Genomic DNA, 72,089 nt, shown 5'->3' on the forward strand with positions numbered 1-72,089 from the left:
AGATCAAAGGATTCAAAGCTAGCATGCTCTCTACATCATATCAAATTGAATTCCAGATGGTTAACTGAAACTTAAGAAGTCACGAACTGAATTAGAAGAAATTATAAGTAAATAATCCTGTGGTGAGAAAGAGCTTTCCTGGTATAATTCCAAAGAAATAAATCATAATGGAGACATCTACACAGTTCACCCTCTGAACATTAAAAACTATAAGCAAAATGTAAACACAAGTGGCATATAAAGAATGTATGTTCTGTATATGTATGGCTAAGTCTCTTTGCTGTTCACCTGAAACTACCAGAACATTGTTAATCACCTATACTCCAATACAAAATAAAAAGTTTGAAGTTTTTTAAAAAAGACTATATATTCTTGGGAATTCTCTGGCGGTCCAGTGGTTAGGACTCAGCGTTTTCACCGCCTGGGGCCCTGGTTCTAAGATCCTACAAACCGCAGAGCAAGTGCAGCCAGAAAAAAAGAATATATATATATGTTCAGTACATATGATAAAAGTGTGTGTCACATGATATACAGGGAACTCTTAAAAACAAATGAAGAAAAGATAAATCCTTGGGGGAAACAGGCAAATAACAAGGACAAGCAATTGACCAAAGAAAGTCAAGGACCCAGTAAACAATGTCCTACATGCCATGATTTTCCAAAGATGAGATGTGAAAGCAATAGGACCACTTTTCTGTGATGGGAAAGGCATAGAAAGTCAGGCCCTCTCATGGGCTGGTGGTAGGGATGCTAAGTACCACATACTCTCAGGAATGCCATTTGACAAACTACCATAAAAGCCTTTCCCAAGTGTGCCTGAGTTCTGATGTGATGATTACATATCTAGGAACTTATCTTAAGGAAAATATTAAAGATGTTTGCATCTTTGCAGACATTTCACTAACAAGATTCAGTCACGGCTACATTTTAATAAAGAAAAGTTCCTTTTATAAAGAGGAATTCCCTGGAAGTCCAGTGGTTTAGGACTCCATGCTTTCACTGCCAAGGGCACAGGTTCAATCCCATCCCTAGTCAGGGAACTAAGATCCCACAAGCTGCACAGTGGAGCAAAAAGAGGGAAAAAAATTTATTAAAAAATAAATTAAAAAAGAAGAGTCAGCCACAATAAAAATATCCAATAATGGGGGATGGGACATAAACCATTCTAAAAACTCAAGACAATGGAATATTAAAAAGCCATCAAAATGATGCTGTAGAAAGGGATTAAATGACATGGAAAGAGCATACATTTTCAAGTGGAAAAAGCATAAATGAGTTGAGGTGAGCAAGGCTCTGGGGATGAAGTCAGTCACATAGTAAGTTTCAGCTTTATAAGGGCTACTTTATTCGGAATTCCATTTCTGAATGGAAAATGTGCACAAAATCACAAAATATATGTATATCGAAGCATCTAGTTAGTTTAGGAGTATTGGAGATTTTTATTTTCCTCTTTTGTTCATCTGTACTTTCTCTTTTTATCAAAGTATAGTTGACTTACAGAATTATATTAGCTTCAGGTGTATGACAGTGATTCAAGATTTTTTCAGATTATAATCCCTTTAAAGTGACTAAAACATAAAGGCTGTATTTCCCTGTGTTTATGTATTTTATACATAATAGTTTGTACCTCTTAATCCCCTACCCTTCTCTTGCTCCTCCCCCCCCCTTTGCCCACTTGTAACAACTAGTTTATTCTCTGTGAGTCTGTTTCTGTTTTATTAATTTCATTGTTTGTCTTATTTTTCAGATTCCACATATAAATTATAACATAGTGAAATAAATCAGCCATAGAAAGGCAAATATTCTGTTATCCCTTGTCTGTATTTTCTGACATTTCCACAAGTGGTGTTTATTGTTTATACAGATACTGAGGTAAAGTTTTTAAAAATTATGCTGTGTATTAACAGCTAATGACAGAAACCCATTTGAATAAGGAAATGAGATTACCAATCAATGTTATTAATCACGTATTTAAATATAAGCATTACATTATACATATTTGTAAATAAACATAAATACTGCATATTACCTATATATGCAAATAAATTTTATATGTACATATAATAGTAAAAGGATTGGAAACATGTACCATAAAATGCTAACAAGCTTCAGTGATTATTTCTGGGTGTTGTGAAAATAAGCAATTTTCAGGGATTCTGTGTGTGTGTGTTCCCTATTTTCCAAAACAGATGTTCAGCAAATGTTTTTCATTTGTAATAAACAAAAAGTTTTTTTAAAAAATACACAACCCCTGAGATAAGGCAAGACCTCCTACAATGTAAGTGATGTCCCGTTTACCGGTCCATCCAGCATCAGCACCTTTTTGTCACCTTTTTGGACCCTCCGCACTCACTCACAGGTGAGGTGAGCAAGTCCTGCTGATTCATTGAACCACGTTTGGCATTTCTCCCCTCTTGGTTTCCACGGCCATCTCTCTAATTCAGACTCTCCTTGCCTAGTCAAGGCTTTCACAAGGACATGTCCCAACTCAGAGATGTCCACTGTTCCCCCAACCAACATGGAATTGAAACCATCCCCCAACACTTCCAGGCCTCTCACCCATCCTATTTCTTCATACACACCCTCCATTAGGAATCACAGCCAAACTGTCTCCTTACTATTGTCCAAATGCACTTTTTCCAGCTTCCATTTTGCTTGAAGGACCCAGATAACCACCTTCCCAGAAACCTCTCTCCTCTCAAAACCCACCTGCCAGGACAGGATCTCTGTCCCCACGGCCTCAGAGGAAATACACTTCTCCTTTCCAGCCCATTCATATTACACAGAATAACAGGAATAATACAAATAACTGTTCTTACCTAGTCTGTTACACTGTATTTCTCTAGCCCAGAAGCCTAGTAAATCATAGGGAATGAAGGTTTGGACGCAAAGAAAGCGTTCTCCAAGACAGCACCCCAGTACGCGTCTATAAATACGATCCTTTAATAAGTGAACAGATCTTCCCTTGCATAAGTGCGGGCACAGTGCCCTGGTCCCGCCTGGTCCCGGGAGCACCACGTCTGGTCCAGGGAGAGCCCCTAGCAGAAGCCCACCAGGCGCAGGGTGCTGGGGAAGCTTCTGCGCATGCTCATGCACTTGTCCTGGTCGATGTATAGAGAGTTGGCCTTGACCGCCAGATCATGCTCCAGCGTGGCCTTGGTGTGGGCCAGCGACTGCAGTGTGTCCTCTGCGTCCCTCAGGCGCTGCTGCAGGGTCTGGATGGTGTCGTCCACCTCGTACACCTCGTTCACCAGCCTGCATGGGGAAGAGGTGCCCATTAGGTTAGCAGAGGTCAGGCTGGTCACTGCTCCGCCAGGGGCACGTGTGCTTCCTGCATTCCCACCGCTCACCCCAACCTCAGAACTACTTCATATAGCACAGGAACAGTATCGGTGCGCAGTTGCTTGAGACCAGGAGCGCCCCTGTGGTCCATAACCAGAATCCAAAAGGCTGGGGGACACCAGCGAGTTTTCATGCTCGCATTGGTCATACACACGCGCATATTGAAAGCTGTATTTTTTTTAAAAGGCCAACTTTTAAACTTTTGATTTTCTTTTAAATAATAAAGATTTGGGGAAACCGAAACAGCTTGTCATACATTGACGTTATCATTAAAAATGGTTTGCATAGTTAGGAAGAGGGGGACACCCGATTGTATTCAGTGGCTAGAATTCAGCCCAATCTGTTAACTATGGGGGAGGGGTTAGTTAATGGGGTACTTCTCCAAATATGATGCCCCTCCCCCCACCAATGCCCCAGAGTTCCAGAGTAAACACGGAAATGTCAAAAACCTAAGAGAATATGAAAATGACAATGCATGAAATCAGCTACATGAGCCACGAAACAAGTTGCAGTTCTGATTGTGCTGCTGATGAAAAACATGACACATTTTCCTTAAGACAGAAAGGAAAAAAGGCATGATTTTGAATTAAAAAAAAAGAAATCTAGCATCTCCCTCTCAAATTATTTTAATCCATATTGTTTTCATTTTCATTTCTTTAATTATCAGTGAACCTTTCCTCAATGTCTATTGGGCATTTGCAATTCTGCAAAAACAATTGGGCAACTGATTTCCCTAATTTGTTTTTGACTTTTAATTAGCTTATGATATTTTTGTTAAAAGTAAGATTTCAATTTTTAGTAAGCTGTCTTTCTTTTTCTTTGTGATGTCTTCTATTGTTTTTATATTTAGAAACCTTTTCTCTTCCCAAAGAACAATGAAGCAAGGACTCCTTTACAGTCTGATCTGGCCAATAATATCCAAAGGATATGACCACATGGTCAATCAAGAGAAAGAATATGAAACAGGTTACAAAATGACAATAATGATGATAATTAATCTATTGACTGCATTAGTTTATGTGTATATATACACCCATGCTCAGTCTCTCAGTTGTGTCTGACTCTGTGACTCCATGAACTATAGCCCACCAGGCTCCTCTGTCCATGGAATTTTTCAGGCAAAATACTGGAGTGGGTTGCCATTTCCTCATCCAGGGGATCTTCCCAACCCAGGGATCAAACCCACGTCTCCTGTGTCTCCTGAATTGGCAGACGTTTTCTTTACCACTGAGCCACCTGGGAAGCCAGTGAAAACATCAACTCCAAATTCATCAAATTTTGACCAGCAATTGAAAGCTAAAGTTTTCCTTTTTTGGAGGTTCATTTATCAGGAGACTGGAGTGCATGAAATTAACTAAAATGTACCATAATCTAAAGAGAAGAGCGACAGTGAACAAATAGGGATGCGGACATCCCTGGAGCTAGAAAATGATCTCATGATCATAGAAAAATATTTAGACCATGTTTAAATCATTATACCAAGGCCATCTTATAGCTCCATAGAACTTTGCAACTGAAGAATAAATGTGAGAGGTCATCAAGCCAAGCTTCCTTGTTTTACAGTTGAAGAAACTAAACCCCAGGGACTGATGAACTGCCCTCCCTACGGGCACACATCCATGTTTATACACAGTATGGTCATCCAGGAAGATGGAAGGAAATCAGGGGCCTTGACAACCATAATAAAGAACTGGCCATTTCCTGCCCGACCCGCTCAGCACCCAGAAGCAGAGAGCAGGGAAGCTGGCCTCTGCATTCTCTCCTGCTCATGAATTTGAACAAAGTGAAGAGTTTGACATAAAAGGATAAAGGAATGATTTCTTCATTGTGTTAACTTGTGTTGAATAATATTATGTGAGAACAAGAGGAAATAACATCAATGTCTGATGATAACAGACACCATAGCTAGATGATGGGGTACTACACAGCCATACCTTTTATAAAAGAATTTGTTCTTGCCTTGGGATTCCCTGGTGGCTCAGTGGGTGAAGAATCAGCTTGCAATGCAGGAGACGTGGGTCCTATCCCTGGGTCAGGAAGATTCCCTGGAGGAGGGCATGGCAACCCTTGTCTAGAAACCTATGGACAGAGGAGCCTGTCGGGCTACAGTCCATGGGGTCCCAAAGAGGTGGACACGACTGAAGTGACTGAGCATGCATGCGCATGGGGAAAGAGACTCAGAATATAATTTAATATTGGTTGAAAACATTAAAGCCCCCAAGCCCCAGGTTGGGGGGCACTGCAAAGCACCCCCAAAAGGCTCATGCAAGCAACGACAAGCTGGTGCACACCCACACTGTGACTTCATCTCAGAACCTGACCTGTTTTCTTATGTTGCAGTGGGGGAGGGGAGGAATTAAACTTTTGTGCCAAAGTTTCCTTTGGTCTAAAATCAGTAAATGCAGTATCTGAGAACAGAGCTAAAAGCATATTTTTTTGTTGTTGTTAAGGTCAAGTTGGATTTAAAAAGTTAAGTTTCTTTTTTGAAGATCCCAGGGTTTACAATACCACTAGCAAAGAAACAGGTCTTCAGAGAGACTGTTGGATAGGGCTGGGGGTAGGATTTACGAGGGCTCGTTGTTTATAATCACACCGGCCTGCTTCTCGTCTGGCATCCTTCACTGAGCTGTTTTCACTGCTTCAAAAGGAACCCTGAACCCGAAGGTAGGGACGGAGCAGGATTATATGAATCTTTACTCCTCCAAGCCAAATATGTTAGTCTAGTGGGAAATTTATCTGTGAGAGATCTTCTGAAGAAAGACACATTAAAATATCAATTTCTTAAAAGGAATACAATTTCTTAAAAAGATACTTAGAATGCAGGCAGCTAGCATCCTTGTTTTCCTATTGCTTTGTGAAGGCAGCACAGAGGTATTACGCCTCCCTCAACTTGCACCACTACAAATACATTTTTCCTCCTCTTTCCAGGCCACGTTCCCCTCTCAGTTTCCTTATTTTTTTGGCAGACTGCAGAGAGCCATTCCGCTGGAACCACTCCTTCTGGGGGAAATCACAGAACTGAAAAACAGCTTGCATTCAAATACAAATAAAACTACCATCGTTTGAAAAAAAAAAATCAAGATGAAGTACAGCAGAGCCTGGTCTGGCCTGCCACCAAGGATGCCAAGAATGTTTAGAATTGCTCTTGAAAGGACCCATTTAGAAAAACTTCAAATGCAAAGCAAAGTCTTGAAATGAAAACAGCACTTCTTCTCTGTCCCCACTCCCCTGAGTTCAGGGTTCTTATGTTTTCCTCATCCAGACAGCCAAAGGCTGCTTTCAGAATGCTCGATTGAAAAAGAAAAATAATCCCCTCCCTCAATAATCATCCTCAATTCCACAGTTGTTCCTCTGGGACCATATTTTTGGCAACGACATTTTAACAAGAAATCTTTATGGAAACAAAAGCAGGTTTTGTCCTGAAGTTGGTAAAGGAGCAGAGGAAACAGACACACAACAGGGTCGCCAGGAAGTAAAGAAAAATAAAAAGCAAATTCTGCTCAGCCGGGAAGGGGGAGAAAAGAGGAAAACGCATTCAGCATCTTAGAAGTGGCTGTAAACACCTCATTGTCTGATAACTGCAACGTCAAATTTGACCATGACCCAAAACACTTCCAGAAAGCAACCCTGTGCTGGTCTGATGGCAGCCTGGACAATTTCTCTCCCCCCTCTCCCCTACTTTCGATGACTTTGCAGAAATTGTCAGAGCATGAAACTGCAGCTCAGCTTTTCCTAATAATATTTGCATAAAACCACAATTCATGATCTAATCTAACTGGCCAAATGGGTGTGACCCCACTCACTACCAGGTTCCTGTAATAAACAGACACTTCCGACTGGCTGCCTCCAGAGTAGAGCCCATTTATCCTCTGAGATGGGCTGTGTGTGAGTAGGGGTTCTGTGGAACCCACTTGGAGAAAGGTGGCCTGGGTGGGTGGCCTCCTCCAAGGGATGGCCGGACGAGAGCTCCACTGAGAGAAACGCAGCTGCTGCGGGAGATGAAGGCCAGCGGCATGTGGTCTAGAGCCCGTCTCTCAGCATCCAACATAGACAACATGCGTGGAGGGGGCTCTGCAGTGATGCTTCCTCTGTGACCCTCAGGTTCATCTCCGAGAGCCAGATGTAGCCTGTGCTCAGCTACACCATCCCACGGCGCATCCAGAAGCCAGAGGAGCTCAGGCCCAGGACGGGGGGTGCCAGGGGTCCCACCCAACGAAAAAGAAGCAGAAGCAAATCGCCAACTTGGCTGAATGGAGCTCAGCAGCAGACAGACAAGGATTCTAACTATCCTCCCAGCAGGTGCCAGCCAGGAGACGTCCCTCAGCCCACGTCTGCCTCAGTTTCCTTATTTATAAAGTGAAGCTCATGCAGGACAGCGCCCAGCACAGAATAAGATCAATAACTCACAATGGCCATGGTGACTGTCAGACTTCCCTGGTGCCTCAGACAGTACAGTGCCTGCCTGCAGTGCAGGAGGCCTGGGTTCAATCCCTGGGTCAGGAAGATCCCCTGGAGAAAGAAATGGTGACTCACCCAAGTATTCTTGTCTGGAGAATTCCATGGACAGAGGAGCCTGGTGGGCTACAGTCCAGGGGGGTGCAAAGAGTCAGACTTGACTGGGAGACTAATACTTTCATGGTGATTGCCAGCATCACCGCCTTTATCATCTTCATTATTTCTGGCATCACAAAGACCCCCCATTGGACGTACGTATACCTATGGCTGATTCACATTGACGTTTGACAGAAAACAACAAAATTCTATAAAGCTATTATCCTTCAATTAAAAAATAAACAACAACAACAAAAATATGCCCCTCCTTCCTTCCCTCCAGGAAACACACACAGCCTCACCCCCCTACTTATTCCCTGGGTACGAGCTCAGAGTCCTTTCGTCCCTAGATAGAAGGGAACTCTATCGTGGAGCAGGCAGACGACAAGGCCAGTGGCCTCTCCCCTCTGCACAAGTTCAAGTTCCCCATCGCTCCTCCAGTTGCTATAAATTTGACTCGCTTCTACACAAATTGTTTCAAGACCTAAGCAGAGCCATGATGAAACCCAGAAAGAGGCAGACAGGCTGGTACTGAGAAATTGGAAATGAAGCCAGAATTGGGGTGAGGGTGGCCAAGTCCACACAAGGCCATCTAAAAGGAATCTTCCAGGTTAAAATGATAAGAATAAAATACACCTAGTGTCCAGCAGATGCAGTATGGAGTCAGCTCCCTCCCACTGAGCACACATGGGAGATGCTTGATGAAGACCAGCTGCTTTCAATTTCTACTGAGAACAAGAACAAACTGAAATGAGCTGAGATGAATCCTAAGGATGTTCTGACGGAGAAGGCAATGGCACCCCACTCCAGTACTTTTGCCTGGAAAATCCCATGGGCGGAGGAGCCTGGTAGGCTGCAGTCCACGGGGTCGCGGAGAGTCGGACACGACTAAGTGACTTCACTTTCACTTTTCACTTTCATGCATTGGAGAAGGAAATGGCAACCCACTCCAGTGTTCTTGCCTGGAGAATCCCAGGAATGGGGGAGTCTGGTGGGCTGCCATCTATGGGGTCGCACAGAGTCGGATACAACTGAAGCGACTTAGCAGCAGCAGCAGCAGCAAGGATTCTCTGAAGGACCAGAGCAGGTATTAGCTGCCCAAAGAGGTGAAAGAGAACAGCGGTGGGAGCAGACAGATGGGGTCTGGGGAGCTGGTGCCCAAAGTCCTTTTTCTGATGAGTCCAGGGGACTGAGAAGCTCACAGCAGCCAACCTCTGAGCTGCTTCCAAGACAGGAATCTGGAAACCCTGGAAACTCCAGGGAGGTGTAAAGGAACCCAGCGCCTCCTCCACCCGCTGAAGGAGGCTAAATGTTTGTTATCACTTTTCTTGTATGTAGTGTTGATGTCATTTCCTTTTTTCTCTAACCGTGGTAAAATATACATAACACAGAATTTACCATCTCAGCTCTTAAGTTCATGGCATTAGTACCTTCACAATCTTGTGCATCCATCACCATCTTCTATACTTCAAGAACGTATCATCCCAAGCTGCAAATTCTAATGCCATTACTGACACTTTAAAGAAGACTCCTGTCAAAGCTATGGTCTTTCAAGTAGTCATGTATGGATATAAGAGTTGGACCATAAAGAAGGCTAGACACTGAAGAATTCATGCTTTTGAACTGTGGTGCTGGAGAGGACTCTTGAGAGTCCCTTGGACTGCAAGGAGATCAAATCAGTCAATCCTAAGGGAAATCAACCCTGAATACTCATTGGAAGGATTGATACTGAAGCTGAATCTCCAACACTTTGACCACCTGATGTAAACAGCCAACTCATTGGAAAATATCCTGATGTTGGGAAAGATTGAAGGCAAAAGGAGAAGAGGGTGGCAGAAGATGAGCTGGATGGATAGCATCACCAGTTCAATGGACATGAACTTGAAACCTCCAGGAGATGGTGAGGGACAGGGATGCCTGCCCTGCTACAGTTCACGGGGTCACAGAAAGTTGGACACAATTGAGTGACTGAACAACAATGACAACAAAACAGCTCCAGCACCGAGACCATCACTAGGATGCCCCACATCCCCGAGCTGGCGGACACGCCTTTGAAAGGAGCTCAGAGCTGCAGGCAGGATGGGGGCTTCCCCAGAGGAGCCCAAGCAGACCCAGGAGGCACCCACCCCCATCACCGTAACCCCAGCCTGGTCCTCCCCACCTCTCACCACCCACTCACCGCAGCTGAGCCATGTCTCTGCACAGTTCTATGTTGGGTCTCCTGGTCCGCTCATCCAGACGGGTCTGAGCCACTTTCAGGAAGGCAGATTTCTCCACGATGGCCTTCTTAATGGATTCGATAGTCATCTCTGTCTGGAAAATCTCCTGCAGGGTCTGTACCAGGAGAAGCAAATGCCTGAGGCTTTGGTGCCGAGCCACCAACAACCTGCTTTCCACCCTGTGCATCTGGGACCCAGACTCCTCCTCTGCTGGGAACAGGGGTTCTTTGGGGGCCTCCTCCTTCCAGCACCATCTGGGACCTGTGGTGGGGGGTACGGCACCTGCTCGCACCCTCTGGAGAGCATCCTCCAGATGCAGCGTGTGAGCACTGACACCACAGAAATGGGCAAATGCTGCAAACCCGAGCTCACTGTCCTCCTTTCCCCAGATCACCGGCTGTTAGACATTGACTAGTGCACATTTGTATGTGACCCAGAGAAAAGGGGGGCCAGGAACTTTGAGGGCACCCACTTCCCTCCCAAATTTGTGTGCCCGTAAGTCTTTATCTTCCTGCTGTCTCTTCTCACTAACCTCAAAGAGGCTTTCCTGCCAGTGGAATATTTGCCTTGAAGCAAGCCAAGGTCAAGCTTTGGGGTGCCTCCATGGAAGGGAGGAGCGCTGGCAGTCTGGTAAGCCCGAATTTATATTCATTTTGCCTTGGAAAAGGTCGCTCCAGTTACCTAAACCTGACTCCCTCCCCACCTGGGAAGCCCTTGAAGAGGTAATAAAGTTAAAATGAGGTCATTAGGGCTGGTCCTGATCTAGTCTGACTGGTGTCCTTATAAAAAGAAGCAACTGAGACAGACGTGCATGCAGGGGAGACCACGTGATGATGCTGGGAGGGGGGTGACCATCTACAAGTCTAGGAGAGAGGACTTAGAAGAAACCAACTCTACAGATAACTTGATCTCAGACTTCAGCCTTCAGGACTGTGAGAAAATAAATGTCTGTTGTTTAAGCCACCCTGTCTGAGGGCTTTGTTATGGCAGCCTGAGCAAACTTAATACAGTGGTAAATAAAAATTTGTTGAACAAAGGGACTCCATCATGTCACCTTCTAAAACGTCTTTAGATGGCCTCTCACTGGCCAGGGGACCCTGCCTTTAGATGACCTCTCACTCCCCTTTAGATGCCCAGGGGATCGTAACCCTTCCCATCAATGAGATCCACGGTCTGGCTCCACCTAGTTTTCCAAGCTTCTCTTTCAGGACACACACTGTCTGTGCCAGCCAGACTAGGCTCTTTACAGACCGACTCAACCCCTGATCCGCCACCTCTCGAGGTTTTGTTCATGATGCTGCCCCACCTGAATGTTCGCTTCTTCCTCCAAACCCTGAAAACAATTTCTTTATTGGCTATTTGGCAACCACAACTTGTAATTTTCTATTGTTTTTAATTGTGTGTGAGCTTTTCAAGTTACACACACCTTCTCTACAAACATAAATTTCCTGGAACGAAAACTACCTTTCATCCATCTCTCTGCCCTTCACCGAAGTAGAAGCTGTCTGGCCCAAATGTTTGTGGCCCAAAGAATTCACCGTGAGAAGGGAAGGTAAATTCTTGCAGCCTGGGAAGAATGGCGCCCTCAATCAAATAGTACCTCTTTAGAGAAACACAGCAAACAGTGTAAGGTTCTTAAAAAGAGACAGAAAACTATATGCAGCATAATCCACAGAAATAATAAGAGCTCCAAGCCCGATATTCAGTAATACAAGAGCTCCTTGTTTATCTTGAAACCCACGAATTCTGCCTAAATCCTTCATTTTATTGTCCTTACAAAACAAAAGCACTTTAAAAAGTTCAATATAAGAAACATCTTGAACCACCTAATAGTTTCCTGTGTTTGGTTTTATATTCCAGGAAAAAAGGGGGCTGAAATAATTTAACAGAAAACATGCCTGCCATATGTTCTAATAATAAATTCACTTGCTAGTTACATGCAGTGATTCATTAAACTTTAATAATAATATTTTTGTAACTGTTAAATACTAGGAGCCTTTCATGATATAGTACATTCTTTGTGTTCCCCAAACCAGTGGATTCCAATTTCATGCTGACACCTGGCTACCTGGCTAACATAAATGGTGCGCTTCCCACTGGTTCTCATTTTCTTTAGTCTGTATGGCCAGGAAGTTGTGTACCTTATGGTGGAGATCTGTGGTCCCAGGGCCCCTGCCCTATCTCTCCAGGTCAGCCACGGGCCCACCCCCCACTGCCAGGCTTACCTTTGCCAGGTGAGTCTGAATCTTATTTTTAGCATCCGCGGTTTCAGCGATGCGGTTGGTGAAAGCCAAGTTCACCTTGTTGAACTGATTCCACATCTCGTTGGCCGTCACCACCAGGAGGTTTTGGATATCGTCTCTCAGTTTCGCAGAGGCGGCTCGCTCACTCTGGGAGCGAAGAATGTTGTCGTCGGTAAATTTGGCCCAGGACTCGGGCACTGAGACCCTGAAGAGAAAGGAAACAGATCCAGACAACGGAAACAATGATGAATCAGCCTAGACGGTCTGCAGGCAACCGTCCATCCGGTGAAAGGAAAAGAAAAAACCAAATCGCTTGATTCTGGTTTTATTGCATGAAGTGTAAACATTAGAGCAAAGCGTCTTTTAAACCTGTCTTAATTGCTCCTTGTTTCACTGCTTACTCTGGAAAGCCACAGCATATATTAAGTTCACTACCAATGTAGGGGGAGAAAGGACTGCTGAAGGGTGTGATTATGTCCATTTATTAGAAAGGTGTCTCACCGGCCCCATAAGCATTACGAAAAACTATTCAACCTCAGGACTAATCAAAGAAGTACTGCTGAAAATAGCTTACTAATAACCCTTTGTCAGAACAGCAAAGAGCTAAGAGAATGATTATTTTCCAATGAGCATGTTTAGAAACGGATTCGCTCATATCCTGCAGGTATATGTGTCAGTAGTTCAGATGTGTCAGACTCTTTGCAACCCCATGGACTGTAGCCCGCCAGGATCCTCTGTCCTTGGGATTTCCCAGGCAAGAATACTGGAATGGGTTTGCCATTTCCTCCTCCAGGGGATCTGCCCGACTCAGTGGTTGATCCTGCATCTCCTGCACTGGCAGGCATTCTTTACCGTCTAAGCCACCAGGGAAGCCCTATCCTACAGGTAGGAATGTTGAATTGCTACAGGCCTGATGGAGAGCAGTGTGAACTGAGTCTCTCAGTAATTTCAATTAGAAATTCCACTTCTAATTGACATGTAACATTACATCAGTTTCCAGTGAGCAACTTAATGATTTGATTTATGGATATACTGCAAAATGCCCACCACAGTAAGTCTAACTAACAGCATCACACACAGTTACAAATCTTTTACTTAGGATGAGAGTTTTTAAGATCTCTTCCTGGTGACTCAGACAGTAAAGAATCTGCCTGCAATGCAGGAGACCCAGGTTCTATCCATGGATCAGGAAGATCCTCTGAAGGAGTGTATGGCAACCCACTCCAGTATTCTTGCCTGGAGAATTCCACGGAAAGAGGTGCCTGGCAGGCTATAGTCCATGGGGTCGCAAGAGTCAGATAGAACTGAGTGACTGAGCACACACACAAAGAAAGGTAACACAGGGTTATCAAGATGCAGAGAGACAGGTCCTCTCATAGAGAAAAGACCATCCATCCCAGATCGCATCCAGGGGCCTGGCAAAGAAACCATGGACAGGGCAGGTTTAACAAAGAGTGGAAATAAATTATTCTACGTTCAACTGTTTTTCAGCTTGTACGCCTATCACCCCACCCCCCATCCAGGGCATCTAATACACTGGTAACATTGTATTTTCTTTATGCCTAATTGTGTTTTCTAGGTTTTCTGCCTCAAGCAGGTGCTATTTTCATAGTTAGGATTCTAAACAACAAATAATTCTTTTACAAAAGATCACAGGATACAAGTGGCCACAGAACACATGAGTTTACTGAGGACCCGTCCACAGCAGGTGAGTCTTACCTTTCAGCAAGTGAGTCTTACCTTTCTGCGTCCTCCCATGACTTCCAACTTACCTGTATGCTGCACCCTTTGGAAAGCAGAGAGAATGAGTTCAGTGGCATGGAAATCACAGGCAGCCTGTGCCTACTCACGTGGCATCCACCCTCTCCACTCCACGGAAGTAGCTGACACCATCCGACGTGTTTCGCAGATGGTGGCATTTATCGTCGATCCTGTAAGCCGACTGCTTGTCACTCAGGTCCTTCTCCAGCTCGTGCTGGGTGGCTCTGCTGGCTCTAAAAGGCAGAAGGAGACAGAGCGTCAGGCTCAAGAAACAATATCACACAAGGAAGCGTGACTGCCCTTCTGGGTGGGGAACCACCCCTGCCTCCACCCCCATCCCCATCCCCACACCCACTCCCTCCCATGACCTCCCATGAAAGTCTGCTCCTTCACACAATGTCCAACTTCTCCATTAAAAGGAGCTTCCCCTGCAACCTAGACATCCATCAAGAGATGAATGGATCAAGTCGTGGTACACGTATGTGGTGGAATATTACTCCATGAAAAGGAATGAATTCGAGTCAGTTGAACTGAGGTGGATGAACCCAAAGCCTGTTATACAGAGTGAACTAAGTCAGAGAGAGAAAAACAAATATTGTATGTTAAGGCATATATATGGAATCTAGAAAAAATGGTACTGATGAACTTATTTGCAGGGCAGGAATAGAGACACAGACGTACAGAACAGACTTGTGGACACAGCAAGAGGAGGAGAGAGGGTAGGACGAATTGAGAGAGGAGCACCAAATCATTCATTACTGTACGGAAAATAGAGAGCCAGTGGGAAACTGCTGGAGAGTACTGGGAGCTCTGTGACAACCTAGAGGGTGGGAATGGGTGGGAGGTGGGAGGGAGGCTCAGGAGGAAGGGGACGTATGTATACCTATGGCTGATTCACATTACTGCACGGCAGAAACCAACACAACATTGTAAAGCAATTATCCTCTGATTAAAAAACAAGGAGCTTCCCCTGGAGATGTCCATACATATGAGGGGTGAGAACTCTGTCCAGACTGCCCCTGCTATGGGCAGAAGATGTGTGGACACACAGAACTGGGTATCTACAGCCCCTCAGGCTGGCCCCCATCTTCCTAACACACAAACCGCCCCAGACAGGACACTGGTTTGGAGCAATCTGTCCACATCTGTGCTTCTCTTTCCTTCTCCCTTTTCCTCTTCTACATCCTAACCCCTTTCTCTTCTATCCCTGGAGAGCAATCCCCTGTGAAGTTATTAGGAATTCAGAGTCAGCCTCTTTCCATCTGTAAATGACCTCAGTTTGTGGTCACCCCAGGTCTGAGAGGTTTGCCAGGAGATAGAAACCAAGAGTCAAAATGAACCTCCCTGGCAGGAGCCAGTGTGCAGAAAGAGATCAGGAATTGCGGTACCCAAGCTCGTGCTCCAGCGGCCACCCTCCTGGGAAGGATGAGCCCTTGGTGAGCTCTGAGATGCTATAATCACAGAGTGCCTACTCAGCACCCAGGAAGCAAAATGGACAGAGCAAAGGTCTCCTCCCTAGAGAAGCGTACATCCTACTGCAAGGCAATAGGCAATCCCCATAAGGAATAGGCAAATCCTGTGGCTTGTTAGCGGAACAATTCAGAAAATAAAGCAGGAAAGGGGGGCCAGGAATGTGAGTGATGATTTTAAACAGGATAGTCAGGGTAGGACTCCTAGAGGAGGTGGTGCTTGACCCAAGACTTGCAGAGGGAGAACCAGACCAGACAAAGCCTTACTGGCTGGCCATTGGAGGGAGTCAGCTTTTCCTCTTAGGTGGAACGAGAGACCACTGACTTACATTATTAAGGGATCATTCTGATGTGGGACTGACAACAGACTTCAGGGAACAGAGAGATCCCATTAGCAGACATGTGCAGTTACCCAGGTGGAACACGGTGGTGGCTTAGACCAACAGGACGGCAGTGAAGGAGGTGAGAAAGGCTTAGATTCTGGAGATGCTTTAAAGATAAAACCAGGGGACTCTCCTAAGAGATCAGACATCAGTGAAAAATAAATAAATAAGAGCTGATGTTGAGTCACTGGAATAGCAGGAAGCCATCAGTGGAGGTGGGCGAAATTGAGGGTGGAGGTGGGGGTAAGAACACAGAAGGTCTTGCTTAATGTCTGAGTGTCTATTAAACATCCAAGTGGAGATACGAAGTGGGTTGTTGGAACTGGGGAGAAAGTTCTGGGCTACAGTAAAAATTGAGGAGGCAATCGCATAAATCACATACAGAGAGCCCCTGAAAGAAGCAAAGAACTGAATAATCCTAGTCATTTCTGAATTCTGGTCTCAGCACAGAAAAGCCACCCAGAAAAACCTGCATGGGACTGAACCAGCTGATCTCTAACTTGGCCTGTGCCTTTGGGTACTTCACCAGACCTGTCAGAGCTCTTAATTTTGTGGTTTGTAAAGTAGAAGTGAGGGTAGTGGCATGCAGATCGTCTGCATTTTGTGAGTTCTAAGTCAGTGCATCCGTGTACACAGGAAGAGAGAGGAGGGGGCTGCCTTCCTGCTGCTTCTCGAGTCCAATCTCTCGTCTCAGGCTACTGGGTTGAATCTCTGGGACTCGAAGACCTTTCTCAGCTGTGGTCTGGGACCAAGATGCTCCCCAGGCTTCCTCTCTTGGGCTGACACCCTTGACCTCCTCTGACCTGACTTCAGAACCACCTTAGGAAGGTCTCTCCATCCACCACCTTAGCGCCCAAGACGGGGAGCGATCTATGCTGCCATGTTGCTTTCTAATGAGACTCCATCCTCAGCTGAGATCCTCACTGGTCTTGTTTCTTCTTCATCATTCCTCCCAAGACAAATAGAGTTGAAACCCCTCTCCCCTTGCCTCTACTGGATCAAGTCCAGTAACCATGTTAGGGATCCCCGCCCCCATCTCCTGGATGGAGAAACCATCCCAGGAAATTAGGTGGGCATTTTTCCCACTGTGTATTAAAGAGCAGAGGATATGGAAGATGAGCAGCAGATTTTAGATAATGAAAAAAAAAAAATGAAGATTAGGAACTGGACCAGAAGAAAACAGAACAATCATTGGAACCACACTCAACTGATTCTGAAATTTCCAAGGAGCAGAAACCAGAAATTAACATCACAGCTGCTGTGTCTTACATCCACTTATTTAACCAAGCCATGGGCAGTCAGCCATCCACAACCAGTTCTTACCTATTTCTGAATTAAAGAGCCCTTTCAATCACAGTTTGAGAGACAACTTAGCCATCTGAACCTGACTGACCTTCACAGAATCCATCCTGAAGGTCAGCAGACTGAGAAAAACCACCACTTTCAGAGCACCTGTTCCCTTGCCTACATCACGCATTACTGCTGACAACATCAATACAGGCAGAAAGATCGTTCCCTTTGTGCGACATATTCCACACTACTTCTTTCCATGGCCATCATCAAATGCATGTTGATCTTTCTAGTCCTTTCAGCCAGTACTTTTTCTATGCTGACAGTTGTTATCATGGCTTCAAACCCTCCTTTGACTATTATTCTTTGCGCTCAACCTCCACTATAAATATTAAGTACCTACTATCTACTATAGCATTGGACAGAGGAGCCTGGTGGGCTACAGTCCATGCACTTGCAAAGAGTTGGACATGACTGAGCGACTGAACTGAACTGAACTGAAATATCTACTATTGCCAAGAGAAGAAGAATTTGTATTTGGCTAGAGAGGATGGGTAAATGATTGCAATGCCATGGATGTAGTGAATGCAATGATGTCATCACAGCACCAAGGACGATGTACCAGGGTTGCCAGGAAACCAGAGAAGGCTGAGTTTTTAAGGAGGAGCAGAGAGTAAATATAAAAGTGAAAGTGAAAGTAGCTCTCAGTCAGGTCTGACTCTGTGCGACCCCATGGACTATAGCCTGCCAGGCTCCTCCATCCATGGAATTCTCCAGGCAAGAATACTTGAGTGGGTAGTCAGTGCCTTCTCCAGGGGTAAATATAAAAGTGTCACAATTCATTGCTTTTCCAGCTGTTGATCTGAACGTGTACAAGTCAATCTCTTATCAAAAAATGAAGTCTTTTGAGTTAAAAGAAACTTTGGTCATACTTCAAGTTAGGACAAAAATCCTTTCCAAACCATTGCAAAAAAATATTTCTTAAAATAAAAATGTAAAGTAAATATCCCAAATATTCACCTTAACCTCTAAATAAAAACATATAAGTGCATATGGATGTGTGTCCATGTATAAGAAATCCTTACATAATAAGCTAAGAGAAATCTGATTGGGAGGCATGGAAGTACAGCTTCATGATAGATTTTTAATTGTATAGAGAAGATAAAGTTCTTACGCCAGTTGGGCAATGGCCTTGTCCAAATACAGCTTCATCCTTTCTTGACAACACAGAATAATATCAACTTCCTACTCAATTGAAAAAAAAGGAACATTAATGTTTTGATTATTGAACATAACGTTCAAAGTCAACAATGTAACAAAACATCAATGAAGGAAAACTTTGTTACTGGGAGAATTGTGACATAAAATAAGAAAATAATTTGATACCCCCTTATTTACTTAAATGCCCCTATGACATTGCTGTCTCAATAGCAGACTGAAATTCACCCTTTACAGGGTTATTGGGAAACTATATTATGAAACAAGTTGGGACAGGGGTAAAATTTTAGGAGTTTTCTTTATCTTTTATTGCTTGTCTCTAATTAAATCAATGGATCAATTAATCAAATTCTGGTGATGCACAAGGGTGAATTGAATGCATGGCTTCTTCTATACCAAGTACTCTTCCAAGAAAAGCAAGTTTGGGAGGGAAAAGGATAGCCTAAAAGGCAGTTCTCTCTGGAAGTGCATGTGACTTTCAAATGACCCAGTTTTATGTTCCAGATAGAGCCCAACCTCCACCCTGGGAGGCCAGCCCTCCCCTCGTCCAGCCTCTGCCCTCAGCCCAGCTCCTATACTGGTATAAAAAGCTGCACTATCCACACCATCTGCTTGGCCACACACGTGGTACTTTGATGCTGCTAGAATGTATACACTGTTGACATATGTTGTAGCAGAGACTGTTTCAATATTTACTTCCCTTTGAACTTCATATTTACATATCAGAACCCTAGATAGCACCAAGAAGACATTTAAGAAGTGCACATAAGCACTGTTGCCACTTTTTCAAGTGAAAAATGATCATACCAGCCTATTGAATAATGAACTCCTGAACACTCTCCTGTAACATAAAACAATACTGCGATGAACAACCTCAAAAATATTTAGACATCACCAATGGGGATGCCTTTTTTCAAGGTTTTGACAAGTGCAGCCAAGTTGCCTTTCAGAAAAGTTATCCCCAATTATTAATCTAACAATAAATGAAGGTGAATTTCCTTGCCTCGCACACCCAGTGGACACTACGAATGCTCTCAATCTTTGCCAACATAACAAGCCCCCCACATAAAAGCATACTTGTCCAGATTTGCATTTTTATATTATGACTGTATATTTGTTCATGATTTGACTTTCTTCTTTTGTGAACCACCTGTTCATGTGCTTGTATACCTTTTCTGCTATGTTTTTCTTATTTATAAATATTCTTATATTTAGAATTCAATCTTTTCCCATTATATGTCATAAGTACAACGTATGTGTCATAAAATATTTTTTTACCAGTTTGGTCCTTGCCTTTGTATTTTGTGTGTGGTATTTTTTGATACAGACATTTATGATTTCTATGGTGTTAAACTCTTAAAAGTTCCCCCTTTGGGTTTCTGCTTTCATTAATTTGATTTAAAAGTCTTCTCTTCAATGTTAATTATTACTCAACCATATAATCTTCTTATTCTTTCATTGCTTAATTGGTGAACATAAAAATATTATGCCTAGAGCTTATTTCAGTGATAAGCCTCCTACCTGATCCTCCAATACTCTGAATGATTGGAGTAAATGAAAAGCTAAATTCCCACAACATGTGACCAAGTTGCCCTGCTCTTACAGGCAGCAAGGATTTCTCACATGTTCCCACTGTAGGCTGTGCATGTCTTTGATTTTTAGTACTATTCAGTCTTCATCTTTCTCTCTGGCTTGGTGTGTGTGTATAGCTAGTTCACAGAGGTGTTGAAAAAGGATCCATGGAATACTGCTTAGAAAACACCACTTAAAACCCAAATTCTCAGTGAGCTTTTATGCTATGTGTACACGATGCACACAGAGGGAATTCCTGGAACTTCAAGTGGAAAAAAACTACATTTAATGAGACACTTGCTATAGGATCCTTGAGCGGTATTTTTTACATCTGAATTTAAATAATGTCATATGGTGAATGTCATGGTTGGAGGTAGAAGGCTTCATGAGGATAGGAAATGCCTGAAACCAAAGACTTTTGGAACCTGTTCCCCAATGCTAACACCTACTAATTCATACTCATCCATGGACCTCCAGGAAATGCTCCCAATGGAAGCAAATGCAAGTCAAACGCCTTATGCCCTCAACCATCCATGAAAATAACATTTACAGAAGATGGTGGACACAGACAGAGGGCAGAAGTGTGAGAAGAGCCCAAATGTAATCAGATCAATAGCTACCGCCCGACATCCAGGGAAGCAAACAGAGATCACAGCAGGAAACCCAAGAACAGCACACTAGGAGCCTGGCAAGTGGGCCCACTCCCTCTGGATCCTGAACTTGGGGAGGATCAATAAACCCCATGAATAAAGGGTCATGGTGACTGCTCTGCATTTCTCAGAGTCTCAGTGACCAGAGTAAATATGTCATGGCTTAAGATGGAAAGAGAACAAGGAGTCGCATCCAGGCATTTGAAGAATCTCGAATGAATCCTACTCTTTGAGCAGGTGAAACCTTTGTGAGGCATCTCGCTACAGTTCTCCTCTTGGGAGCTATATAATCTTGGGATGGGGAGAGGGGTTGGGGGAGAGAACAGAGACTTCACAGCCTTTGGCTTCCCCTTACCTCAAGCAAAACCCCACCTTGTCGCCTCACACTCCTGGGTCTTGGGTGGGATAGTGGTTAAAGACACTCTTTGGCATCAGATAGCCCAGCTCCAAGACTAGCTTTGCAGATGCTGGGACCAAAGGCAAGTTATAAACTAAGGGAGATAACACTTACCTTTCTAGGCTGCAGAGTAGATAATTACATGCCTTGCAGGTGAAAAGTTCTCAATAAGGCGTGGACCTTATACAACATGACATGGGTCATAGAGCGTGACTCAGAACTTGATCCTCACGTACAATGTGGGCTCCGCCCTATTCTCAGCTGAGGGACGTCGGCCAGGTCACAAGAACCCTGAATGCTGACCACACGTGTGGCTCTGTGCTGACTCGGCTACACCCTGAACTGTGGACATACAGTCATTTCTGGGACCTCACTGTTAAACCCAGACCCTGCTTCTAGCGGAGTGTCGTTCTATGTATCCATGTTAACTGAGCCTTTTTAAGTTTGGGGAAAGTGGGTCATCTAACACACTCTTAACAGAGTGAAAGTGAAAGTTGCTCAGTCATGTCCGACTTTTTGCGACGCCACAGACTATACAGTCTATGGAATCCTCCAAGCCAGGATACTGGAGTGGGTAGCCTTTCCCTTCTCCAGGGGACCTTCCCAACCCAGGGATCGAACCCAGGTCTCCCACACTGCAGGCAGATTCTTTATCGGCTGAGCCACAAGGGAAGCCCAAGAATACTGGAGTGGGTAGCCTACTCTTCTCCAGTGGATCCTCCCAACCCAGGGATCGAACAGGGGTCTCCTGCATTGCAGGCAGATTCTTTACCAACTGAGCTATCACGGAAGAGGTTACTAAAATCAAACTTTAAAAATCAAACTGTAAGTCCAATTGTATCTGGAATCTGGATGATGGCAAATATCACCTATAGGAGTAGACACTCCATTTCTTTGTGGGGTTGTTTTTGTTCTGGTTTTGGGTTTTTGTTGTTGTTGGGGGTTTTGTTTTGTGGAATCTTAGTTCCCCAATCAGGAATCAAACCCATGCCCCATGCAGTGTTAAGTGTGGAGTCTTAACCACTGGACTACCAGGGTTTCTATATACAGTGTTTTATAATGATGATACTCTCAAATTCTCATGTATCCTTGAGTTTGGGATGCAGAAGGTATTTCCTTATAGATCTGCATTCTCAGTATTTGTTCCTCCATCACTTGAAGTTGACCCATCACCCGGTCAGTTGTGAGGGGGCTGTAGTCCCCCAACCTATTTAGAGGCAAAAATCCCAGATAGGGGAGGCATGTCTTGCTACTGGTGGTAAGAACCCAGTCAGACATTCTTTCCATGCTGGCATCAAGGTTCTATTCAATACTGTCTCGGAGCAGAATCCTCCTGGGACAGAGTTATAGAACCAGTAACAGGTCCCTCAATAGGAAGGGAAGGGAAGGCAGAAGGCATCAGGGCCCAAGAACAGTTCACTTTCAGGCTTCATGAATGTGAATGAAAAAATTAGTTACCAACGGACATATGTTTGGCACTTGGGGATGCAGAATGAATGCTTAATAGAGTATGCAAGCTGAAAAACAGAAACGGGGAAGAGTACCAGGTACATAAGAGCTGAAACCTTTAAGGAATGGCAGAGACCTTGTGAGAGAGAGCCTAGGAGGTAAGATCAGAGAATGGAGAACAAAATCATCTTAGTTGGTGGGAGGTGGAAGAGAGCCTAATGGGAGAACCAGCACCATGCATCAGATATAACTATGAGCTTCTGGATGGCAATTTCGCTGCATGTCAAAGCTCTACAAATGCATGGACCCTCTGACAAATCAATTACATTTTCAAAAATGAATTCTAAGGAAATAATCAGAAATACATACAGTTATTAATACCATGCCTGTCTGAGGGCAAGGGCCACTTGGAAATCTCTGTACCTTCCCCTCTGTTTGGTTGTGAACCTAAAAATGCTCTAAAACATTCTTTAAAAGTAGCACTGCCTTTCCAAATCTACATTTAAGAATAAACACCACTGAGCATGTATCCCACCAAAAAAAGCACATTCAAATTCATAGATATAGTATAATTCTAATCTTGATGACATGTTTGTGTGTCTTCAGATTGGGTGACGCCTACTTAAGCATGATTACAAAGAAGACCAAAACACTCTAAAATGAATAGTCATTCCTAAGTGAACTTTGAGTGATTTTTATCTTTTCTTTTTTTATCTTCTTTATCTATTTTTATGTTTATTGCATTTTTCAAATTCCCTCAGGAAATATCTATTACTTTTATAACCCCCCCCAAAATATATCTTTATAAAAAAATAACACACTCCTACTGTATAGCACAGGGAACTATATTCAATATCTTGTAAAAAACCATAATAGAAAAGAATATGAAAATGTATACATACGTGTGTATATTTTACACACACACACACACACACACACACACACACACGCTCATATATGAATCACTCTGCTGCACACCAGAAGCTAACAAAGTGAAAGTTGCTCAGTCGTGTCCGACTCTTCGTGACCCCATGGACTATATAGTCCATGGCATTCTCCAGGCCAGAAATACTGGAGTGGGTAGCCTGTCCCTCCTCCAGGGCATCTTCCCAACCCAGAGACTGAACCCAGGTCTCCCACATTGCAGGCAGATTCTTTACCAGCTGAGCCACAAGGGAAGCCCAAGAATACTGGAGTGGGTAGCCTATCCTTTCTCCAGTGGATCTTCCCAACCCAGGAATCGAACCGGGGTCCTCTGCATTGCAGGTGGATTCTTTACCAACTGAGTTATCAGGGAAGCCTGTTGTAAATCAACTACATTTCAATTAAAAAAAAAATTAAATGTATTTTTTTCTAAATGCTATAAATATCTGATACTATAACTCCTTACTTATAAGTGTCTTTATGAAACATCATTTTTGTTTCTATACATTAAATGGTAAATGCACATTTGCAAGTAAGTTGCTTGTTATTGAAGGATTTGCCCCATATTTACCGTCAGCAGCTCTTTTTCCACTTCATCATGAACTAGATCAATTCCCATTCTCTTCTCTCGATGAAATAGACATTCTCGGGCTACCTACAAACACAGAAATAATGGAAACACTAATACAAACTGACTAAAATCAGTGACTAGCACTTCTAATAAACCTGTTTCTAAGACAAGTCAATAAATACTCCCAATACCAACTTTTCTAGCCATTTTGTTGAAAACCAAACAAGAAACTCACTGTGACAACTAAATGAATCCCTACTACTAGTGAAAAGGTAAAGAGTTTGAAAAACTACTGATTTAGAAAGTTGACAAAATGAAGCAGATGGTGTCCTACCTAATCCCCACAGATCATCTGAGAAAATTATTTGGCATTAATTCCTTCTAGAGAATAGTTCAATAACCCAAATCATAGTCTTCAAGATATTATTTCTAAATATTTTCTACTGAGAAGTGAGAGGAATAAACAGTGATTATTTAAAGACACCAAAACATTTATGAAGCCAAAAATTCAGGTGATTATTAAGTACCATTTATTGCTTTCCTAATTATAAAAATAGTACACCTCAGTCATTAAATAGAAAAAAAGAGAGAAATTGAAAATGTTATTCATACTCTTATCACCATTGTGTTTGCTTTTAACAAAACAGAAGTTATAATGCCCTCATAATTTTACATTTTAGGATTGATATTAAATAGTAGACCTGAAATAGTCTTTGAGACAAAGTATGTTAATGACTCCAATAGAAAACAGCTTAGGTAGCCAACAACTAAATTATGTATGAAAGAACATTATGTGTTAAACTACTATCTTTCAAAGAGTATTTCATGACGTGGGATGTTAAAAATTTTTAAAGCATAAAATAGTATGTACACCATAATCTGGATATAATGTCATTGAACAAAATCTTGGAGTGAATCTCTAATTTTTTAATAGTACAATGTACACTTACTAGAAGATGAATTAATGAGTTGAAGGAAATTCAGATTTTTTTTTTTTTTTGGAAATTCTGTTTTTAATGTGTATTACAAAATTGCTTTCCAGCAAGTTTCTTTTTTTTTTTTTTTTACATAGTATGTGCTTTTTTAATACCAGGACAAGCATCCTCTGAGAGGTCGGGCAGGCCCTTGATTAACATCCGCTTCATGTTTATGCTGATAATACTTCACGCTTTATATGTTTCTTTGGATTTTTAAAAGTATGCCGTGCTGAGCACTGCCAAAAACGAAATGTTTGCTGCTTTCAGGGGCTCCTGGTCTAAAGAGGGCTCCAGCCACAGGTGGAAATGTGATCTAACAGGCCCTGGTGGAGGGAAACTGGGTGCCCTGGAGCCCAGGGAAGGCTTTCCTTAGGAGGGGACATTTGAGCAGAGCCCTGAGCTCCCAGCAAAGGAAGGAAACAGCTGCATGGCGTGTTTGGCCATGGGGTATAGAGCCTGCACAGGAGCAAGGGGGGGGCCTGAGTCAGGTGATCCTGGGGTGGAGGAACCCCAAGGGGTCAGGCCTAGGAGGTAGATGAGCATTGTAGGTAGATGTGTCACTGCCCCTCATCCTACCCAGGGTGCCAGGGCTTCTACCCCAGGGCAGGGGGTGAGGTCACTGTCCCTCTGGGCACAGCCATTGATGAAGGGTACTCCCAAATGCTCTTCAGACATGAATGGGCCCCCTCTCAAGGGGACAGGCTTGAATGGCTGCCACTGGGCACATGAAAATCCCTTGTGTCTGGTCCTGATGCTGAGAGGGCCCTGCAGGCAGGCCTGGGGCCAATCTCCGTGGCAGGTCAGCTCCAGTCCCCCCGATTCCAGCTGTGCGGGTGGGATGCTGGGCATCTCACCATCCCTCCTGCAGGCTCAGGGCAGCACACGTTCCTCGTGGCACCCTCTGGCCACCGGCTCCATCTTTTCCCAGCAGGTTTCTACTCATCCATAGTCTACTAGCAATATATGGAGTATCTGTCTTCTGCATTTTTGCTGACCCTATACATTATCAGTTTTCATTTTTGCAAATTTGAATGAGCCAAAGTTTCACTTCATGCCTTAGCTTGCATTTGTTTCAGCTTGCAAGTTTATCATTGAGTTTTAATATTTTTTCTTACATACAGTGGACCATCGGTATATCCTCTTTTGAGATATATCTGTTCATGTGACTAATTCTCATTTTAATTAGGGTCTTCTGCTACTGTGCTGATTGTAAATGTTTAAACACACAAGATATCTGGACCAAAAAAACCGCAGAAAAGAAATTTAAATTATACCCATCTTATGGAAAGCAGTCATCATTGAAAGGAATGGTTAGGGAAGAAATTTAATCTCCTCTGGAATTAAGTAAAAGAAGTGGCTATCATTTTAAGAGTTCATTAAAGTGGGAGTGGGAGGGATGTAGAACAGACCAGAAATCCTCAAAATGACCCAGAGCTCAGAGAAAGTACGGAAGGACTTCTGACCCCCACCCAAAAAAAATTCATGGTAAGTTCATTTAAAACAATCTCATTAGTGTCCTATAGACCTCTCTCAGGATTTCTGTGGTTCTGTGTATTTGTGTGCACTTGTGTTCAGTGGGGAGGAGGCACAGTGAGAAGTTACAGTGTGGGGGAGGGGTCTCCAGCAAACCCTCCAACCCACTAGACTTCCAGCTCCTCAATACTCTAATCTCGTCTACTACAGATGCCATAAAATAAGACCTACTGGAAATGCTTATCACTTGGAAAATGAGTTATACAAACATGGAGTAAAATGGTGTTAGCCTTGCCCATCCACATACATACAACGTCTCAAATAATTTGTCATTTGCACATCTTCAGAGACAGAATGTTTTCTTTCAATGGTAGTGGACAGAATGTGGTCAGGGTAAGGAGGAGAGCAACATACACTCAGAGGGTTAGCGGTAATTTGATCTCCACTCAGAAGCCGAATCAGAGGCCAGTAACCAGATGAAAGGCTGCCTCCAAGACCACAACTGGCTCAACCTCCATCCCATTTCTCTATTTAATCAAACTCATTCCATCTCCTAAGAAGGTCTTATTTGATCATTTCACTGTGCCCCAAAGTGGAATCACCACATGCACTCAGAAGGCATTTCATGACATAGACTAAAAGAACAGCTTATCTTTTTCCTTTCAAACAATGTTTATATTAGACCAGGGACAGCAATGACCAAGCAGCCTATTTAAGAGATACGAAAATGGCATTTTCACCATAAAACACTGTGTGTCCTAAGAATGTCACTTTTTCATACTGTTCATGGGGTTCTCGTGGCAAGAATACTGAAGTGGTTTGCCATTCTCTTCTCCAGTGGACCATGTTCTGTCAGAACTCTCCACCATGTATGGTGGGAGAGCTGGACTACATGTATGTATGGATGGATGTGAGATACAGTCATGTATGGACATGAGAGTTGGACTATAAAGAAAGCTGATTACTGAAGAATTGATGCTTTGGAACTGTGGTGTTGGAGAAGACTCTTGAGAGTCCCTTGGATGGCAAAGAGATCAAACCAGTCACTCCTAAAGGAAATCAGTCCTGAATATTCATTGGAAGGACTGATGCTGAATCTGAAACCAATACTTTGGCCACCTGTTGCAAAGAACTGACTCACTAGAAAAGACCCTGATGCTGGGAAAGATTGAAGGCAGGAGGAGAAGAGGATGACAGAGGATGAGATGGTTGGATGGCATCACCGACTCAGTGGACATGTGTTTGAGCAAGCTCTGGGAGTTGGTGATGGACAGGGAAGCCTAGCGTGCTGCAATCCATGGGGTCACAAAGAGTCAGACATAACTGAGTGACTGAACTGAAGAATGTTGCCTTAATTAGCCTGTGTGCAGAATTTTCTCCTTTTTTTTTGGCTGTGCCACTGGGCTTGCAAGAGGAGATCTTTGTTCTCCAACCATGGATTTTACCAGTGACCTCAGCAGAGAAAACACAGAGTCCTAACCACTGGACCACCAGAGAATTCCCAAATTCTAGTTAAATGGCTGTTCTGAAAAATGTGTGAAAAATAGCAGTGGTTTTATCATCAATGAAACTTGTTACAGATATATTGATAGGGGCTTGGCTCCTACAGGTTAACTGAAATATACTGCAATAGATAAATGATCTTGACAATTCAATGACTGGGTTATAATCCATTTAGTAAAGCCTTATGTTTACCTGAAGAGGGGCTTCTGTCTCCATCAAAGCCCTCTCCAACCTTTTCTTAATGTCAGTTAGTTCATTTGTCTCTCCAATCATTGCATCCAACTCATGAATGATTTCAGATTTCCAAAACCCTATGTCGTTGACTCGTTCTCCCAAGTTTTGGGTGGAGTCTGCCTGGGTTTTTCTCGTTTGCTGGTATTTGTCTTGAATCAAGCGAGATGTGTCCACCCTTAGTCTCTCTGAATTGTGTCGGGAAGTGTTGGACTCTTGAAAGTTGGTTAGGTTGGACCTGTACCAATCATCAGGTGTATACCTGGTGAAGAGGGTAGTTCTGTTGGAGACAAAAGGTAGCATGGTGCTCTCGGACACCCTCTGAGATCTGGTGCAGTACGGATCCAAGGTTGGCCAGTTGGACGCTGCTTTGTAGTATGTGCTTGGTCTCCAAGGCAGGCTCAGGCTATGGGTCAAATTGTAGTGGGGGAAGCGATCCCTGTAGCTTGAAGCCATGGTACTGATGGCTGGTAGGAAGCTGGTTGGTGTTGGTCTAGGGTGGGCATAAGTTGCCGTTAAGGTAGAACCTAGAAGCTCCATGATGCTCAAACACTATTTGTAAATCTCTCCTGTTTAAAAGAGGTCAGGGGAGGCAAAAATAGATAGTCACATAAACTAACTTAGGCAAAAACTTACACATAAAAGGTCACATCTGCCTTACTATAAGTAGCAATGGTAACACATTAGATATTTGTTTTAATTTGATGTCCACCTTTACTAGTGATAACATATCCCAATTATTTTTTTAATCTCTGTATCTCTAGACTGTAGTCAAATCACATTTTTGTAGATTTTGGCCATTTGAGTTTTTGAAACTTTTTTTTTAATTATGAAAAGTAACATTGTCTTGTAACAGATTCAAATCAAGAGGCTGAACCATGCTTTTTAACAGGTTGGGTTCAAATCTTGGCTGAGCTCTTTACTAACTGTGACACCTGTGCAAATGATTTAACCTCTCAGTGCCTCATCTCTAAATTGGGAATAATAATAGCAATCACTACTTTGGATTGCTACAAGCAGTATTAGCAGCAAGGGGTTACTTGGTAGTATTCCCCGGCCCCAGCCCCCATCGAGCTTCCTAAATAAACATGCGATCAGAGTAGCAATGGCAAGTATGCAAACACAGTTCAAGGAAGTACCCTGATACCCTTTTCGTGGCAACTTGCCACCCCCAATATACACGGACATGTAACTCAGCCCCTGCAGGGCTATGAGGATCGAGGAGGACGAGGCTGAGTGTCTGGAATACTTAGCACAGTTCCGAGCACAAAGTAAAGGCTCATAAATGTTAACTTTAAAAATTACTAGTGTCGAGGAATAAACAAAGTAAAAGATGACTATCCATTCTTTCCCATCAAAAAACTACTCTTCAGAAGTATACAGTGTGAATAGTTCATTAATAGCTTTATCTTTCCAGATTTTTCCTTTTCTTATACTAACACATATACTATTTTTAAATCTGTATACATCTCCCTAACATACATATGCACAGGGCTTTTTAATACAAAAACTGAATTACCTTAATCATTATCTTAATTATCAATGCATTTTCGCATTATATATATATATATATTATATATGTTATATATATATAACATGCATTATATGCATGCATTATATGCATATATATATATATGTTATAATATATATATAACATGCATTTTTAAAAATAAATGTATTTTGGATCTCTCTCCTTATTAAAACATATAGATGCACTTCATCCTTTTTGGGGGCTTCCCAGGTGATGCTAGTGGTAAAGAACCCATCTGCCAATGCAGGAGATGTAAGAGACACAGGTTCGATCCTTAGGTCAGAAAGATCCCCTGGAGGAGGGCATGGCAGTCCACTCCAGTGTTCTTGCCTGGAGGATCCCATGGTCAGAGGAACCTGGAGGGCCACAGTCAATAGGGTCTCAAAGAGTAGGACACAACTGAAATGACTTAGCACACCCTTTTTTACCAGCTGAAAAGTATTCTATTGTCTGGAATTTGAGGTCACTGTCAGTCCACAAAGCCAAGGATACCATAGACTATGACATACATTTCAGCGTCTAAATGTCATTCTACTTGGGGGTTAATGTCTATGGACTCTTTTACTGAAAATAAAAAATAATATCAGATCCAATTTTGCAGTCTGCTCATAACAAACAAACAAACAAACAAAACAAGTTCAATGATTCTTTAAATAGCTGTTTTGACACCATTGGTACCCAAACCACAAAATGATCTATTTGTCGAACTGTGGCTGAATCAAAATCCATTTGGACCGAATGTGATGAAACAGCTGCCAGCCGCCACAGGTGGTGTCCCCCACAACACTAGCTCCCTGACTATTTCCTAATTCTCCCCTCCCTCAGCCCCCAAATGCCTTATACTGCCCAAGCTTAGGTTACAACAGAGAAAACAAAAGCCTTAACAACCACTTGCCATTGTGAATCTCTGTTTGAAACACACTGCTTTTTGAAAAAGCAAATTCAAAGTAACTTGAGACCTTAGGGGCCTCATGGCTACTTTTAGTTTCAACCTCTTCCTCAAGTCCCATATAGAAATAAACTGGTCAGTTTTCTTTGAGACAGAAGCTTCAAGTAAGACTGGACCACTCTTGATTGGCTTTTTTTTAATTACTGACAACAATGAATCTAAAAGTTAACGTCACACTTGGTTCTTCAACCATGGAATTCCAGGCATTATAGAATTACTACATGTATTTAATCGACATCTATGATGTTGAATCTTAAGGCACTTCAATCCCTGTTTGTCAAATATTGAACCATGAGTCATCCACTCCAAAGGGTGAGATGTGAAAGGCTGAGGTTCACAAGCCAGAGAAGACCTATGAATTGAGAAAATCAATATGGCTTGTAAAAGCATCCAGTGATATTTTTAAATTAGAGATGGGATATAATTTAAAACCTGGAATCTGAAGTATAAACTCAGTTGCTTTAAAAGCTCCCAGATATAGAGCTCCTCACATATGGCAGTAAGTTTCACATGAGAGACAATATTCTCTCTCTATTCCAGACTCCAATATTCCATATTCTATCTTATCAGCCATGACTGTGCTCAACTGCTCAGTCGTCTCTGACTTTTTGTGACCCCAGGAACTGTAGCCTGACAGGCTCCTCTGTCCATAGAATTTTCCAGGCAAGAATATTGGTATGGGTTGCTGTTTCCTATTCCAGGGGATCTTCCTGACTCCAGGGATCGAATCCATGACTCCTGTGTCTCCTGCATAGGCAGGTGGATTCTTTACCACTCCACCACCTGGGAAGCCCTATAAGTCATTTAGGAAGACCTAATAAAAGACAACAGCATGGTAATATTTTTCCCCACTTTGGCCAAGAAAATTAAGAATGTCATGGCCCCTAAAATACTTAACTCAAAATAGATTTCTGCCTTCAACCAGGAAAGAGCAATAAAAAGTAGACTTAGCCTCTTCCAACTAAAAAACTAGACAAAATATATGCAGCAACTGTTTTCAGGCAGCACAGGACTCCAATCCCTGAGAGAAGAGAAACAAATACAGTGAGCCCTCTGATCACCTGGAGGCAATTTCCAGACCATGGGGAAAACAGATGAAAACCAAACACAGCCTGGAAGCTCTGACCTCAATTTGTGAGTTTAGGAGGAGGTCAGAATTTGGAAAGTCTGAGACAGCTGGAAGCTGTGATGCAGGATTCTGGAATAAAATGATTTATGCAGAAACAGAGCTCCATAAATCTATGTAGGGTCCACTTGAGTCTTTGCTGAGTAACAGACTGTACAGACACCAAGAGACATTCCAAAGACCTTAGCAAAGAACGATGGCAGTGTTGTTAGCTGAACAATTCCTAGAGCCAGAGAAGGCACAGAGACATTCTGAACCCAGACCAGTTAGGAGTAGAGACCTATTAGTGATCACCTGGAGCATTTGGTGGAGACCCCAGAGAGGTCACACATTAGAATTGGGGCTGACCTATCTCTAGACTGAAGGTACTAAAGACTCTAGCAAAGCTTGAATACAAGCCTCAAAAAACTGAAGCTAACCCACAAGTAAAGTGCCTGACAACAACAAAATGCTGAAACATATAATACCACAATGTCCAGCACCCAATCAAAAACATCCAGACGTGCCAAAAAGCATAAAAATATGACCCATAAATAGGAGAAAAATCAGTCAACAGAAGCAGGCATAAAAGTGGCGGAGATGTGATAGAGATATAAAACTATGTACAGGTATTTAAAGAAAGACAAGAACATAATAGAAATATGGAAGACTTAAAAAAGAACCAAATGAAACTTTAAGGATAATGTGAAACAGATCATCAGTCCAGGTTTGATGCATGGGACAGGGCGCTCAGGGCTGGTGCACTGGGATGACTCAGAGGGATGGGATGCAGAGGGAGGTGGGAGGGGGGTTCAGGATGGGGAACACATGTACATCCATGGCTGATTCATGTCAATGTGTGACATATATTTTCACAATTTCACTGGATTGGATTAATTGCAGAATAGACACCAGAGAGGCAAAGATTAGTGAGCTTAAATCTAACCAACCCAAATTACAGAGTTTTTTAACTAACTGAAAAAAATGAAAGGGGCTCAGTAAACTACAATATAATATCAAGTGGTCTAACATCATGTACTCGGAATGTCATATTAGGAGAGGAGACAACATATCTAAAGAAATAATGGCAGGAAATTTCCCAAATTTGGTGAAAACTATAAACCGCTAGGTCTAAGGAGTTCCATACACTCCAAGAGGATAAGTATACGCCTGTATGTGTGCACACACACCACCACTACCACCACCTCCTCAAGGCTCATCTTAATAAAAGTGCTGAAAGTCCACAATAAAGAGAAAAATTTTTAATCAGAGGAAAAAGCACATTAAGTATTCAAGAAAAAAAATAACTGAAGAATTCTTCTCAGAAGCTCTGCAAGCCAGAAGACCATCAAACAACCTCTTCAAAGGACTGGAAGAAACTGTAATCCTATTCTATTCTAGAATTCTATTCCAGTGAAAGTATCCTTCAAAGATGAAGTTGAAAATAAAAGTTTTTCTTAATAAAAGAGCAAAAGCCAAGAAAATTCAGCAGCAGCAGAACTGCAGTAAGAGACTTGGTAAAGGAAATTATTCAGGCAAAAGGAGATTATACAAGATGGAAACTTGGATCTGCCCAAAGAAATGAAGTGTCAGAAATGTTAAGTATGTGTGCTAATAGAAAAAAAAAAACAACCTTTTCTAACTTTTAAAGTTCTCTAGAAGATGGTTGTTTAAAGTAAAAATAATAAAAAATGTACTGTGAAGTTTATTATAAAAAAATAAAAGTTGTATGATAATAATAGCACAAATGATGGGAGAGCTGAAATGGAAAAGTACTACTGTAAGGTCTTATGATTAAATGGAATAATGTTATTTAAACGTATACTGCAATAAGTCAAAAATGCATACTGTAAACTTTAGAGCAGGAGTTCTCAAAACACGATCCAGGAAACCAAAGGCTTGCCTCAGACCTCCTCTGGGGTAACAAGGTCAAAATTATTTTTATAGAAAATACCCAGATGCAATTTGCCTTTTTCATTCTTGTTCTCTCACAAATGTACACTAGAGGTTTCCAGAGGTGACATAATATGTGCTATCACGACAGATAATATAGAAACAGATATGAGAGCCAGATAAGAGAAATCTTAAAACTTTACCAAAAATGTAAAACAACACCACTCTTCTCACTAAATTTGTTTCAGAAAACATGGTTTTTCAATGGAAAGTGTTATGTATGCTACTATCTAAGAGGCTTTCGACATTGTTTTTTAAAGAGTTAGTATTTTTAATTTCTCAATTTTAATTTCTAGTAAGTATCAACAGTGTAATTAAATTAAAGCTCTACAGGATATGTTCTCTGACCATATCAGAGTTAAACTAGAAATCAATAGTAGAAACGTATTTGGAAAATCTTCAGAAAGTAGGAAACTAAACAACACACTTCTAAATACCCTCTGGGTCAATGAAGAAATCACACAGGAAATTAGAAAATATTTTGAACTGAATGAGAATAAAAAACAGAACACATCCAATTTATGAAATGCAGCTAAGTGTATTTTGAGTGAGGTTTTTAGCTTTAAATGCTTATACTAGAAAATAATGAGCCAAAATCAATGATCTACACTTTCATCGTAATGGCTAGCAAAAAAAAGAGAAAGAAAGCAAAGTAAACCCAAAGTAGAAGTAATAAAAAGTTAATGAAATAGAAAATGAACAAATTTTTGGAAAGCAATGAAATCTTAACAGTAAAATTGATAAACCTCTTGCAAGACTGATTCAGATTTTAAAAAGAAGACAAAGTACTACCAGAAATGAAAGAGGGAATACTACTAAAGACCTTGCAAACATTAGAAAGTTAATAAGGTGCTATTACTAACAACCTTATGCCAAGGAATTTGACAACAGAGAGGAAACAGACACCATTCTTCAGACACAACCAGTCAAAATTAACTGGAAGAAAAATGTAACCTGAATAGCTGTATAGGAATTAAAGAAATTGAATATGTAACTTAAAATCTTTCTTCAAAGAAAGCGTCAGGCCCAGATGGGTCCAATGAGAAATTCTACCAAAGTTTTAAGGAATAATATCAGTTTTTAAAAGCCCATCACTTACTTGGGTGATGTGCCTTTCACAATATTTAAATTATTTTCTAAATTCTAACTCAACCTCTTCCCAAGAGGCCATGAGCAGCACATACTAAGATCATTAACTGATGCTATAAATATCTCATATTTGCAAGCAAACTAAACAAATTCTTTGGGAAGATGACTGAAAATAGCTGTGGAAAAATTCATCCCCTAAATCATGCAATTGTTTTTTATTTTTTGCTTTTAGTCATGACCAAAAAGCATTTTAAGAAATAAGACCTGTTACAAAGTCAAATACAGTATTTGACTGTATTCATTGAAGGTGGTGTCAATAGTTATTTACATACTGGAAAAATGCTATAATAGTCTTCTATAAATATTAACATGCTAAAATATAATTAATCATACAGAGATTGTAAGTCTGGGAAAGCTCTATTTAAAACCCAAAAAGTGGTCTCAAGTTGGAGAAAAACATTAGCACATTTAGGCAAGACTTTAAGATCATAAATATTTTAATGTATAAAAACCTATAAATCATAGTCTACAGAAGGTATGACAAGGACAGAAAGTTTCCATGAATTGTTTCACACCTTGTCTCAGATCAGTGGCCAGCACAGGCTTGAAAGAGCCACACAAAACCTCTGTTCCTTTGGCCATATGTATTTAATTCCAATTTCAAGCTGAAACAGAAATAAAACACTGCCCCTAACACATTAATAAGTACCAGACTTGAAGAAATTATATCATATTTCAATGTTTAAGTAATTTCTCCCTATGCATATATTAAATAAGAATGCAGGAAAAGTTTAATAACTCTTTCTTCTAAAATAAAAGCTTGATAAGAAACTCTCTTCATTGCTCGTGAGAGTATAAATCACTACACACTGAAGAACTATGTATGGGGCACTATTAAAGTGGAAAATGCACATTCTCTAAAAACCAAAATTCAATATATATTATATATATACACACACAAATACAAAAACCCAAGTTTATATACAATTAGAATGTACAAGAATATGCTTCTAGTAGTTTTTAAAAGGGAAGAGCCTAAAAGTCCATCGACAGGAGTACGCATGCGTAATTTGTGGTAAATTCATGCCAGAGTAATCACACAACAGTTAAAAGCAACGACCTAGAGCATGCATAGAATGATATCATTATATAACTGTTCAAAAGGACAGTATATATTGGTTTCTGGATAAATACCTAAGGAGTAAAAGTATAAAAATATGCAGAGTATAAATAAACACTATATTCTGGTAGGTGGGGAAGGAGAAAAAGGACATGAAATTCCCAAGGGACACATAGGCGGCCTCTTCCCTGTAACAGCTGTTTGGTTTTTTGTTTGTTTGTTTTTTAAACAAGGCATACATGCATGCTTGAACACTTTATTTTGTGAAATATTTTCTTTTATAAAGAAAAAGAAATTTTATCAAAACACTTGGCCTATAAGTCAATTTGCTTGCTTTTTCCACAATAGCCAAATGAGTAATTTTACCATTTCTAAAATGTTTATTTACCTACACCTACACAAGAATCCAGGGAGAAAACAAGGACTTGGTGTAAACTGCCAAAATACAAGTGAGCACGTCATAGCCAGAGCTAAGCAGAAAAGGCCGTGATCAGGAGCAGCTGCCATGCTCTGAATTTCAGCACCTCTTTGACGGGCCAGGTGACCAGTTGTCCAGCCCTCCCCTTGGCTGCATTCTGAAGACCTGGGTAAGGAATCCGGGAGAACAAGGACCAGGGTTGGGGCACCGTACAGGTGACAGGTGTAAGAAATTATACTTAGGGTCTGGGGTTCTGACGCCTCCTTCCTGGCTCTGCATTTAGAAATAACTTCTCAATCCTTGAAAAGCATCAGAAATATGCATTAGGAAGGCTTGGGGGACTCAGTAAGGGTGCCTGTGGGTTTGTGTGGTTTTTATTTGGAAGGGTGGGAGGACAGAGTGAAGATGGACGGGGAGGTGAGAATTCCAGGGTTTCCAAGACCTCACCCCGAATTCGGAGGCCAGACGTTGGAGTCCGAATCGGGGCGGGGGCGCTGTAGGGGTTGTCCCAGCGGCAATCAGGCGCCCACGGGGCCACTCACCTGTCAGGGGTGCCAGGCGAGGGGCAGAGAAGCGGGCGGTGGGCTGGGAGGGGTCGCAGCCGCTACACCTACAACCCGCTGAGGCTCGGAGGACCGGCCCCGCCCTCGCCCCGCCTCTCCCGCCTGTGACGTCAGTGCCCACGGACCACTCAACGGCCGCCGCTGCGGGCTCGCCGGCATTCGATTGGCCGGTGGAGAGAGAGAGGCGGGTGGTGGGAGCTTGAGGGAGGAGGGAAACCCGGCGGGAGGGTGATGGTTGCCATGGACGCTCTGGCGCCTAGTAACCACGCCTCGAGGCGGAAGGGGTGAAGGGGCGAGGGATTCCCGGCCAAATGTTGGTGGTCCATTCTAGGAATGCTGACAGGCACCCACATTTCCACCTGCTTCGCTCCATGAAGGGATTATCCAGCGAGCTTTCCGCACTTCCTCACTCTCAGGAAACGATTTGGAGCCTCTGTAAACAGGAGCCCTCGCTGTTTGGATAGGTCTGGGCCAGGTGTCTTACCTACATCAGTGTTCATCCATGCACCTTCCATTACATACTCAGGCTTGGAAAAGTTCATTGACTTAGGCAAGGACGAATCAAGTCTAGGCTCCCAGATCCTTACCAGCGCCCTGCCAGCGTCATCCTATTTTCCCATATTCCTTACCAGCTACTCTTTCTATATCTGGCCTAAGAAACAGTTACCCTGAGCTACGCTTTTTACTGGGCTTCCCTTGTGGCTCAGCTGATAAAGAATCTGCCTGAAATGCGGAAGACTGTGTTCGATCCCTGTGTTGGGAAGATCCCCTGGAGAAGGAAATGGCTACCCACTCCAGTATTCTGGCCTGGAGAATTCCATAGACTGTATAGTCCATGGCGTCGCAAAGAGTCAGACATGACTGAATGACTTTCACTTCACCCTTTTTACCGGGTGGCTCAGTGATCAAGAATCCACCTGCCAAGGCAGGACACACAGGAGACTCAGGTTCGATCCCTGGGTCAGGAAGATCCCCTGAAGGAGGAAATGACAATCTACTTCAGTATCCTTGCCTGGAGAGTCCCATGAACAGAGGAGCCTCATTTCAGTTCAGTTCAGTCACCAGGCCTCCCTGTTCATCACCAACTCTTGAAGGTTACTCAAGCTCATGTCCATTGAGGTGGTGATGCCATCCAACCATCCCTCTGTCATCTCCTTCTCCTCCTGCCTTCAATCTTTCCCAGCATCAGGTCTTTTCAAATGAGTCAGTTCTTCACATCAGGTGGCCAAAGTATTGGAGTTTCAGCTTGAGCATCAGTCCTTCCAATGAATATTCAGGACTGATTTCCTTTAGGATGGACTGGTTGGATCTCCTTGCAGTCCAAGGGACTCTCAAGCATCTTCTCCAACACCACAGTTCAAAAGCATCATTTCTTTGGCGCTCAGCTTTCTTTATTGTCCAACTCTCACATCTATACATGACTCCTGGAAAAACCATAGCTTTGACTAGATGAACCTTTGTTGACAAAGTGATGTCTCTGCTTTTTAATATGCTGTCTAGGTTGGTCATAACTTTTCTTCCAAGGAGCAAGCATCTTTTAATTTCATGGCTGCAGTCACTATCTGCAGTGATTTTGGAGCCCCAAAAATAAAGTCTGTCATGGTTTCCACTGTTTCCCCATCTATTTGCCAGGAAGTGATGGGACCAGATGCCATGATCTTAGTTTTCCGAATGTTGAGCTTTAAGCCAACGTTTTCACTCTCTTCTTTCACTTTCATCAAGAGGCTCTTTAGTTCTTCTTCACTTTCTGCCATAAGGGTGGTGTCATCTGCATATCTGAGGTTATTGATATTTCTCCCAGCAATCTTAATTCCAGTCTGTGTTTCATTCAACCCAGCATTTCTCATGATGTACTCTGCATAAAAGTTAAATAAGCAGGGTGACAGTATACAGCCTTGACATACTCCTTTCCCTATTTAGAAACAGTCTGTTGTTCCATGTTCACTTCTAACTGTTGCTTCCTAACCTGCATACAGATTTCTCAAAAGGCAGGTCAGGCGGTCTGATATTCCCATCTCTTCAAGAATTTCCCACAGTTTATTGTGATCCACTCAGTCAAAGGCTTTGGCATAGTCAATAAAGCAGAAGTAGAAGTTTTTCTGGAATTCTCTTGCTATTTTGATGATCCAGAGGATGTTGGCAATTTGATCTCTGATTCCTCAGCTTTTTCCAAATCCTGCTTGAACATCTGGAAGTTCTCGGTTCACATACTGTTGAAGCCTGGCTTGGAGAATTTTGAGCATTACTTTACTGGTGTATGAAATGAGTGCAATTGTGCAGTAGTTTGAGCATTCTTTGGCTTGCCTTTCTTTAGGATTGGAATGAAAACTGACCTTTTCCAGTCCTGCGGCCACTGCCGAGTTTTCCAAATTTGCTGGCATATTGAGTGCAGCACTTTCACAGCATCATCTTTTAGGACTTGAAATAGCTCATCTGGAATTCCATCACCTCCGCTAGCTTTGTTCGGAGCAATGCTTCCTAAGGTCCACTTGACTTCACATTCCATGGTGTCTGGCTCTAGATCAGTGATCACACCAACATGATTATCTGGGTCGTGAAGATCTTTTTTGTATAGTTCTTCTATGTATTCTTGCCACCTCTTTTTAATATCTTCTGCTTCCGTTAGCTCCATACCATTTCTGTCCTTTATTGTGCCCATCTTTGCATGAAATATTTCCTTGGTATCTTTAATTTTCTTGAAGAGATCTGTACTCTTTCCCATTCTATTGTTTTCCTCTTTTTCTTTGCACTGATCCCTAAAGAAGGCTTTCTTATCTCTCCTTGCTATTCTTTGGAACTCTGCATTCAAATGGGTATAGCTTTCCTTTTCTCCTTTGCAGAGGAGCCTGGCGGGCTACATGGTATCAGAGTTGGACATGACTGGGCACACAAGCACCCTTTCTATTGCTTTTTCCCATGCACAGTGTGTTGCATCTTGTATTAATCCTCAGAATTCTGGATGGGCCTTGCTGATGCCTCAGGCTGTGGATGAAGTCATCGCCACCAGCCAAAAGGCCTGCAGCAGTCGTGAAACAGCCTGCAAACTCGTTGAAGATGATACTCAACCTCTGTGCCTGCATACAACAAAATGCCCAGTATCATTGCTAACTGAATATCAAAATCAGTCAATGTCTGATTTTAAAATAAATAGGAAAAACGATAGCAGATTCAGTCTTTTTTGTGATACTTTGAATCACTGAACTTTAAAACTTCCTGATTGTTGGTCAATTCTGATCTCCCCAGAAATAACTGGATGATTTCTTAAAATACCTTAGAAACCCTCCCTTCAAAAAATTGTTCCATGATTATCAAGTCTTTGCCAGAATTAAGAGGTTAGTTATCTCACTCTTTAGCTTTATTTTACAATAGACACCTTATAACTGCTTATTTTTCTCTGTTTATAAAGAGAATAAACCTAAACAATCTGCATTCTGTGATTCTATCTCACTCTTCTCAGCTGCTCCAGAAACTCGGGGGTATGTCTGTTTCTTTTTCATTCCTGTGTCTGCAACATGTGGCTGTTTCTTTTTCATCCCTGTGTCTGCAACATGTGGCTTAGTCCCGCCACACAGGAGGTGTTTTGTTTTGTTTTTTTGGTTAAGTGAAAGGATGTGTGTGATGATTAGCAATAGGAGATCATCAAAGGTCTGGAGTAGAAGCAATAGAGCTGATCGCGCCTGTTTTTTAACTTTGCTCAAGGAACACACTGCTTGAGGCCCTCTCTGCCTCTGACTTCCTTATCTGCTATGTTTCATCCCCTCAGCCCCATAACCACCCAGCCTCCACGCTTGTCTCTCTGGGGCTTCCCATCACTCAGCCCATTATTCTTTCTCAAAGATGCTATCAGCCAGAGACATCCCTGGAGGTCCAGTGGTTAAAATTCCACCCTTCTACTGCTTGGGAGTTAGTGTAATTGAGATCCTGCCTGCCACACAGCAAGGCCAAAATAAATTTTTTTTAGTATTTTAATAAGATGCTATCAGCCCCTCCCCAGCTCTACTTCCCCATCAGAAACAACATGTGGTCCCTCCATCTTTACTCCTGAATCCCCAACATTGTCTCCACCCCCATGGCTGGCTCGCCCTTGGCCTGCTCCTCTGTTCCTCCTCTCAAACCCTGAGGTGTGCGTTGCTTTAGATTTGCTATTACTGGACATCAGTGCCATTCCTGTTTGGTCTAAGATCTGATGCTACTCATTTGAAGTCTGTTGACTCAGTTCTCCCTAATTCACAAAGGACTATTGCCCTAAAACTCCCATTTCACCCATTTGCCCAAGATTCGTGGTAAATGGAAAGCTTAGCCTCCATCCCTGTGAAGGCCTGTTCATCACCCTCCATACTTCACTCTTCTGTCACTCACACCCTCATCATTAGAGAAAAGTGAAAGTATTTGTCGCTCAATCATATCCGACTCTTTGCAACCCCGTGGGATGCAACCCACCAGGCTCCTCCATCCACAGAATTCTATAGCAAGAATACTGGAATGGGTTGCCATGCCCTCCTCCAGGGGATCTTCCCAACTCAGGGATTGAACTTGAGTCTCCAGCATTGCAGGCAGATTCTTTACCATCTGAGCCACCAAGAAAGCCCTCATCCAATAAGAAAGGAAATTTTTCACAGAAGCACACTGCCTGCCTCCACTCAGATGTCTGAAATATCTCCAGCATTTTTCACTTTTCTTCCCTCAGGACTTTCCCTTCCACCTTCCAACACAACCCACCCATGGCTGGTACTGAATTAAGTCCCTGGGCGTTCCTGCTTCTCTGAGTTATTGACCTACACTGCCCTTCCTTGCCTTGTCAAATCCTTAAATAAATGATCTATATGCATGGCCTCTACATGGATTCCTGCCTGATCTCACAACTATCCCAGTCTCCATGGGCTCAAGGTCCATGTCTAGTGGTCAGAGTCTGTGTCTACATCCCTAGTCCAGTGGTCCAGCCTGGTTTGACACTCTGCATGCAGGAGAGCCAGCTGCCACAACCCTCCACTGGAACTTTCCTGGACTGTGAGCTCCTTAATCTATAATTGGGTATGGGATCCCAATGGGCTTCATGAACAGAATATAACACTAATATTTACAGAAAAGCTCTTTATGGAGGGTTTATTGGCAACTTGAGTGTGTGATGCATTCACGGAGAATTTTATCTTCTACAACAACAGAAAGGTAATAGCAGTTGTCACTGTTATGTTTTGCTTATGTTACTAGGTTATCTATAGGGGTGTGTTTTACCGTCAGCTTTTTTCATTGAATGACTTTTTTCATTGACATGAAATTGCAGGGCACTCCTTGTTGGGAATATGTCCAGGAAAGCCAAGGTACACAGACTCCATCAAGTTTAGATATCATATTCCAGCTCCCTTGCTTAGCAAGTGAGGAACTGTGTCCTAGAGGCTAAGTGACATGCCAGGGTCACATTTTTGTGTTGCTTTAGGATCAAGTAGAAAACAGTGGACACCACAGGGCCCTCACTCTTTATGTTCCCATCAGAGATGTGATCTCGTTGTATGTTTTCACATATTGCCTTCCATCAGACAGTGTCCCTGGGAGGACAGGGACAATATTCTTCAAGCCTTCATCACAGGAACCATTTTGAAGCACTCCCTCTGTGCCAGCTTCATACACATTCCCTATGACCTTCATCATAACCCCATAAAATTGATGACATGATCCCCCTTTGGCAGGGACTTTCCAAGGTTAAGTAAGCTGACCAAGGTCACATTAGCCAAGAGGTCTCAGAGTTAGAGTCTAATCTAGGTCTGTCTGACTCCAAAGCCCACAGTCTTTCCTCTACATCCAATGGCTGTATACCTTCTTGTATATTCTCCTTTCTAGCCTCAGCACACCATCAAGCTTGGTGTTTGTGTGTATGCACGCATGCACACACACATGCACTCAAGCGTGTCCAAATCTTTGCAACCCCGTGGACTATATATAGCCCACTGGGCTCCTCTGTCCATTGGATTTCCCAGGTAAGAATACTGAAGTGGGTTGCCATTTCCTTCTCCAGAGGATCTTCCTGACCCAGTGATCAAACTCGCCTCTCTTGTGTCTCCTGCATTGGCAGACAGATTCTTTACCACTGCGTGTCTCTTGAGAGAATGAATGAGCACTTGGAAAAAGAAGGACCAGCTTCTCTTCCCTGCTCTTACTGGTGACCTGGTCTTGGGTAAACCCCAAAAACACCCCAGGTCCGTTGTATCTATCCATAGAATGGGGCTAATGATGCCTCATGGGCCTGAAAGGAAGAGTATTAATCCTATGCTCTGTTGAAACTCTTCCCAGAAAATAAATTGAAATTCAGATGCTCACTTACAAGTTGTTCTGGAAAAGCTAAGGGTACTTAGCTCATCTAAGGGGAATGGCAACCACTCCAACAGGGCTAGCTGGACTGCCTCCCCATCTCCCTGAAAGAAATGAAACTCAAGGGATAAGCAACCCAGATTGGAGTTATCAGGGGAGGTGCATTATATAGTATTAATCAGCAGCTGAGATGGCTAGACAGTTTATTTATCTCCATAACCTAAAGTCTTATATGATCTGGGACGCCTCTAAAATTCAAAGTTCCATTTAGAAGGTCCTGGTATTTATTGGCAGGCCAACATCATCAATTAATCATCATCAACAACAAAGATGACTCATTTTAAGTGCTATAGGGAAGGTCCTGGCCGTCTAAAGGAAGAGACAAAGGCACAAACAGGACAGTTGGGGTGGGGGGAACTTTCCATTGAAAGTTGTTCAGAGTCATACAATGGTAAAGGTTAGGTTGTCGATTATACTTCATGCTATGTATGAACAAGGCTACTCAAAAGATCTGACATTTTAAGAGCTGAAGCCATTTTGTAATATTCTTGCAAAGATTCTGCAGAGACTGGATTATTTTTTAAATCTGTTACAAGCAAAGAGATTAATAGGTCTGAGTAGGCTGGTTTTTAAGCAGTGATACAGCGTATTTCATCTAGATGAGCCTTTATCAGTTAAGAAAAATTAGCTTCTTAGTAAGTTCATTTGTATCATTTTTTTTAGATTCCACATATGAGGGATGTCATAACGATATTTCTCTGTCTGACTTACTTCACTCAGTATGATACTCTCTAGGTCCGTATGACATCCTTTATGTGTGGACTCTAAAGAGACATGACACAAATAAAACTCGTTCACAAAACAGAAACAGACTCACAGACTTTGAGAACGAGCTTATGGTTGCCAAGAGTAAGGATGGGGGGACAGGATAGTTAGGGTGTTTGGGATGGACATGTCCCCACTGCTATACTTAAATGGATAACCAACAAGGGCCTACCATATAACACAAGGAACTCTGCTCAATGTTATGTGGCAGCCTGAATGAGAAGGGAATTTGGAGAATGGACACATGTATATATATGGCTGAGTCCCTTCACCATTCAACTGAAACTACCACAACATTGTTTATTAATTGGCTATACCCCAAAACAAATAAAAAGTTCTAAAAAAAAAAATTAGCTTCTGAACTCGGCTACCACTGGGAGGTTTTAAACTTTAATGAAAGCGATAGAACATGTCAAACAGAGAGACAGTCGGTGTCTCAAATTTACTGGACCAAGATCACGCAAGCTGTCAGAGTGTTTTTTAACACTGGACATGCAAGGCGGTGAACTAGGTAACTGACTGTAGTTTGGTTTATAATGGCTCACAAGAGACCATTAGTAAGTTCTCAGGAATTCTGTAAGCCTGTTGGTTTATAGTCATTATTAAAAACTAAATTATATCAATGTACAATTAAATAAATTGTATTGAGACAATGGCAACAAATACTCAAAACATCACTTTCTAATTCTTTTACAGCACTGTACCATTTCTCATCCTCTTGAGTTTATTTTCTCTCTCTCTCTTTTTTTCTTTTTTGGCTGCTCCACACAGCTTGTAGAATACTAGTTCCCCAACCAAGGACTGAACCTGGACCCTCAGCACTGAAAGCTCCAGGTCCTAACCACTGGACCACCAGGGAAATCCCCTCTTGAGTTTATTTTCATCTGTTGCCCTATTATGGTAGAAAATCAATACATAATGACAATGCCCATTCCCATTCTTAAGTTCAGTGATATCACATTGGTAAATTGGAAATGACCACAATGGGAGTATTTAAACCATGAAAATCATTAAAAACTATAAATCAAGGATTGATTTATTGTTTTCTCGATTATTTAGACTCAAGAACGTCATAAAGAAAATGCTATAATACTGATGAAACTTAAAAGTCTTGTGTCTGTAGCCCTACATTGTGACAAACAAAAAAAAGAAGCTAGATTCTTCTTATTGAAGGCAAACATCTGATTCAGCAAAGAAACAGTTCATTTTATTAAGTGAAATTTCAGGATACATCTCCAGTTTTGTCTTATTCATTAACATAAAGGAAAATATTGACCTACAACCAAGTTGAAACTCTTGTTCATCATTGCAAGGTTGGCTAGAGATAGAAGAGTGTAGCAAAAATCAATAAAAGTGTGTGGTAAAGATCAGTTGTCTGTGTGAACTTTACAATCCAGAGCCCTGTGATTTTTGCGATTATTTATAACTTGTATGTTGTTAATATCTATCTTTGTATAGTAAAATGTGTAGTAAACTTATGTGTGTATATATACAGATATTTTCCCAAGAGAGCCAGCTGTTAAATGTTTACATCAGTGGAAGTGGGCCTCTGTGCTTATCCTTAGAGAGATTATCATCTTGCAGGACCCAGGCAAGACCCCTGTGGTGCAGGCTCCAGGGTGGAGAGAGGTGTTAGAAAGGAATTCAATCTGGAGTTCTGACAGGGCAAAGCAGCAGTCATCCAGGGATCCCTGGAAGATTGGTTTACAGGTTACATGGAAAATCATGTAGCTCTTTAGACTGAGAAGTGGAAATAAAAATGGAATTGGATATACATAGACATGCTATATGTGTATGACATATTTGAAATGGCATTTCACAGTGACTTAATGAGAAAATTAATTTATTTTTGTTGATGTGATTGAAAATAGTTTATCGCTTGTTTGTAAACTAGAAATAGGCAGAATGTGGTTGGTGGTGACTGTGGTCTGCCTGGTGTTGGCCTTTATCTGATCTCTGTCCACTTCAGTCAATCGCTTCTGCTGAGGTCATGCTGTGGACAAAGTTACTAGAAAACTGAAAGTGCCTGCTACGACCTGCACCTAGTTTCCGCTTGGGTTTGTTGTTTTCATGGTCAGGCCATAGAGGAAAGACTTTTCAGCTGATGGCATCAGCCATGACCTCAGAGCCTGGGGAACAAAGCCTCTCCAGAGAGTACTTGGGAGGCTGTAGAAGTACTGTTGGTGCTCCGATCCCCCCAACCTGGGACCCTTTGACCATTCTCAAGCACAAGTGTGTGGTGGGCTTAACCTCCAGCAGTGGACTCTACCTCTCCCTAAAGAAGGATCTCCAGAATCTAGCTTGCCTGCACCAGAAAAGATGGGAAGCCATGCATCAGGCCAGCCCTTAACCAAAGACCAAGTTCAAGAGTGGAAACAGCCCAACTGAGACGGTGCTGAGATGTGACACATGCCGTCCCCAGGGCTCCCCTGTAGGTTTGAACCACAGTCACCCCCACTTCCCACCAGCCGGGGCTTTCCCTGGTGGCACGCTTCTGCTTCTCCTGACTTCCCTTCCAGACCCATTACTTTGTTTCTCCACCAGCTTTTCTATGGGAACATCCTCTGATCAATCACTTTCACATGACTCCTAAGAGGAATGCAAGTTAAGACAAAGGCCGCGTTCTGCCTCATGTGGTCCTCACCTCCATCTAGCACCCGCGGCCACAGCTGACTGGCCACAGGTGGGCACAGGTGGCCTGTCTGCAGTTTGGCCAGCAAGCTGGAGGAGCTGTCACCCAGGCTGCTCTATGCAGATCCGCTCTCTTAGGAAGTCCGATCTTGAGTCATCGAGAGAGTAGCCGAGTCATCACAATCGATGTTGCAAAACTTTGGTCAAGAATCATACACGTGGCCTGTCTGGGAGCCACCAGATACCCTATCATTGGAGCCTTATTGTCTGCTCGATGACTTCCCAGTTTCCAATCTTCCATTTCCAAGAGATTTCTTACTTCTCCACGTCCCCTTCTTCATATCCTCCTGGTAATCATTGTCTCTATTTCTCAAAGAGCCTAAAACACAAGCAAGGAATCACCGCTGGTGGACTCAATTTCCTGACCACTCATTGTCAAATTCTTAGGGAAAGGGTCCTGAAAACTACCACGGAGGCTATAATGATTCAGCAGAAGCAACGTGAGGTCAAATTAGTATTCATATCACTCAAGTAGTGAAGGCAGAAGAAAACTGTATGCAATATTGAAAAGCTGGAAGAGGCAGATGAAGTTGTACAACCAATACACACAGTACTTATCTGCACAGGGTACTGGTACTGGGTCACCTGCCACCCGGCCTGACACCACCAGGGAGTCTTCAGTGACCTCTTTGCCAACACAGCTGCCAGAGCCGCGGTGCCGGCAGAGGCTGGGCTGCAGGAGAGGGCCCTGGATCAAGGAGCCATTTTGGTTTTAATTTTAATTCATTATGTAACACTAACACCACAGAATGTAATAATAATATTACAATGCTATTATTATGTAACAACATCACACTGTGTGATAACAATATCATTGGAAAAGACCCTGGTGCTGGAAAAGATTGAAGACAGGAGGAGAAGGGAACAACAAAGGATGAGATGATTGGATGGCATCATTGATTCAAAGGACATGAGTTTGAGCAGACTCCAGGTAACAGTGAAGGACAGGGAAGCCTGGTGTGCTGCAGTCCGTGGGGTCACAAAGAGTCGGACAAGACTGAGAGATGGAACTGGAAATAGAACTGCCATGTGACCCAGCAATAGCACTTCTGGGCATACACACCGAGGAAACCAGATCTGAAAGAGACACGTGCACCCCAATGTTCATCGCAGCACTGTTTGTAATAGCCAGGACATGGAAGCAACCTAGATGCCCATCAGCAGAAAAATGGATAAGGAAGTTGTGATACATATACACCATGGAATATTACTCAGCCATTAAAAAGAATTCATTTGAATCAGTTCTAATGAGATGGATGAAACTGGAGCCTATTATACAGAGTGAAGTAAGCCAGAAAGATAAAGTCCATTACAGCATACTAACACATATATATGGAATTTAGAAAGATGGTAATGATAACCCTATATGCAAAACAGAAAAAGAGACACAGACGTATAGAACAGACTTTTGGACTCTGTGGGAGAAGGCGAGGGTGGGATGTTTCGAGAGAACAGCATTGAAACATGTATATTATCTATAGTGAAACAGATCACCAGCCCAGGTTGGATGCATGAGACAAGTGCTCGGGCCTGGTGCACTGGGAAGACTCAGAGGGATTGGGTAGAGAGGGAGGTGGGAGGGGGGATCAGGATGGGGAATACATGTAAATCCATGGCTGATTCATGTCAATGTATGACAAAACCCAGTACAATATTGTAAAGTAATTAGCCTCCAACTAATAAAAATAAATGAAAAAAAAAAAAAGACTGAGAGATGGATCAACAACAACAGTAATAATATCACAGTCTGTTTTACAAGGTAAATGTATAAGAATGTATGAAATAGAAATGGTAGGAAAAACATAAATGTGGTTCAGGAACATGAATTTTTTCCCAAACCAGGGGCCAAAGGAAAGTGTGTCACCTGCAAGGCCCAAAGAGGAGGCAGAGAAGGTGACAGGACAGTGTGTGTTTGTCCTTGTGTCTGCTCCAGCAAGGAGTCAAGGCAAGCCTTCTGCTCTGGTCTGGAACTGGGGGTTTAGTTTGGTCAGTGGGAGATGCTGGCTTGAGAGAAAAAAGCCATCTGGTCACCTACGCAGAGCAGGTCCCCTGGTGACCACAGGTTGGTTTTGCCATAAAAGAAATTGGGGTGAAGCAGAAATAGAAGAAGCAGCTGGCTCCCCTTTATCTCCTATGCCCCTTCTCTCCCAAGGTGAGGTTCTCAACATAGGGAGGAGAGCGGTCGCAGAAAGAAAGAATGGGAAGGCTATAAACCAGGAAACCCTATAAATCAGGGATGCTGCGGCCTTTGGCTTGGAGGTGTTTTAGAGTCTTTGGCAGCCTTTTGCTCAAGAAAGCACGTGAGTTCTAAGGATTGGTGGAGACTGAGGCGCGTTGTCTGGGCTTGCTCCAGGTTTGCTCTCTAACTAGATTTATAAAGGAACTTCTGACCTAGCCTGACTCACCAGGGCCCCCAAAGAGGCAGGAGCTCAGGGCACACATCTTTGTTCAGAAATGGAGGTTGAACCGTCCTCAGGTAACCTGTCAGGTGGGGTGCAGAGAAGAGAGATGCCAGCTGCAACCCTCCATATCGGAGATGGAAGACCAGCCCTCTGCACACTCCTGCAAACAAACAGGATCTGTGCTCGCGCCTGGAATCAACATCAGCTCCTCCACGCCCACTCCACGCTTCCCTGGAATGCTCATAAAAATACTAACTGCTTCGCATAGGCCAATAATTAGCTCACCAGTCACAGCACAGGGACGCTGTGGCTCTGGGAGAACATTCCCCAGTGAGGAACAGGCCACATTGGAACTTCCCTGAGAGCTCTTAGAATGCAGATTTCAGGACCTCAGCCCCAGAGGACCTGTTTCAGTAAGTCTAGGGTGGGGCCTGGAAATCCAGGCAAACTTTGTAACAAAGAAGGGCTTTACTTGGATTTGAGCAAGGATACCAGATCTTACGTTTTGTTCAAATAGCCCTTTCTTTAATCTTTATAAAAAATCTGGGGATTCTTAAAGGTGAAGAAGGCACCACCCATGGCTCATCCCATGAAGGGACGCAGCTCTGCAGAGGCCCCGCTACCGACAGCGGTGGTTCCCTTATGATGTGCGCGGTGGGTCAGCACCAGGCACGCAGGCAGTGAGGCTACCAGGGTGACTCCATCAGCAGCCAGGTCAAGGTCAGGCCCCTGGCCTCCAGCCTTGGCCAGCTCCTAATGTGTAATTGCAGAATACACTTTTTCCTTTTCTCCTTGAGCCTTGATGTAGAAAGGGTGGGGTAACGCTGCTCAGGACTCCTATCTGCTAGACATCCCTAAAGATCACAGCATCACCCGCAGGGACTGTCCACGTCCTCTCCCAGTACCTGCCCCAGCGAGGAGCTGCATGCTCCAGCAGTAGAAGAACCATGGAAAAAATCTTTCCATCTGATGTGGGCCTGTGATGTGTTGGAAAGGATGTGGGCTCAGTGATGAGATGGACTCAGGCTGCAGTTTTGTTTCTGCCTCTTCTGGTCCAAGATGATGAACAAGCCATTTAAATCTTACTGGTTTCAACTACACCTTCTCAAGTGCACATGGAACATTCTCCTGGATTGACCCCACTCTCAGCCACAAGGCGAGCCTTGGTAAAATTTAAGAAAATCAAAATTCATATTAAGCATCTTTTCTGATCACAATGCCATGAGATAAGAAATAAGCTCTAAAACACACAAACACGTGACGGCTAAACAATATGCAACTCAACAACCATGGGATCACTGAAGAAATCAAAGAGGAAATAAAAGAATACCTAGAAACAAACAAAAACGAAAGCACAGCGGTCCACAACTTCTGGGATGCAGTAAACCTCACCGGTTTCCCGTCTGCGATGCTAGGATAGTCATCCCACCTCCCCAGCTTCTTACTCAGGTTCACTGGGAGAACAGGTGGAACAGCCCCTGCCTACCCGCCACAGAGCCCGCTCGATCCTGTGGAACAAGAGAAGGGTACCTGGGGGGCGGGTTGGGGAACCTACACAGCCCCAGGTGGCTATTTTCTCCCCGCTGGAAAGGAAGCCTCTCACGACAGAGCCACAACAGGACAGGATGTAATTACAGGTGGCTGTAACTCAGCCACAACCTGGGACGGTTCACCAGCTCTTCCAGAAAATGACCAAGGGCTTCTTGAAAGGTGACAACTATTTTTAAATAACTAGACTAGGGGGTGGGGGGAAGTTTTTTTTTTCCCCCCTCTCCTCTCAGCTTAAGGCAGATGGGCTCAAAGACTAATTTAGATCAGGGTTTATTATGAGCCCTGGGGCTAATTTTTTCCCCTAGTTCTACATGCCTCGAGTTCCTATGCTTTTCAAGCACAAGCCAGAAATAATAATGGAAATGGATTCCCCGATTTCTGACACACACACTCAGGAGTCTAGCCCTGGAGTCTCTGTGGGGGCCAGGTGGCAATGGCAGAGGGTGGAGCCAGGTGAGGACACCCCAACTCCGAGCGTGCAGCCAGGAAGCAGAGAGCCGAGGGGGGCGCAGGAAAGAGTCTTAGCTGGGTCTGGGGCTTGGCCTGAGATGCAGCCCAGTTTTCTCCAGCCCAGTGGTGACCACCAGACCTCTGGAGGTACTGGAACCCTTTCCAAGGGGCAGGTAGGCCCTCCAACCATTTCAGGGCTTCCACTTCTGTATGTGTTCATTTCTACAGCTGACCCAGCCTCAGGGAGAAGGGTTCGGAAACCCTCTTCCTGGCTCCCCATCTCTTTCACAAACAGTCTTCTCTCTGACTTTCAGGATTGTGTTGCCTTGGGTGTAAAAACATCCCAGGATGTCCAACTGAGGGACACTTCAGAGACTTGTTAATAGGCTCAGAAATTTATCACTCTGATAATTAGGTAGTGAATTCTGTTGCCATTGCAGGCGTTTCCAATCAGTTTCCTACAAAATGGAAAGAAGACCTAAACAGTTCATTCATCAGATAATTTTTGGTGATAGATGATCTGGTTACTTTCAACACATGACTCAGAAGGTGTCCTATTTCCAGTTGTGCTGTGTGCTAAGTCGCTCAGTTGTGTCCAACTCTCTGTGACCCCACGGACTGCAGCCCACCAGGCTCCTCTGTCCATGAGGAGCGAGAATACCGGAGTGGGTCACCATGCCCTCCTCCAGGGGACCTTCCCAACCCAGGGAATGAACCCAGGTCTCCTGCGTTGCAGACGGATCAGCTGAGCCATCAAATAGCATTCACATAAGAATACTCTTTCCATAAACTAGAAGGAGAGAGAAAAATAGCATACAATATCCCTTACATGTGGAATCTAAACTAGGACACACACAAGAATAAATAATAAACAATAAAACAGGACACAAATGAACTTATCTGTGAAACAGACTCACAGATATACAGAACAGACTTGCGGTTGCCAAGAGGGATGGACTGGGAGTTTGGGATTAACAGATGCAAGCTAGTGTATATAGGATGCATAAACAACAAGGTCCTACTACATGGCACAGGAAACTATATTGAATATCCTGAGGTAAACCATAATGGAAAAGAATATTTAAAAAAGAATGTATACATATGTATAACTGAATCACTATGCTATACAGCAGAAAGTAACACAACATTGTAAATCAACTCTACTTCAATAAAGTAAACTTAAGAAGAAAAAAAAAAGGAACACTCCTTCCACCCCTATCGGTATGAACAAGGTTTCTCAATACCAACTGCTCGAAAAATGGGGCATTGGCACAGAACTGACATTGAAAACAAGCCCAGTTTAGCAGTAAGAGGTGCATTAATTTAATAATGAATGTATGTTGTTTTGAGTCATTGTTTAACTAAAAATAACCGCAATATTTAAGAATGTGTTTGGGGGCTTAAATACTAGACAGTAGTGAATGAAATGGCTCAGGCCAGTGCAAGATCTCAAGAAAGGTGCTAATGGGGTCATTTGTAGTTGGCGGTTCTGTCCACAATCGTCACACTTGTATAGACCACCCCGAATTCAACATTGATGGCTACTCACCCAAAGAAAGGAAGAGCAGACTTTCAGAACTAGAGAACATGTCAAGTGGCTTCATTTTTATTTCTTATTCTGGTATCAATATTCTGTTCCACAGGAAGTAAAAAGTATGCACGCTTGCACTTTTTTTGGAAAAAGTTCATCCCTGACCTTTTCCTCTTGCTCTGCAAAACAAAGACTGCTGGAAGTCTAAGGAAACTCAAGAAGTATGCCATTCAGTTGCATCTCTTTACAAGCAAAGAAACTACTGGGGAGTCCAGGCAGTTTGGGTGAGTTGCCAGTCACACCATCGGAAAATTCTGGACCAGAGCGCAGGTGCTCTGACCCCAGCCAAGGAGGAGCGTGTCCCAGCAGCCCAAGTCAACACAGCTTTCTTGGAGCACTGTGAGCTTCACTCTGCACAGCTGACACCCTGAGGCTTTCATTTACTTTTCATTTACCTTTTTCCCTCTATTAAATATTCTGTTTCCTGGCTCCTTTGTTTATTTCCATGTCTGGCTTTCTCTCTCACTTTAGTGAAATAAATCCTTACAGTTTCTGACACAAAGCTCCATGGTCAGCAAAATGTATGATTGCCTTTTCCCCTGAAAATGTCATATTCTTTCCTCACACTTGAGTCCAGTTCATCTCAGTAGTAAATTCTGGGTTGAAAATAATTTTCCCTCAGAATTTTGTCATGAACCATCCAGGGCTGCGTGATACCATTTTGATTCCTAATCCTTTTTGTTCGTGACCTGGTTTCCCTCTTGGAAATTCCAGGGTCTTTTTAAAAATCACTCTTATTCTGAAATTTCAGAAAGGTAGATTTCTTATGCATTTTTTTAAAGTCTTATAAATCAATAGTAAAGCAACCTACTTTTTAAAATTTCACTTATTTATATTTGGCTGCACTGGGTCTTGGTTGCTGCGTGGGCTTTCCTCTAGTTTCAGCAGTCGGGAGCTACTCTAGTTGCAGTGCACAGGCTTCCCACTGGAGTGACTTCTCTTGCTGCAGAGCATGAACTCTAGGGTACGCAGGCTTCAGTAGTCGTGATCCGTGGGCTCAGTCGTTGCCTCTTCCAGACTCTAGAGACAGGTTCAATAGCTGTGGCATACGGGCTTTGTTGCTCCATAGCATGTGGGGTCTACCCAGACCAGCGCTCGAACCAGAAACTCCTGCACTGGCAGATGGACTCTCCACCACTGACCCACCAGGGAAGCCCCTTGTGCATTCTCTGTGCTTGTTATTTGTTTGTTTTATTTTATTTGTCATCATGCTGGACAGACACTTGGCTGGTTACCATGTGGACTCTCCCATCCTTCTCTTCCAGAAAACCTTCTTGCACTATTCTTTGATAATTTTCTTTCTTACATTTCCTCCAGAACTAATATTAGATGACTTCATCTCCCTTAAATTGATCCTCTAATGTTCCCATCATTTCTCTCCTATTTTCTATTACTTAGTCATTTACCTTTTACATTCTGGAAGATTTCCTCAATTATATCCCCCAGACTTCCTGTTCCATTTGTTTTGCTCCAAAACTTTTAATTTCCAAGAGCCTTTAGCATGGTCTGACTGTTTTGTTCTGAAAATAGCACTCTTGCATGACTGCAATGCCATCTCATATCAGTTTGGAGATATCAAACTGCACGGTATCTTGTTTTCTTCTCTACCATGCATAGCTTTTTTTCCCCTCTTTTCCTGTTCGTTTTGGACCCTTGCTTCAAATGCCTAGTGACACCTGACTCCTTTTTATGTTTCAGACTGAAGCTCTAAGAAGGACACTGGAAGCGCATATGTGAATAAGTCTTGTCACCTGGTGTCATAATGTGGCCTCCATATTCAGGCAGATTTCACTGTGCAGAGCGATTTTCTCTGGGGAGCAATCTCGAAATCCCCACCTCTGCATGTAGCAGCGAGGACTGTCTGTGAGCAGAGTGGGGGAGAGGGACAGGGAGGCGAGGAGGGGACCAGACTTTCATTTCATACCTCCCGCACATTGCACCTGAAATGCCCAAGACCAGAGTACATTCTGTTTAATCCATGCAGAACACAAACCTGCAATTCTCTGAGAGGAGCACGGAAGACCTAGAAGACTAGGAGACCGACCCCCACTGGAGACAGTGTTCCCCATTTCTGGTCTCCAGCTCAACTCACCTCTGACTTTATTCCATAAGTGATGCTTCTGAGTCCAGAGCCTTCAAGGGGTTTCATGAAATTACATAGCTTGTTTTCCTTTAGTGTTCCCTGCCTACACACATTAGAACATACCCTCTTCCTCTTCACTAAGTCTGTTTCTCTCTCCCATCTGTTTTCCATCTTGCAGAAATTTGTTTAAATCTCTTGTCCATTAGGGACTCCTGTCTGGCCTTCCTAGCCCTTACAAGCCTTATACATTTTGTCCTCCTATAATGTTATTTTAGTCTGGCCTTGAGTGAGGAAGTGGGGAGAGAGAAAAGAAACACACATGTATTTCATCTGTCATTTTTTATTAGGTCTTTTGTTTTCTTATATTTTTGTCTAATTTCAAAGTTAAGCTTATGGTACAAATTGCAAAGGTTTATACCTTTTTCTAGGCTCATATATCTCTCAGCAGAACTTGTCCAGGAAAGAATCTGGGCCTTGTATCCTTTCAAGGGTTTCTATCTCTTTTCAAAGTTGTTCAAAATGTATTCTTTGGAGTTTCTGGGTCTCAGATCTTTTACCTCTTGTCCCATCCTTTCATCTGTTTGTCCTATAATATAAAAGTCACTCTTGCTATCAGAGTCAGTAGGCAGAAGGCATTGCTTCTTGAAGGAGGAAAAGGGGGCTGCCCAGCCCAGCTGGCCTTCCAAAAGTGGCTTCCAACTGGCCCTCCCTGAAGTAACCCCAGGGTCTCCTACCAAGGGTCTCCCACCTGAGCCTGTGTTTCTGTCTGAAGACTCTGGGCTTCCTCGCGTCACTGCATCTCGTGGTGGCCTTTCAATGGACTGTCCTGTGTCCTGGCTATTCTGTGTTCTGATTGTCCCCCATCTTTAAAAATTGTCCTCCATCCTTGCTGGCTCATTTTTGTAGCATCATTCTTTCAAGAAGCTTTCATACAGGTGTTCAGCCCACCCCCTGGTCATGGTCTTCCTCTGTCTCCTTTTCAAAGCCTCTCTGGGTAGCAGGTTTCTTCTTAAATTAATGCCTAGCGGGTGGACTGAACACCTTTGCAAGGTGCTGACAGTTCACCATGCTGGACTGTACCCATAGCGTCAGTTCCTGGGATACGTGCCCAAAGGAACCTTATTGGGACTTCCCTGGTGATCGAGTGATTAAGACTTCACCTTCCAATGCAAGGGATTCAGGTTTGATCCCTGGTCAGGGAGCTAAGATCCTACGTGCCTTTCAGCCAAAATACAGAAAACATAAAACAGCAGCAATATTACAGCAAAGGAAACTATAAACAAGGTGAAAAGACAGCCTTCAGAATGGGAGAAAATAATAGCAAATGAAGCAACTTATTATATTGTTATATAATATAACATATATATATAACTTATGAGATTAAATAACTAATCTCAAAAATATACAGCCAGCTCATGCAGCTCAATACCAAAAAAATAAATGACTCAATCAAAAAATGGGCCAAAGAACTAAACAGACATTTCTCCAAACAAGACATACAGATGGCTAACAAACACATGAAAAGAAGCTCAACATCACTCATTATCAGAGAAATGCAAACCAAAACCATGGTGAGGTACTATCTCATACTAATCAGAATGGCTGCCATCAAAAAGTCTACAAACAATAAATGCTGGGAAGGGTGTGGAGAAAAGGGAACCCTCTTACACTGTTGGTGGGAAAGCAAACTAGTACAGTCACTATGGAGAACAGTGTGGAGGTTCCTTAAAAAACTGGAAATAGAACTGCCATATGACCCAGCAATCCCACTGCTGGGCATACACACTGAGGAAACCAGAACTGAAAGAGACACGTGCACCCCAGTGTTCATCACAGCACTGTTTATAATAGCCAGGACATGGAAGCAACCTAGATGCCCATCGGCAGATGAATAGATAAGAAAGCTGTGGTACATATACACAATGGAATATTACTCAGCTGTTAAAAAGAATGCATTTGAGTCAGTTCTAATGAGGTGGATGAAACTGGAGCCTATTACACAGAGTGAAGTAAGTCAGAAAGAAAAACACCAATACAGTATACTAACGCATATGTATGGAATTTAGAAAGATGGTAACGATGGCCCTATATGCAAGATAGCAAAAGAGACAAAGACATAAAGAACAGACTTTTGGACTCTGTGGGAGAAGGCGAGGGTGGGATAATTTGAGAGAACAGCATTGAAATGTGTATATCACCATATGTGAAACAGATGACCAGTCCAAGTTCAATGCGTGAAACAGGGCACTCAAAGCCCGTGCACTGGGACAACCCAGAGGGATGGGAGGTTTGGGACGGGGGGACATGTGTACACCCATGGCTGATTCGTGTCAATGTATGGCAAAAACCACCACAATAATGTAAAGTAATTAGCTTCCAATTAAAATAAATACATTAATTTTTTTAAAAAAACAGCAGCAATATTGTAACAAATTCAATAAAGACATTATGAATGGCCCACGTCAAAGGGACCTATGGCCAGTGGAAGGGGCTTCCCCCCAGGCCGCTAAGTGAGTGGATGCGCTGTCTCCCACATCCCTCAGCCTCACAAGCAGTCCCCAAGAGCACAGGAGACCCAGCACTCTGTCCTCCCTCTGGGAGCAGACCGTCCAGAGGAAACACTGGCAGTTTTGATGCCAACGCCATAAAGAATCAATGCACAGCCATGGAGCAGAGAGGACATAGGCGTCCTTTTGTTCACAGCAATTAGTGCATTCCAGTGGAGCCAGTTCTGGGCAGGGGGCAGAGGGAGTCACCACAAAATGGCCTTTGTCCGAACTCCCATAAAAAATTCCAGCCGGTGGGAGTGAGCAGAGTCCAGAGACTCGATTGTAGATGTCCCGGATCTCAGCTTCTACAGTGAAACTATCCCAGGAATTCGTGAACCGTGGTCTATTCAAGGAGGAGGAGAGCAAATACCTCCTGAAGAAAAGACACCGCTTTCAAAAGATCTGATCTGATGGTTGAGGATTTATTGCTCTAAAAAGCTCAAGATCCCTCTAGAAAACTGGGTGGGTTCTTTTGTTAATGTGCGTAGATGTGGCCATGGAGAGACATCTTCCATCTTCACTCACCCAGCCTCCACCCAGTTTCCTCCTGACATGTAGAAACATGCGTCTGGCCATTTGATTCACAGATAAATCATCTTCAAATTGTGTTATTCTTTCTAATGACAGACACACACAAGAAAACCTGCTCCCTAGGTAGTTGTCATCATTCCCACTGCAGAACTAGGGAAAATGATGATCCGAGTGGTTGGGTAGCTGGATTATCTGGCGGAGCTGAATGTTAATCTCAGTTCACCTGCGTTACCTGGACGTCTGATCCACTGTGCAGTAAGACCGTAGCTCTTCAGTAAGATGAGCACAGCTCTGTGTCCTGGGACAAGCATGATGACAACACAGCCTCCATCACAGAAATTCTCCAGCCTCCAATGATGGAAAGTGTGGAGTCCTTGGAACTGTACCCGGCACTTAGTAAACAGCATATGGACCTATTTCAATTAGGTCAAGGGCCCAGAGGAAGAGCCCTCCCAAGACTAGAGGATGTGCTTGAAAAGATGTTTTCAACTTGTAGGGATTTGCACTGATTCACATATTTTTAGTCTCATTTTGAGCTAATATTATGCATTCAGAAGGGGGCCGGCTGGATTAACAATGCACTTTTGGGCAAGTGGGAGGACATTAGCTAAGGGCAGATGCCTTAGGGTTGACCACCATAGGGAGGAGTTGAGAAGATGGACAGGCCACACCCTAGTGTCCTAGTGTCCACCCTAGCTGACACGCCTTTTTCCAAGAAGATGGGATTTGCTCTCTAGACTTTAGGCAGAGCATAGTCTCTTAGCAACCTTGAATAGAGGGCCTGGGATCTACTGACTTCAAAAGAGAAGGGCTTGAATACACATAAACACATTCATATGTATGTACATTCATATACATATACATATGATCATTTTGTGGCACACCTGAAACTAACACAACACTGTAAATCAACTCTACTTCAATAAAAATAAATTTTCAAAGGTGGCATGGGGTATAGACCCAGGGCTCCTAATTTACTCCCTGGGGTTGGTAATGGGGACTTCATTTCTTCATCTGCACAAACAATGAGAGGAGAGGAATCCCCATCTACACTTTCTTATAGTTCTAGAAACATAATTCTGCAGCTTCACCTCTTTGTAAAACTCTACCATGGTTTGTCTCAAGGCTGGACTCCAGCCAACCACCATACAAAGGAGCAAATCCAAACCTCCGAGTGATGCATGGTGATTTTGGTTGAATTGAACCAACTCTAAGCTATCAACCAGGTAACAGTAGAAGCAAAGCCTTTGCCAAATAATAACAAAGTAAAATCAGGCACACCTGGACCCTTCCTGGGCAGTAAATTCACCTTCTTACTTTGTAACACTTTTTGAGTGTTTCACCTCTAATGTTTATTTCCACTGGACTTTGGTATATAACTTAATTTTTATGAAGTTTGAGCTTTTTATTATTGGAAGGGTGGGAACAGGGTGTGGGTTTCATGCCTACATTAAAAACCATCTCACAGGTCCATCCCAACCCACCTGAAATGATTCAGATTGTCCTCATGTCATCTTCAGAACAGCTGCCCCTCCTCAGTCGCTGTGTCTGCTCCCAGGGCTCACAATATCCTTACAGGACTTACAACCTTGTGTGTATGGCGGGGGGCGGGGGGCGGTGCTCTGTGTTTGTTACAATTGAGCAGTCACTTCCCCATCCTGCTGTAGGGTCTTCATTATGATGAAACACATTAATATGTTGAACTTTAGTTATTTTGAGTTATAGATTATCAACATGAGTACAGTCGATACTTGCTATCCGGGACAGTTCGGTTTTATAAAAGTCATCGAGAACACTGAATTAGTGAATCCTGAACCTTTGCTCCAGGGGTGGGGAAGTACAGGGAACCTTTGATGACAATGTTTTCATCGACCAATTGACACATAACCCTTGACTTTTTGTGTGTTTCTGTTTAAAGACACCTTATTTAATAAACACCATTGATTCACTGCACTCACGCCGGCAGCACTGTAACAGATGTGCAACAAAGATTCCCTAACACACATGCTTCCTCCGTAAGGACTGTCTCAAGCTTCTTGCACGTAGGATCACTGGGCAGCATCTCAGCATCTTGGAAGCCGTTTTTAAACTGCAGAATCACCAGCAAAAAAGCACAAAAATGTGAAAAATGTGGCCCCAAGTACACAGTGAAAAGGGCCCCTGTTTACAACACAGATATCCTCTGGAACAAGGATGAGGGTCGAGAGAAAGAGGGGTGGCCCCAGACAGACCTCATTCTTGGCTCCAGTTCCTGAAAAGTAGATTCAATTCCATTAATAATAGCAAAACAAAATAGTACAAAACATGGTGGTGTTGATTAGGATAATAAATCCACAGAGTTTCTAGACTTTTCTGAGCATGCTACCCTCTCACTGGGGGCTTCCCTGGTGGCTCAGATGGTAAAGAATCTGCCTGTAGTGCAGGAGACGTGAGTTTGATCCCTGGGTCAGGAAGATCCGCTCAAGAAGTAAATGGCTACCTGCTCCAGTATTCCCGCCTGGAGAATTCCATGGACAGAGGAGCCTGACAGGTTACAGACCATGGGGTCGCAAAGAGTCAGACACGACTGAGCAACTAACGCTTTCACCCACCTGCTTATTTCCACTTGACTTTGCATATCATTTTCTTTTTTATGAACCTTAATATTCTGCTCATTAGAAGAATAGGAAAATGAAGGGCGCTGATATTTACACAATGTGTGGCAACACCCATTTGGCCCCGAGTCAGAAGGGATGATTCACGGTCCTACGAACATTTAATCTCTAGGTAAATCTCAGATAACACGCCTGCCTCACAGACTGAACAGTGGAGTCCAAGAACCACCGTCAGGTGACAGCACACCCACATCCCAATTCTGTTTCCTTAGAAAATCAATAAATTTCTTTCCAAGGTCAAATTTGCAAACTGAAATGCTGCAAGTTCACAGCCATTTGGTGACCGGAGTTAATAATACTGTGTCTCTCTTTAATGACCCACATGGGTGTTATTGTCCAATCGCTCAGTTGTGTCTGACTCTTTTCGACCCCATGGACTGCAGCACACCAGGCTCTCCTGTCCTTCACTTTCTCCCAGAGTTTGCTCAAACCCATGTCCATTGAAATGCCATCCAACCATCTTATCCTCTGACATGCCCTTTCCCTTTTGCCTTCAGTCTTTCCCAGCATCAAGGTCTTTTCCATTGAGTCAGCTCTTCGCATCAGGTGGCCAAAGTATTGGAGCATCAGCATCCATCCTTCCAATGAATATTCAGGGTTGATTTCCTTTAGGATGGACTGGTTTGATCTCCTTACAGTCCCCCCCAAAAAAGAGTGGATATACGTATATGCCTAACTGGTTCACTGTGCTGGACAGCAAAAAGTAACACAACAATATTCCAAGAAAATTTTTCAAAAAATAAAACAAAACAAAATAGAAAAAAAGCACTCTATCTCATAACTATGAAATGTAGGACAACATTGTCGTTGAGAAAGAAGAAATAAAAACTACAAATAACATCATCATGAATAATCAATCCAGTATAAACCATACAAATTCACTTGCTAATTTTCAGTGTACCTTAATCTGAAAAGTAGAATTATCGATAATATCAAAATTATGAAAATCACCATGATAACCAAGCTTATGAACATCTGTGCTGTCCCCAAGGTAGGAGGAGAGCAAGACGCTTGGAAGACGGCACAAGGGTTGTGGTGGCTTCAGCACAGGGACAGGAAAAGAGAACCATGTTCAACCAGAGCTTGCACTTTTATTGTTTGAAATGACACCATCAGAGCATCTAGCGCAGAGTTGGCAGATGAGAGAATCTGCCATATCAGCTCCAATTCATGGTGGGGGTGGTCCCTCAGAGCCCTGTTAGGGATGATTCTGCCACCAAGGTTAGTGGGAAGCGAGGCCACACATGCAGGACGTCCACTCAGACTTCATCCAGGCTCTGTGCTAAGTGCCTTCTACGCACCAGCTTGTGGATTCCTCCCAACAAGCACCATTAACACAGCCATTTATGGATGAAGCAACTTGCACAAGATCCATCGGCTAACAAAGCTGCCTGGGGGAATTGTCAGAACCCTCTGGCTGGGAGGCAGTGCTTTTAAATGTACAGCACTTAGAAGCCATGAGGCTGTGGACATTTCTTCAACCTCTCTATGCCTCCACTTCCTAAGCCATCTCATAAAGGTAATAACAGTACAATAGCATCATATTACAGGATTGTTATGATTGGGACAGTACCTGGCAGACAAAAATGTGAGATATTATTACTGTTGTTATAAGACCTGCCAGCGAGCACTGTCCATGGTGACTGGGATGCTGCATCCCCAGCCCCATATGAAGAGTAAGTCTCCGATGGGAAAATGATATATGTGCATGCTAAATCGCTTCAGTCCAACTCTGTGTGACCCTCTGGACTGAAGCCTGCCAGGCTCCTCTGTCCGTGGGACTCTCCAGGCAATACTGGAATGGGTTGCCGCGCCCTTCTCCAGGAGATCGTCCTGACCCAGGGGTTGAACCGGCATCTCCTGCATTGCAGGCAGATTCTTTACCACTAGGGAAGCCTAGGAAAATAATGTAAATTCATCCAAAAAAGGATGAATCTACCTCTTACCAAATCAACTTTATTCTCTTACTAAATAAAACAGATCGACTAAATAAAACTGTCCAGCAGGTACTCTGCCTTTATGCAAATCATCAGACTATGTCAGACAGTACAAAATCCTTTCCCAAATACCCCAGAAGTGATGCCATATATGTAATCTGAATGTGTTTTTATCACTTCAGTCGTGTCCAACTCTCTGCAACCCTGTGGACTGCAGCCCTCCAGTCTCCTCTGTCCATGGGATTCTCCCGGCAAGAATGTTGGATCACAGAGATGATTGTAAGACCTTGTAGGAAAGAGAAAATGCCAATGAACAAAAAGACGAAACTAAAAACCACCCACAACATGCCCCCGGGACAAATACAACCAACAAGTTTGCATATATCCTTCCAGACTTTTCCTTCCTCCATATGTATATTTTTCACACACACACACACACACACACACACACACACACAAATGTGATCATCTGGTTTTAATTTGCTGTGTTCCACCTTTTCATGTGACTTGATCGTGACTGCCTTTTGGGGGCCCTGGCAGCCTGCCAACAGTCATCCCAAGCTCCAGTCAGATTTTCCTGACCCAATGAGGTTAGAATCATTAAAACCACTCTCAAAGGGGAAAATTAATGTTTTGAGAGTTTAAGTAAACTCTCCAAATTCCACAGAGCCGGCAGGCGTCAGCGCCAGGCTTTGTTGCCAGCACCAGGCCTGTTCTGCAGCCAACCTATGCTTCCACAGGGCCTTTGCAGCCCCGAATCTGCTGGGACAGAACCAGACTTTATTTGACCTGCCCCCACTGCCTTCCAACCCCACCCCCACCCCCGCCATGACTGTGCACATAGAATTGCTGTCAGTTCTTTTCACGGTGATGAACAGAGTGGCACAAAAATATCATTATACCTTCTCTAGTTATCTCTTTGAAAAAGAAAATTTCTGGAACTGGAATTGCTGGATGGAAAGGTCCAAATGTTTAAGGCTACTAATTCATAGTCCTAGGTCAGCCTCCAAACTGCTGCACCACTGAAAACCCTCACAGTCTCTTTGCCATGTGATTCATGCCATGTACCCCTTTCATCAGCAAGTATATTAAGCACCTATTAGATGCAAGGCACTGATTAAGCACCATGTATTTATATTCATTGGATTTTTATTATTTGATAATGTAACACTGGTCTTTCCAGGTGGGTCAGCAGATAAGGAATCCACCTGCCAATGCAGGAAATGCAGCTTTGATCCCTGGGTCGGAAAGATTTCCTGGAGGAGGAAATGGCAACTTGCCCCAGTATTCTTGCCTGGGGAATCCCATGGACAGAGGAGCCTGGCAGGCTACAGTCCATGGGGTCACAGAGTCAGACATGACTTAGTAACTAACAACAACAATAATATAACATAACTGGAAAGGTATACATTTGTTCCCTGGCACTGACAATAACCCAGGAGAGAGGCAGATATGGGAAAGCTTCAGAAGAGGAAATGTTAACACATAACCACGGAGTTTCAGGAGCCCACCCAAGTCACGCAGCTGGTGAGGGACGGAGCCAAGACCAGGGCCAAATCCATCAAGCCCCAGAGCAGAAGTCTTGCCTTTCTGCCACTGGCCAACCCCAGACAGCAAGGATCATCTGAGGGGTTTTGTGCAATTTCCTGTCCTTTCCCCACAAGCTGAATATTTTGAGCAAAAGTCATGAAAGGGAAATGCAGAAGAGCTGACTGAGAGAACATTGAAACGGGTGACACTTCCTAAACTTGGAGGCTGCCTGGTGTGGGGGGTGTGTCCCGGTTCTGCCCATCGGAAGAAAGCCAGCAGCAGGTGCAGAGCAAGATTACGGCTACCCACACCAGGTACAGATAATGTTGACCCTGGAAGAGACTCTAGCAGTCGTCTGGATGAGACCCTTTGTTTTACCTCCTTAGCCAGCAGCCCTGCTCTCTTCCCATAAATCTTTTCTCGACAAGCCCAGATGGTTCTGAATCCTTTCCCCAGCAGCCAGAACCTCCTCTCATCTTTTTGGATCACAAGTGCCAAAGGAAAGTGTCTGGAATATTTACCTTCATCTCTCACCCTTCATAATGCTGCTGGTAAAATTTTAAATTCCTACACAGACATACAGAACAGACTGATGGACACGAGGGGCAGGGAGGAAGGAGAGGATGGGACAAATGGAGAAAATAACATGGAAGCACAGGCATTACTGTGTGTAAAATAGATAGCCAGTGGGAATTTGCTCTATGACTCAGGGAACCTTAACTGGGGCTCTGTGACAACCTAGAGGGCTGGGATGGGGTGGGAGGCAGGAAGGAGATTCAAGAGGGAGGGGACATGTGTATACCTATGGTTGATTCATGTCAGCCCATGGCAGAAACCAAACAATATTGTAAAGCAATTATCCCTCAATTAAAAATACACTTGATCTTAGCCAAAAGGCCGAGAAGCGATATCCTTCAATTAAAAATAAATAAATTTAAACAAAATTTAAACTCCTATGTGAAAAAACCACCAATAGAACCTAATAACAAACTGGCAAAAAAAAATCTGTACTTCATATGCAAATATATATGTGAATATTAATTAACAAACTGATTGTACAAATCAACAACAATAAAAAGACAAATAATCCCATAGAAAAATGGCAAATGAAAATGAACAGGTGTTTCAAAGAAAAGTGAAAGTGAAAGTCACTCAGTCATGTCCGACTCTTTGGGACACCATGGACTATACTATATAGTCCATGGGATTCTCCAGGCCTGAATACTGGAGTGGGTAGCCTTTCCCTTCTCCAGGGGATCTTCCCAACCCAGGGGTCAAACCCAAGTCTCCCACATTGCAGGCAGATTCTTTACCAGCTGAGCCACAAGGGAAGCCCAAGAATGCTGGAGTGGGTAGCCTATCCCTTCTCCAGGGGATCTTCCCAACCCAGGAATCAAACTGAGTCTCCTGCATTGCAGGCAGATTCTTCACCAACTGAGCTATCAGGGAAGCTCTGAAAGCTTTTTCAGAGAAAAAGAAGTACAAATGGTCAGTCCACTTAAAAGATGTTAAATCTCACTCATAATTAAAGTCAAACCAAAATAAAGGCAACTATTTAATGAATAATAGTAAAAAATGTAGTGAAAAATAAAATGATGGCATTTCATTTCAAATGAACTAGCAAATGTATAAAAACATTTCTCAATCTTTGGCTTCTCCTTACTTTTCTTTTTATCATCCCAGTAACATGGTGGGACGTTTCCATTATTTGCTATACTAACTGAACAATTTTTTTTAAAGTTATACTTACCACATGACCCAACCAGTCTGTGTCTAAGTACCCCAAAATGATGAAAGCATATGTTCATACAAAACCATATACCTAAATGTGTATAACAGCTTTATTTCTAAGAGCCAAAAATCAAAAACAACATAAGTACCCATCAACAGGTCAGTGAATAAATTAAATATGATCTATCCATCTGATACAATGCTACTTAGCAATACAAAGGAGTGAATAATTGCTATATGTAGTGATATGGGTGAACTCTAAGATAATTGTCAAGCAAAAAAATCCACAGTGATAAAAACTAGATTCATAGTTCCCTAGGGACAGGTAGGGGCAGGGAGAAATGAGAGGGAGAGGCAAGGAAATTTTAGTGGTTGGTGAATATGCTCATTACCTTGATGGTGGTGATTGTTTCATGAATACACATACATACACAACACACACACACACACACACACACACATACAGTGGCTCTATCAGTAAAGAGCCCGCCTGCAATGCAGGAGACGCAGGTTCAATCCCTGGGTAAGGAAGATCCCTTGGAGAAGGAAATGGCAACCCACTCCAGTATTCTTCCCAGGAGAATCCCATGGACAGAGTAGCCTGGCAGACTACAGACCATGGGGTCACAAAGAGTTGGACTTGACTAAGTGACTAACACACATACACACACACACACACACACACACACATATACATATGTATGTGAAAAAACTTAAAATTGTTTATATCACACTTAGAACTATAATTCAAAAAGATACATTCATCCCTGTGTTTGTAGCAGCACTATTCACAAGAGCCAAGACATGGAAACAATTTAAATGTCTATCAACAGAGGCATGGATAAAGAAAATGTGGTGCATACCTAAAATGGAATACTACTCAACCATAAAAAGAATAAAAGAATGGCATTTGCAGCAACATGGATACAACTAGAGATTATCATACCAAGCAAAATAAGTCACTAGATGAACCACAAGCTGGAATCAAGATTGCCAGGAAAAATATCAATAACCTCAGATATGCAGATGACATCACCCTTATGGCAGAAAGCAAAGAGGTACTGAAGAACCTCTTGATAAAAGTGAAAGAGGAGAGTGAAAAAGCTGGCTTAAAACTCAACATTCAAAAAACTAAGATCATGGCATCCAGTCCCATCACTTCATGGCAAATAGAAGGGGAAACAATGGAAACAGTGATAGACTTTATTTTCTTGGGCTCCAAAACCACTGCAGATGGTGACTGCAGCCATGAAATTAAAAAACAGTTGCTTCTTGGAAGAAAAGTTATGACCAACCTAAACAGCATATTAAAAAACAGAGACATTACCTTGCCAACAAAGGTCTATCTAGTCAAAGCTATGGTTTTTCCAGTAGTCATGTATGAATGTGAGAGTTGGACTATAAAGAAAGCTGAGTGCTGAAGAATTGATGCTTCTGAGTTGTGGTATTGAAGAAGACTCTTGAGAGTCCCTTGGATGGCAAGGAGATCAAACCAGTCAATCCTAAAGGAAATCAATCCTCAATATTCATTGGAAGGACCGATGCTGAAGCTAAAGCTCCAATACGTTGTCCACCTGTTGTGAAGAACTGACTCATTGGAAAAGACCCTGATGCTGGGAAAGATTGAAGGCAGGAGAAGGAGATGACAGAGGATGAGATAGTTGGATGGCGTCACCGACTCGATGGACATGAGTTTGAGCAACTCTGGGAGTTGGTAATGGACAGGGAGGCCTGGCGTGCTGCAGTCCATGGTGCAAAAAGTCGGACATCACTGAGCGACTGAACTGAACTGAAAGTAAGTCAGAATGAGAAAGACAAATACCATACTATGGCACAAATGAGCTTATTTGTGGACAGAAACAGACTCATAGACATAGAGAACAGACTTGTGGTTGCCAAAGGAGAGAGAAGTTAGAGAGAGACTGAGAATATGAGATTAGCAGATACAAATTACTATATATAGGATGGATAAACAGCAAGGTCCTACTGTATAGCACAGGGAACTGTATTCAGTGTCCTGTGATAAACCATGCTGGAAAAGAATATGAGAAAAAGAATGTCTACATGTGTATAACTGAGTCACTTTGCTATACAGCAGAGATTGGTACGACACTGTAAATTAATTGTAAAATCAAACATTGTACAATTAAAAAGTTTAAATTTGTTTATATTAATCATACCTCCATTAAACAAAGGTTAGCTCTTAAATGACACGGTAACTCGCCTTGACGTTCTGTCTGGTATACTGACCTACTTCATGTTCCTCTGTGATTTCTAGTTTCGCCTCCTTTCATTCTTGGGGCTTCCTTTTTTTTTTTTTTTTTTGCAGTTGTTTGCACTTCTTTATTTGTTGTTTGAATATTTAAATATTCACTGCATGGATTTTCTTTGTGTCCCTATATTTTCCCATCAGCTTCTGTCTCTTAGGAATTTGAATCAAGAAAAAAAAAAAAAAACCTGGAAATAACAGTAAGACCATCACTACTGGAAAGGTGAGGAGAGCAGACAGGACTCTCAGCCATCCTGGAGAAAGAGACTCAAGTTCAGAGCAATTCGATCATCCAGATAAGATCCTGGTGAAGTGCCATTTCTGCAACACAGCCCGCCCCCCACACTCTTACTTAAATGCTGGCAATAAAGGAAAATACTTTCCCCTTTGTCCTTACACTTTGGTCTCAGCGCAGAGGTCAAAGAATCATTGAAACCTCCAGCTTAGGTCTGATGATCCCCACGGGAAGAAGGGTTGATGGTCTCATGAAGGAGTCTGAGAAGTTCACTGGGTCGAGTTCAGTGGGGGAGGTGGAAATGCACCCATGCTCTGGGCTCTCCCTGTTCCCAGTTCTCTGGATGGATGAATAAGTCCAGTCTGGTGTGCTCTGCATGATGTGCACCTTAGACTCCTAGAGTCAGTGTGGCCTTCTGACCAAAGATACACCCACCCTTTCAGCTTCCCCAGAGAGCGCTGCCCTGGGACGGGGGCGTAGCAGCCATGTCCCTGCGTGTTTCACTCTGTCTCAGAGGGAGACAAGCATGCATCAGAATTCAAGCACCAAAACCAGTTTGCAGAGGCCTGACTACAACCTCCACCACTCTGCCCGCCCCCACCTCCTCCAAAAGCCCAGTCTTGACACCCTCAGCTCACTCATTCCTGTCCTTATGTGGCAGTCACATGGAATCTTAAGCAGTGAAAATTTTACAATACAAATGGACTCCCCATGAAAAGAGATTTTGTCATTCAGTCACTATGTCTTGTCCGACTCAATGCAACCCCGTGGACTGCAGCACACCAGGCTCCTCTGTCCTCCACTATCTCTCGGAGTTTGCTCAGATTCATGTCCGTTGAGTCGGTGATGCTATCTAACCATCTCATCCCCTGCCACCCCTTTCTTCTTTTGCCTCCAATCTTTCCCTAGCGTGGCAAAAATGCAGGTTGATCACATCACCATCCATTCCCCCCTCCCTCCTAGGTAGAGGACCCCTAACTAGTAGCTGGGGACAGTGCTGATTGGAAAAAAAAAACAACCAAATGTCCAGCAACTCTCAGTTAGGTACCGCCAGGAGACAGGAGCAGGAATGCCATGTGGGACTTTCCGGGAGGAAAGCTGCCTAAAAGAGCTGCCTGAGGTGGGTGGGCCTCGTCTTTCTACCAGGAGGGCAGCCCCAGAGGGCCTGAGGATGAGGAAGCCACAGGTTGATGATGGCGGAGCGAGAATCAAGGGCCTGGGTTCCTGATGCCCAAGAGCCTTCACACCAGCTCTAAATTACCCACTTCTGGACATGTTTTATGTGCAGGAGAAAGACACTTCTAACCAGTGTAGGCCACTGGTATTTTGAGGGTTTCTGTTCTCAGCATTGGATCTTGAGCTACCGATGTAGTTTGTCTTCTGTGTGCCTAGAGCCAGTTGGTGACTTACTGAATTCTACTGGGATGATCACCCTGAAGTAACATTTCCCCACTAGACTCTGACTTTGGTAAGAGCTCGTCTCCAGATGCCTGTGTGTGTGTGTGTGTGTGTGTGTGTGTGTGTAGTCACTTAGTCATGTCCCACACTTTGCAACGCTATGGACTGTAGCCCCCCAGGCTCCTCTGTCCATGGGATTCTCTAGGCAAGAGTACTGGAGTGGGTTGCTATGCCTTCCTCCAGGGGATCCTCCTGATCCAGGGATCGAACCCATGTCTCTTGTCTCTTGCATTGCAGGCAGATCCTTTACCCATTGAGCCACCTGGGAAGCCCCTCTGGGTGCCTCGTACCTCGTTATGGAGCACAAGGCAGGTACCTGGGGAATTTTTTTAAATATGTGAAGGAATGAATGTCCAAGATAAGATTCAAAAGCCACCTAGAGCTGGAAAACTCTGTAATCTTCACTCCAACTCCTCTATGGATGACTCCCGCTGTCTGGCCCCAGGGCTTTCCTCCCTGGCAAACTCCACTCCCTGCAGACCAGAATATGGATGTAAAAAAAGCTATTGTCGGCTCCCCTCCTCCTCCCCCAGCATCCTCCCCCTCACTCAAGGATGACAAAACCAAGGCTTTGTTCAGGCAAAGTACAGTGTTACATTTCTGACCTCTCAGACCCCAAAACTTCAGGAATGGAGAAAAAAACAATTTTACCAATAGTCCTTGTATATCCAAGCCAACATTTATTTAAAATATTCAAACACTGTTTTAGTATATTTTTCTCTGTCTCAGATTTCTACCCAGTATTGAACCCCACCCACCTACTCTTCTATCAGTGGCACATTCAACATTTCTGTCTCTTTATTTATTAGTCCCCTTTTTTTCTGTAAGTGAGTTAAGAAAATATTTTTGGGATTTCTCTGGTGATCCAGTGGCTGGCTCCACGCTCCCAATGCAGGGAGCCCGGGTCCAATCCCTGGTCGGGGAAATAGATCCCACATGCCTCAACTAAAGATCCCACATGCCGCAAGGAAGATGAAAGATCCTGCATGCTGCAACTAAGACCTGGCACAGCCAGAATAAATAAATAAAATAAAATATTTTTTAAAATATTGATTGGGCATACATAAATACTGAACATTGTGCAAGGTTCTGGGGAGAGGAAGACAGATGTGACTGCAAGTTGGGTTTCTCCATCAGGTGTAGACAACAAGCCACAACTTGGTAATCTCTGTGATGAGGTGCCAAACAGAGCAGTAAGCCTTGAGGAATGACCACCTCAGTTGTCTCCCAAAGACAGTTGGGAGAAGCTGGATGCCATAGTGGTTGGGAGATCCTTGGAGGATAAGCAGGAGGTCAGCAGAAGAGCAGAGGGGGCAAGTATTTTGTGCGAATGTGGGTTGAGTGAGAAATACTCTAGACAGGATGGACACTCGTGAGGAATGAGGCAGATGGTGGCATGGCAGGAGGTCACCTCCTCCACAAGCCATCTCCCCATTTCCTGAACTCCTAGAGTAGTTTACCTGGCCCTCCCTCCCAGCACAGAGCTCTTCCTACCCTCTTAGAGCCATTTGTGTTCTTTTATTATACCCCTGATGAACTTTGGTCACCCATAGGGCAGTATTCCATGTTGGACTCACTGGAATTTCTCCTGTCCACACCAGCAGTGGATACAGCTGGGGCAATGTTCACCACAATAATTTATGGTCCCCTGACTCTTGGCCAGCCTCCTAACTTTGACCCAGGGTCTATGAGCAGCTTCTATGATGATGATGGTGATGATGTTGTTTCAGGTGTATATCACTGTAATTCAACATTCGTGTACACTAAAGTGGCCAGCTCCAATCTGCTCACCACCCACCACTATACGGCTGACCTCTTCACCCATTTCTCCCGCCCCCAACCCCCTTCCCCTCTCGCTTTGTTTTTGTTTTGTCAGTTTGTCTTGGTTATTTTTTAATCCCACATATGGATGAAATCATACAATATTTGTTTTTCTCCATATGACTTATATTCACTTAGACCTTCAAGGTCCATCTATGTTGTCGCAAATAGCAGGATTTCATTCTCTCCATGGCTGACTAATATTCCAGTGTGTGTGTGTGTGTGTGTGTGTGTGTGTGTGTGTGTGTGTCCCACGTCTTCTTAATTCACTTATCCATCAATAAGTACTTAGGTTGTTTCGATAGCTTGGTTATTATAAATAATGCTGCAATGAATACAGGGCTATAGCTGTCTTTTTGAATTAGTGTTTTCCTGTTGTTCAGATAAACAACCATGAGTGGAATAGCTGAACCCATGTGGGTTCTTTCTTTTTCTGATAGTTCATTATTAGTGTATAGAAATATCATGGATTTCTGTATATTTATTTTATATCCTACCACTTTACTGAATTTATGTATTAGTTCTAA

The 72,089-nt window shown here is 43.1% G+C and overlaps 1 protein-coding gene across 3 annotated transcripts; it reads right to left on the bottom strand.

Moving 5' to 3' along the window:
- Positions 1-2,919: 2,919 nt before the first annotated feature.
- TEKT3 (tektin 3) lies at positions 2,920-37,530 on the bottom strand. Of its 3 annotated transcripts, XM_020892267.2 has the most exons (9): positions 36,931-37,028; positions 35,426-35,515; positions 28,185-28,792; positions 24,040-24,123; positions 18,433-18,503; positions 14,206-14,349; positions 12,338-12,560; positions 10,073-10,227; positions 2,920-3,255 (listed from the first exon to the last, which is right to left on the bottom strand). In XM_020892267.2, exons 3-9 carry the CDS (start codon positions 28,761-28,763, stop codon positions 3,039-3,041), a joined length of 1,473 nt encoding a protein of 490 aa, XP_020747926.1. In that variant the 5' UTR covers positions 28,764-28,792; positions 35,426-35,515; positions 36,931-37,028; the 3' UTR covers positions 2,920-3,038. The 3 variants fall into 3 exon arrangements, with proteins under 3 accessions (XP_020747926.1, XP_020747927.1, XP_020747925.1); XM_020892268.2 differs by lacking the exons at positions 35,426-35,515; positions 36,931-37,028 and adding an exon at positions 37,436-37,530; XM_020892266.2 differs by lacking the exon at positions 35,426-35,515.
- Positions 37,531-72,089: the final 34,559 nt, after the last annotated feature.

Source organism: Odocoileus virginianus, chromosome 17 (assembly GCF_023699985.2).
Source record: "Odocoileus virginianus isolate 20LAN1187 ecotype Illinois chromosome 17, Ovbor_1.2, whole genome shotgun sequence".
Taxonomy (NCBI): domain Eukaryota; kingdom Metazoa; phylum Chordata; class Mammalia; order Artiodactyla; family Cervidae; genus Odocoileus; species Odocoileus virginianus.

What these genes read in the sequence shown, in the direction of transcription:
- TEKT3 (XM_020892268.2), bottom strand. Translation starts at nt 28,763, where the DNA reads ATGGAGCTTCTAGGTTCTACCTTAACGGCAACTTATGCCCACCCTAGA. An exon ending in TGGAAAAAGAGCTGCTGACG is followed by an intron (nt 18,504 to 24,039) that starts GTAAATATGGGG and finishes TCAATTGAGTAG; the next exon opens with GAAGTTGATATTATTCTGTG. An exon ending in TTCAGACTCACCTGGCAAAG is followed by an intron (nt 10,228 to 12,337) that starts GTAAGCCTGGCA and finishes CTCCTGGTACAG; the next exon opens with ACCCTGCAGGAGATTTTCCA.